The sequence below is a fragment of the Arachis stenosperma genome, chromosome 8 (assembly GCF_014773155.1).
Source record: "Arachis stenosperma cultivar V10309 chromosome 8, arast.V10309.gnm1.PFL2, whole genome shotgun sequence".
NCBI lineage: Eukaryota > Viridiplantae > Streptophyta > Magnoliopsida > Fabales > Fabaceae > Arachis > Arachis stenosperma.
Window position 1 is genome coordinate 19,154,282 of NC_080384.1, and position 72,089 is coordinate 19,226,370.

General features: G+C 34.0%; 5 protein-coding genes across 5 annotated transcripts; 1 reads left to right on the top strand and 4 right to left on the bottom strand.

Annotated features, from left to right (window-relative positions):
• Positions 1 to 15,552: 15,552 nt before the first annotated feature.
• On the bottom strand, positions 15,553 to 18,414 carry LOC130945522 (uncharacterized). The gene has a single exon (XM_057874228.1). It carries the CDS (start codon positions 18,412 to 18,414, stop codon positions 15,553 to 15,555), a length of 2,862 nt encoding a protein of 953 aa, XP_057730211.1.
• An 888-nt stretch (positions 18,415 to 19,302) lies between these two features.
• Positions 19,303 to 20,640, bottom strand: LOC130945523 (uncharacterized). The gene has a single exon (XM_057874229.1). The coding sequence runs from the start codon at positions 20,638 to 20,640 to the stop codon at positions 19,303 to 19,305; it is 1,338 nt and encodes a 445-aa protein (XP_057730212.1).
• A 6,356-nt stretch (positions 20,641 to 26,996) lies between these two features.
• LOC130944190 (tubulin alpha-4 chain) lies at positions 26,997 to 29,042 on the top strand. The gene is made up of 4 exons (XM_057872379.1): positions 26,997 to 27,255; positions 27,357 to 27,591; positions 27,687 to 28,057; positions 28,243 to 29,042. The coding sequence occupies exons 1-4, from the start codon at positions 27,163 to 27,165 to the stop codon at positions 28,897 to 28,899; spliced, it is 1,356 nt and encodes a 451-aa protein (XP_057728362.1). The 5' UTR covers positions 26,997 to 27,162; the 3' UTR covers positions 28,900 to 29,042.
• A 4,617-nt stretch (positions 29,043 to 33,659) lies between these two features.
• Positions 33,660 to 37,206, bottom strand: LOC130943342 (xylulose kinase 2). Its single transcript, XM_057871182.1, has 11 exons — positions 36,980 to 37,206; positions 36,142 to 36,799; positions 35,965 to 36,053; positions 35,551 to 35,615; positions 35,168 to 35,223; positions 34,875 to 34,995; positions 34,706 to 34,780; positions 34,587 to 34,640; positions 34,389 to 34,483; positions 34,137 to 34,311; positions 33,660 to 34,061 (listed from the first exon to the last, which is right to left on the bottom strand). Exons 1-11 carry the CDS (start codon positions 37,036 to 37,038, stop codon positions 33,829 to 33,831), a joined length of 1,680 nt encoding a protein of 559 aa, XP_057727165.1. The 5' UTR covers positions 37,039 to 37,206; the 3' UTR covers positions 33,660 to 33,828.
• Positions 37,207 to 41,239: 4,033 nt separating this feature from the next.
• Positions 41,240 to 50,112, bottom strand: LOC130945524 (uncharacterized). The gene is made up of 15 exons (XM_057874230.1): positions 50,042 to 50,112; positions 49,854 to 49,942; positions 49,003 to 49,160; positions 48,826 to 48,893; positions 48,039 to 48,215; positions 46,940 to 47,000; positions 46,619 to 46,837; positions 46,397 to 46,524; positions 45,776 to 45,965; positions 44,659 to 44,718; positions 44,317 to 44,556; positions 43,611 to 43,872; positions 42,497 to 42,702; positions 41,664 to 41,714; positions 41,240 to 41,533 (listed from the first exon to the last, which is right to left on the bottom strand). Exons 1-15 carry the CDS (start codon positions 50,110 to 50,112, stop codon positions 41,240 to 41,242), a joined length of 2,274 nt encoding a protein of 757 aa, XP_057730213.1.
• Positions 50,113 to 72,089: the final 21,977 nt, after the last annotated feature.

Consider the following 72,089-nt stretch of genomic DNA (forward strand, 5'->3'; position numbering starts at 1 on the left):
AGGATGCCTTTTGGTCTGTGTAATGCTCCTGCAACCTTTCAGAGATGCATGCTATCCATCTTCTTTGATATGGTGGAGAAATTTCTGGAAGTCTTCATGGATGACTTCTCAGTATATGGAGACTCATTCAGCTCCTGTCTTAACCACCTAGCACTTGTCCTGAAAAGGTGCCAAGAGACTAACCTGGTTTTAAACTGGGAGAAATGTCACTTTATGGTGACTGAAGGAATTATCTTTGGACACAAAATTTCAAGCAAGGGAATAGAGGTGGATAAGGCAAAGGTAGAGGTAATTGAAAAATTACCACCACCTGCCAATGTTAAGGCAATCAGAAGCTTTCTGGGGCATGCAGGGTTCTACAGAAGGTTTATAAAGGATTTTTCGAAAATTGCAAAACCTCTTAGCAACCTGCTAGCTGCTGACACACCATTTGTGTTTGACACACAGTGTCTGCAGGCATTTGAGACCCTGAAAGCTAAGCTGGTCACAGCACCAGTCATCTCTGCACCAGACTGGACATTGCCATTCGAACTAATGTGTGATGCCAGTGACCATGTTATTGGTGCAGTATTGGGACAGAGGCATAACAAGCTTCTGCATGTTATTTATTATGCCAGCCGTGTTCTAAATGATGCACAGAAGAATTACACAACCATAGAAAAAGAGTTACTTGCAGTGGTCTATGCCATTGACAAGTTTAGATCCTATCTAGTAGGATCAAAGGTGATTGTGTACACTGACCATGCTGCTCTTAAGTACTTACTCACAAAGCAGGATTCAAAACCCAGGCTCATAAGATGGGTGTTGCTTCTGCAAGAGTTTGATATAGAAATAAGAGACAGAAAAGGGACAGAGAACCAAGTAGCTGATCATCTGTCCCGAATAGAACCAGTAGCTGGGGCGTCCCTCCCTTCTACTGAGATCTCTGAGACTTTCCCAGATGAGCAACTCTTTGCCATTCAGGAAGCTCCATGGTTTGCAGATATTGCAAATTACAAAGCTGTGAGGTTCATACCCCAGGAGTACAGCAGGGTGCAAAGAAAGAAATTAATTTCAGATGCCAAGTACTACCTATGGGATGAGCCATATCTCTTTAAGAGATGTGCAGACGGAATGATCCGCAGATGTGTACCCAGAGAGGAAGCACAAAGGATCCTATGGCACTGCCATGGATCACAGTATGGGGGACATTTTGGAAGTGAGCAAACAGCCACTAAGGTCCTCCAATGTGGCTTCTACTGGCCTACTCTCTATAGAGATGCCCGAGAGTTTGTGCGTAACTGTGACAGCTGCCAAAGAGCTGGTAACTTACCTCACGAATACGCCATGCCTCAACAAGGGATCTTAGAGATTGAATTGTTTGATGTATGGGGGATTGACTTCATGGGTCCGTTCCCACCATCATACTCAAACACTTACATTTTGGTGGCAGTGGACTATGTATCTAAGTGGGTAGAAGCAATTGCTACACCCACTAATGATACTAAGACCGTGCTAAAATTCCTCTAGAAACACATCTTCAGCAGATTTGGTGTTCTCAGAGTCCTAATTAGTGATGGGGGTACTCATTTCTGCAATAAACAGCTCTACTCTGCTATGGTCCGATATGGAATTAGCCACAAAGTGGCAACCCCGTATCATCTACAGACAAATGGGCAAGCTGAAGTCTCTAACAGAGAGCTAAAAAGAATCCTAGAACGGACTGTAATTGCCCGTAGAAAGGATTGGGCAAAGAGCTTGGATGATGCTCTGTGGGCATACAGAACAGCATTCAAGACTCCAATAGGAACCTCTCCATACCAACTTGTGTATGGCAAGGCCTGTTATCTGCCCGTGGAACTGGAACATAAAGCCTACTGGGCAACCAGATTCCTAAACCTGGATGCTAAGTTAGCTGGTGAAAAAAGATTGCTCCAGCTAAATGAGCTAGATGAATTTAGACTCAGTGCCTTTGAAAATACAAAGATTTATAAGGAAAAGGCAAAGAAGTGGCATGACAAGAAGTTGTCATCCAGAGTCTTTGAGCCAGGACAAAAAGTTTTGCTCTTCAACTTTAGGCTCAGATTGTTCCCAGGAAAACTTAAATCCCGGTGGAGGGGTCCGTATGTGATTACAGGAGTGTCACCATATGGATATGTTGAGCTTCAGGATACTGATTCTGACAAAAAGTTCATTGTTAATGGACAGAGGATCAAGCATTATCTTGAAAGCAATTTTGAGCAAGAATGCTCAAAACTGAGGCTTGAATGATCCTCAGTGAAGGTCCAGCTAAAGACAATAAAGAAGCGCTTGATGGGAGGCAACCCAGTCATTAGCAGGTTATCTGTTTTGTTTAATCAAAGTTTGATATATATTCTCAAAGGGCAAATATCAAAATTGAAGGAATTCACAGAGTTACAGAAGGATTCAGTGCAAAAAGCAGAGAAAAAGAGCTTGCTGGCGAAAAAACTCCAGTAAAGGGTACTTTGGGCGTTAAACGCCAGAATGGACACCATTCTGGGCGTTTAACGCCAGGTGTGCAGCATCCTGGGCGTTTAGCAAAACGCCCAGTGATGAAGGGAATTCTGGCGTTTAACGCCAGCCAGGGTACCTGGCTGGGCGTTAAACGCCCACAATGGCCAGCATTTGGGCGTTAAACGCGAGAATGGATACCATTCTGGGCGTTTAACGCTAGAAAGGTGGGGGACAGAGATTTCGCTTTCTAATCAAAATTTTTTCAAACTTTCCTGTTTTGATCCATAATTTTCTACATAAACACATTTCAAACTTTCATCATTCACCTTCAAATTTTCAAAAATTAAGATCATTCTTCAAATCTCTCTCAAATCCTTCCCAAATCTTCTTCAAAAACTCAAATATTTCTCAAATTCTTTCCATATCTTCTCAAATCTCCTTCAAAATTTTCGAAATCTCTCCCCCTCCCTTATAAATACACGTTCGGCCACCCCTTTCTCCCCACCATTCGAATTTGCTCTCCTCCTCTCTCCCCTCTTTCCTTTCTTTTGCTTGAGGGCAAGCAAACCTCTAAGTTTGGTGTGCTTTTCCGTGATCACTAAGCCAAGATTCATCAAGATCATGGCTCCTAAGGGAAAACAAACCAATTTAAGAGGCAAGAAAGAGAATAATCCAAAGAGTCTTTGGAATCAAGAGAAGTTCTTAACCAAAGAACATGAAGACCATTATCACAAAATAATGGGTCTGAGGTCAGTGATCCCGGAAGTCAAATTCAATCTAAAAGAAGATGAATGTCCGGGGATCCAAGAGCAAATTCGAAACAGAGGATGGGAAGTTCTAACCAATCCTGAGATAAAGGTTGGAAGAAATATGGTTCAGGAATTCTACTCAAATATGTGGCTGACAGATAAGTAGAGAATGACTGGAACCGCTTTCCATACTTACAGAACCATGGTCAGAGGGAAAGTTATCTACTTCCATCTGGACAAAATAAGAGAGATCTTCAAATTGCCTCAACTGCAAGATGATCCTGAATCCTTTAATAGGAGAATGGTGAGAGCAGATAAGGGGTTGGATCAAGTTCTAGAGGACATTTGCCTCCCTGGAACTAAGTGGATAACCAATTCAAAAGGTGTCCCAAACAAACTCAAGAGGGGAGACCTCAAACCAATTGCAAGAGGCTGGCTAGACTTTATTGGGCGTTCCATATTGCCCACTAGCAACCGTTCTGAGGTCACTATCAAGAGAGCAGTGATGATTCATTGCATTATGCTTGGAAGAGAAGTGGAGGTTCATCATCTGATTGCTTGTGAGATCTACACAATTGCAAACAAGAATTCCACTGAAGCCAAACTGGCTTACCTAAGCTTGATCTCCTTAGTCTGTAAAAAGGCTGGGGTGAAGATGGGAGTAGATGAATTCATACCAATTGAACATCCAATCACCAAGAAGTCAATGGAAGGACAAATGCAAGACAACTCTATCAAAAAGAGGGCGCAGGAGTTCCTCCCTGAATTTCCTGAAATTGACTACTGGGCCAGCCTAGAAGCATCTATCACCAAGTTGCAAGAAACTCTGGAACAACTTAAGGAAGAACAGCAGAATCAGAACTGCATGCTCTGCAAATTGCTGAAGGAACAAGAGAAGCAGGGGCGTGAACTTCAAGAGTTGAAACGCCAAAAGCTCTCCCCTCAAGTTGAGGGAGCATCCACTTCTCAAAACCAAGGTTGTTGAGTCCTAACTCTGTGATAACCTCTATCATTAGGAGCCTATTTAAATTTTTGTTTTCTATTACTATTAGTCTTATCTTATATCTATTTTTGAGTCTTGTTCTTAATTCATGATTAATAAAATTTAAGGTTCATGTCTTAAAGCTATGAATGTCCTATGAATCCATCACCTCTCTTAAATGAAAAATGCTTTAATCACAAAAGAACAAGAAGTACAGGATTTTGAATTCATCTTTGAAACTAGTTGAATTAACTTGATGTGGTGACAATACTTTTTGTTTTCTGAATGAATGCTTGAACAGTGCATATGTCTTTTGAATTTGTTGTTTTAAGAATGTTAAAATTGTTAGCTCTTGAAAGAATGATGGAAAAGGAGAACTGTTATTGAGGATCTGAAAAATCATCAAGTTGATTCTTGAAGCAAGAAAAAGCAGTGAATACAAAATTCAAAAAAAAATATATATATATATAAAATAATAAATAAATAATAAAGTTGTGATCCAAGGCAAAAAGAGTGTGCTTAAGAACCCTGGACACCTCTAATTAGGGACTCTAGCAAAGCTGAGTCACAATCTGAAAAGGTTCACCCAAGTATGTGTCTGTGGCATGTATGTATCCGGTGGTAATACTGGAAGACAGAGTGCTTTGGGCCACAGCCAAGACTCATAAAGTAGCTATGTTCAAGAATCATCATACTTAACTAGGAGAATCAATAACACTATCTGAGTTCTGAGTTCCTATGGATGCCAATCATTCTAAACTTCAAAGGATAAAGTGAGATGCCAAAACTGTTCAGAAGCAAAAAGCTACTAGTCTTGCTCATCTAATTGGAGCTAAGTTTCTTTGATATTTTGGAGTATATAGTATATTATCTTCTTTTTATTCTATTTTTATTTTCAGTTGCTTAGGGACAAGCAACAATTTAAGTTTGGTGTTGTGATGAGCGGATAATTTATACGCTTTTTGGCATTGTTTTTAGTATGTTTTTAGTATATTTTAGTTAGTTTTTATTATATTTTTATTAGTTTTTAGTTAAAATTCACTTTTTTGGACTTTACTATGAGTTTGTATGTTTTTCTGTGATTTCAGGTATTTTCTGGCTGAAATTGAGGGTCTTGAGCAAAAATCTGATTCAGAGGCTGAAAAGGACTGTAGATGCTGTTGGATTCTGACCTCCCTGCACTCGAAGTGGATTTTCTGGAGCTACAGAAGCCCAATTGGTGCGCTCTCAACGGCGTTGGAAAGTAGACATCCGGGGCTTTCCAGCAATATATAATAGTCCATACTTTGCCCGATATTTGATGGCCTATACCGGCGTTGTAAATCAGCATTAGAATTCCCAGCGTTTAACGCCGGAACTGGCATAAAAATTGGAGTTAAACGCCCAAACTGGCATAAAAGCTGGTGTTTAACTCCAGAAAAAGTCTCTATACATGAAAGCTTCAATGCTCAGCCCAAGCACACACTAAGTAGACCCCGGAAGTGGATTTTTACGTCATTTACTCATTTATGTATACCCTAGGTTACTAGTTCACTATTAATAGGATCTTTTGACATTGTATCTACACCTCATGACACTTTACACGTTTCTCATTGTATCTTCTACAGCATGAGTCTCTAAACCCCATGGTTGGGGGTGAAGAGCTCTGTTGTGTCTTGATGGATTAATGCAATTAATATTGTTTTTCATTCAATCACGCTTGCTTCTATTCTAAGATATCACTTGTTCCTAAACCTGATGAATGTGATGATCTGTGACACTCATCATCATTCTCACCTATGAACGTGTGCCTGACAACCACCTCCGTTCTACCTTAGATTGAGTAGATATCTCTTGGATTCCTTAATCAGAATCTTCGTGGTATAAGCTAGAATTGATGGCGGCATTCAAGAGAATCCGGAAGGTCTAAACCTTGTCTGTGGTATTCTGAGTAGGATTCAAGGATTGAATGACTGTGATGAGTTTCAAACTCCTGAAGGCTGGGCGTTAGTGACAGACGCAAAAGAATCACTGGATTCTATTCCAACCTGATTGAGAACCGACAGATGATTAGCCATGATGTGACAGATCACGTTAAACATTTTCACTGAGAGGATGGGAGGTAGCCATTGACAACGGTGAAACCCTACATACAGCTTGCCATGGAAGGAGTCTTGCGTGCATGAAGAAGAAGACAGTAGGAAAGTAGAGATTCAGAAGATAGAGCATCTCCAAAACCTCAACCTGTTCTCCATTACTGCAAAACAAGTATTTATTTCATGTTCTTTTACTTTTTACAATCAAACCTGATAATTATTGATATCCTGACTAAGAGTTACAAGATAACCATAGCTTGCTTCAAGCCGACAATCTCCGTGGGATCGACCCTTACTCACGTAAGGTATTACTTGGACGATCCAATGCACTTGCTGGTTAGTTGTGCGGGATTGCAAAAGTGTGATTGCAATTTCGTGCACCAGTCTTCCTCTATTGGCATTGATTCAGCTGGTCCTGGTGATTGCTTGCTTCTTTTACCAGCTTTCCAAACTTGTAGGGCAACTTTTTCTCCAAACATATCTCCCATCAACAATTGTTGCCCGTCCTCCCTTTTCCTTTTCAATTTCAGCTCTTTCTCCATTCCTTGTACAAGTTCTATTTCATATTCTATAACCACTACTAATGCTTTGCTATTGTTGGGCTCTAATCTTTCATCTTTATTGCATGTTTAAGTAATAAATACCCCATCGGCTGTTGTATATATCTGCTTGTTATCCTATTCTAACTCTTTTTTTACCCCAGTGGTCTCCTCTTGCACTCATATGATCCCTTTTATTAGTATGTTGGGCTTCAATGGCATTATTTTTTCTTGTAACTCCTTTCATTCTCTCCTTTGCCATGTTGTTATTGAACCTTTTAAGTAGTTGTCGAATAGTGAAATTATTATCTTCTTCTTGTGGCCAAATTCTAAAATGATGAATATTGTCATTGAGCCTTTGGCAGAAGTCAGCCCACGTACCTTTAACTGCAATTTTCTCTCTTAACACACTTGGCCCACCCGTTTCTTTGCCTTTCTCACAGATCCTTTTGCTGCCCTTAATATCTTTATTCCCCTTTTCACATTCTCTAGCATCTCTGTCCACTTCTTCTGATTTAATTTCTCTGACAAGCAGATATTCTAGGATATTCTTCCCCTTTTCCACATATCTATGATCTTCTTTGCCAGATCTTCTAGGAGCTTCGTCTATACTGTCCTCTTTTATTCCCCATTCTTTTTTCTATGCACTACCAACTTTACTCCCTGCTATTTCTTGTGTTGACTCACCTCCCTTCCTCCAATCATGTTCTTCATGCGCCACCTCTCTCTGGTTCTACCCTGAGCTACTCTCTTCTCTGCTTACCCTGTACTCTTTGCAATTCAACGCTCTTGCTTGTGGCACTCTCAAACTAGTCGAATACCTTGGTTTCTCTAGGTTCTAGATTGACATTGCTGTTTGTTTTTTGTACTCCTTTTTGTTATGACCGATAATACCATAATTCAGACAATAGCTCTCCAAGATTCTTTCATACTTAAATTGTATCCATGTATTTGGATGGCTAAAGGCAAATGTCGATGCAACATTCAGGAAAAAAAAAGGGGTTCTGGTGCAATATATGTGGTAGTCAGGGATAACAGAGGAAGAATTGTGTGAGGCTTCACAGAAAAAATTCAAGCAAATTCAAGCATGAAAATAGAAGCAACAACAATTAGACAAGTAATAGTCATAGTTAATAATCTCCAGATGGGAAAGACTCTAATAGAATCTGATAATTTAAAACTCATGCAAGCAATTAAATCCAAGGGTTCAATAAGAAAAATTTCAGCAATTCTTCAAGACATTGATATGCTAATGGAGCAATTACCAGAAAAGGGGTTAACTTGGACTCCCATAAATGGGAATCTCCTCGCTTATGAAGCAGCCAAGGCAACAGAAGTAAGGACATTGCATCATAACTGGAGCACTCAACCACCTGCAGACATCCACAAAATCATCAAAAGTGAAATGCAATTTGATTAAAGTTTGAAGATCAACAAAGAATTAAGTTTTAATAAAAGAGGAACAAAGTGCTATACAATTAAGGACCAAAATGGATTAAGAAGAATCAGAATCCTATACATCATTGTGAGAAACGGGAAGCGGTTTTGACATCACTACATTCCGCCACTTCTTTTGTCGACAACGTCAAAATTTGCTAATGCGGTACGTTAAGTAATATTACAATACACACCTACTAATAATTAATGTTCTGAAAATCGAACCAAACCGACCAGTTCAATTGGATTAATCGGAAATCGATTCTCTGATCGATTCGGTTGATGTAGCGAACCAGTTTGCTAAAAATGCTGAAAAAACCGGCCGAACCAACAGTTAATTGGTGAACTGTCAGAATCGGCCGAAATTTTAGAAGGTTAACCGATTCATATTTAAAAAAAAAAACTCCTCCTTTCCCAAAACGGGCTTGTTTCAGTTTTGGGGGAAAAAAGAAAGAAACGCTCCCAAATCCCAATCCCCCTCTCGCAGGCGCTCTTTTTCACAAGCAAAAGTAATTACCCTAAATTGTAGTAGTATTAATGTCTGATGCAATTTTCAAAACTAAATTGTAGCTTTCTAAGAAGCTATTTAGGAGCTTATAGAGAAGTTAAAAAAACAACTTCTCTCATAATGCTACTACTTTTTATCATATTTCTATAAAATAAGTACTTTTAAAACTAAAAACTCAAACACAAAATAACTTATTTATAAGCTACTTTTAATATAGTCATTTATTGTTTAAGTTATTTTTTAAAAAGTAGCTTAATTAAGTTGTTTAGCCAAATTGGGCTAACTCTGAATACCCCTCTCTCTCTCTCTCTCTCTCTCTCTCTCTCTCTCTCTCTCTCTCTCTCTCTCTCTCTCTCTCTCTCTCTCTCTCTCTCTCTCTCTCTCTCTCTCTCTCTCTCTCTCTCTCTCTCTCTCTCTCTCTCTCTCTCTCTCTCTCTCTCTCTCTCTCTCTGACTTCGTGCCCAATCAGCAGCTGTAGCCAGTGCCTAGCCTTGTGGTCGCGGAACTCTTCTCCTCAAGCATGTTGCCGTCGATAGTGATAGACAGAAGGTCAGATCGAAGCTTGTGGCTGTCTTCTCTACGTTAACGTCGTCTCCTCTTCAAGCCCAATCAGTTTGATTCCTCCCTTGTTGGTCAGTTTGCTCGATCCTCGTCTCTGTCTAACCTTTCCTTCCTCGCTGTCAGCTTTGTTTCTCTCTTGCGGGTTTCGTTCCTTTCTCGCCCTCTGTTTCGTTTCTCTGTTGCCGTATGTTTGGTTCATCCTTCGCTGCCGATAAGCTCATGCTTGTTCATTTTTTTTTATTTTTATGATTTTAAATTTCTATTTTTTATGATTCTAAACCTGAAATATTTTAATAATGAGTTTTTGATTATTTTGTTATGTTTTTTTTATTTAATTTTATATGAAACTAGAATAAATTTTGCTGATTGATTTCATATCATTTTTGTTGATGCTATTCTGTTTGTTAAATGACTGTGTTGATGGTGGTATTTTGTTAAACTTTTTGGAATCATTTTTTGATGGTTAATTTTTTTGCTGGAGTTAATTTTTTTATTGTGGTGTTATAGATTTTGCTGAGTTAATTTATTTAAAACTATTTTTGATTGTGTTGTTGGTTGTACGATGAAGATGGAACAACTTAAAATAAATTTTTAATAATTTTATTTTATATTTAGCTAAATCGATTGAATTCTAGTTAAATTTTGGTTGAACTATTGAACTATTAAATCAGTTATTTTATTAGTTTACTGATCGATTTGGTTCTTGTAACTTTGCTAATAATTCTAATTGGTGGTTAATATGATAAGTTTATGAAATTAAATCAAATTAATTTTAAATTGAAAGATTCTAATACTTTAAGATCTCCTTTAATTAAATTTTAATTTAATCTAATTTAATAAATTTATTATATTAATAATCTATTATAATTTTTAAATATATATCGTAATGTCACGTTAAAAATTTTTTGACCCTGTTATTAAAAAAAAATAAAAGAACTTATATGATTAACAAATGATCTTTTAAAAACTAATTTTACCATTTAAAACAAAGGTTTTAAGCGTTTAAAACCTTGCATTTGTTTGTTTGTTTGAAGATTTCTTCGTGGGTGAGACAATGAGGGTCACTCATGAAAACTTAGGGCCCCGCAATGGAAACATTGGAATGTGTTGGTACTTGATAGCCTACCAGCCAATGACATGATATTATGTGCCACCAAAATTTGGGGCCCATTATTTTGCCAACCATACATTTCATGCAGCATATATCATCGTCATTCAGGTGGAAGAGCTGTTTCGGATTAATTTTATTTTGAGTCCATATAAGATACGAGTTAAACCTTAAGGTACTCCTTAAGATTAGTTGATTGCATAAAAAGGTTTTCTAAAATTTTAATTGTATTATAAAAATCTTTTGAGATTGAAAATTTTGTATTATGTTGGTGCTTACTTTTTTTTGGGATGAATTATTCCTCATATCATAAATGACGTAACACATTTTTTTTATACTGAACTTAGATAAAACGAGATTATTACAGATTTAGCGAGTAAATTTTCGTAGTGATTTTTAAGATTTATGTGACTATTCAATTTAGTTCTCAAAATTTTAATTTTATTATAGTAATTTCTTAGATTGAGTTTTGAATATTATAATAATTTCTGAGCATTTTTTCAGTAATGACTTAACTATTTCAGTACTGATATGATTATTTTGTGCCACGCTGAAATGTGCGACGACTAATTTAGATAGTGAAATTGTAAATTAAACTCAATTTGATTCCTGCCTCTCTATTTAACCCTAATATTCTTTAGTCTCTCCCAAATCTTGTGAACCTTACCTTCTGCTTCTTTCTCCTTTTCATCTGATTCTTCTTCTTTTTCCATTAGACTTCTTCTTTCTTGTTATCTCTCTTTGAAGCAAGCAGCAATGGTGCTTCCATCCACATTTCAGGAACAACTCCACCATTCTTATTTGAAACTTCGAATATTTTTTATGCATCCAAAAAAACTCAATGTAATCAAGCTCTTGTTTATTACAGGCGGAGAAAGAGTTGCAAGCAAATAAGTCTCACATTTTGGCTTTCAAGCTCGCCAACTCCAGAGTCACCAAGTAGAAATGCTTCCTTCTTGATCACAAAATTGCTTCTCAGAACTTCAGTCTCTTCTCTCACTTCTTAAATCCACAATTTTGAAGTCAAATACGATTTCTTCTCCTAACTTTTTAAATTAATGCCACCTCTCTTAATTATTCTTCTGAAATTAGAATTGGAATTGATTTTTTTGGTATTTTAGGTTTATTTAAAATGAGGTGAATGAGTTTGAGGAGTTATGTGAAAAGAAAGATAAGTTTTAGACAAAATTAAGATGGTGGAAATGAAATAATTCAAATAGATTGTAAACGAATTTGTGGTAAAATATCGAAGGGAGGTTCATGGTTTAAGTAATAAAGTAAATGAGGTAACATTGACACCACAAATTAGAACTTCCACGATCAAATTGCATAATTTTATGAAAACCTTAAGAACTATTATAGGAATTTACTCTAGTTTTAATACTATATATTTGATGAAATGACATTATTTAATGTTAATGAATCATAAATAGTGATTTGAAACTAAATATAATATTTATCATTCAAATATTTAATTTTAATTTTAATTTATTTTAAATTTTATATAATGTGACAAAATTTAATTAGTTCTACACCAATGTAAAATCATCTTTATAAAGTATGACTAGTCTCATTTATCAATTATTTATAATACAAGTTGATTCGTCCGAACACTGGGAGGCCGAGCTTAAGCACTTCCGAACAAGTCGTCAGCCGTGAGGAAGAGCTTTACGTCGGCCAATATCAAACACCGCGGCGGGAATACCTGCAAAAGATACTCCGACGCTCAAGTTAGTGACAGTCTCAGGAAAGAGAGAGAGAGAATAATTAAGTGAGATAGGTGAACTTAGAGTAAAAAGTAAGAGACTGAGAGTGGTTAAGTGAGTGTGAAAACTGATGATTGAACCTGATCTCAGCTGAGACTATAAGTCCGGATTTATAGAGATTGTTTTACCGTTTTCATATGGATAAGTCCTAGATTATAGGTTGGTTATGATATTCTGTTTTGGTGCTGTAAACCAGTTGAGCACGTTTCTTATTCTCAGTTGGGAAATGCTGCTTCGGTTCCTGATCATGGGCCGAGATTTTCGGATGCACGTGCCGCTTTATGCGATTGGGCGCGGTCGAGCTTATCTGCTCCTGTTCCGAGTTTGCTTGATGTAACACCAGCTTGTGCCGTGTATTTCGGGTGGTTGATACGGGTGCCGAGCTCATTGGCTCTCGTGCCGAGCTTTCTGGTGCAACCGAGGATAAGGGTGACGTATCATAGCCCCCAAGCTTGCCTTGATGTGGACAGGACTAAGGCGAGCTTTTAGATAAGGAGTGTCGTAATCCTCGGTTGCCGAAATTGTTTGTCGTGTATGGCCCTTGTAGCCCCCGAGTTCGGTTTAGTCCTGCTGAGCATGCAGAACGTTTTTAGTGGCTTCATTTTGCGCGCCAAGGTGACATGATTGATGTGAAAACCGCTCCGCTTCTCTAGGCACCCCTGTCCATTGGATTCTGTAGTGGTTTTAATGCATCTCTTTGTTGCTGTTCTGGAGTAAATGCATAGGGTTTATTAACCGTTTCTTTTGTGGGATAGTACATTACTTTGTGTTTTCTTTTTATTTCCAACTGCTGTATTCCTGGATAGGGGTTTTGTCTTCTCCTTGTCTGAGAAATGAGCAAGCAAGGTCAGTGTTAATCCCTCTCTTGTCCTCATCTACTTGCCTTTTTCTTTTCTTGCCTTCTATGGAGAACTGTAATGTGAGTGGTTTATATGACTGGGTTGACGTTAAGGTAAGAGAACGCAAGTCTCTATTTGATGACGAAGAGTCTGTGAAGCTCTTAGGATCGGGTGTTTGGGTTAGACCTGGTAGTAATATTAGGATTGAGTTGCTGCCTTGTGGAGAGGATGACCGTGTGTGTGACCAGTTGAATGATTGGTCCTATTTTTATATGTACAGTTGTCTTTTCACAGAATTGGGGGTGAGGCTCCCTTTCACCGATTTTGAGTGTGGTGTGCTATACTGGTTGAACTGCGCCCCGACCCAATTGCACCCCAATTCATGGGGCTTTGTTCGAGCTTTTGAGGTTTTGATGGAACTTTTAGAGTGTCCGCCGTCCCTTAGGTTGTTTTTCTCTTTATTCCAGGCGAAGGGGGTAAACAGGGGTTTGTGGGTAAATCTCAGTAGTTATCCTCGTAGGGCAGTGTTTGGATTGTATAAGTCTTCGTTTAAGGATTTCAAGTCAATGTTCGTTAAGGTTAGGAGCGTCCCGGAGGAGTTTCCCTTCTATTTGAACGAGCATCTGGTTGAAAGATTTCCTTTGTTTTGGTGTGCTGAGCCCTACCAAGCCCTGGATGTAGATGATAGGTTACTTGATGATGATATTGTCATGGATTTCCTGTTTAAGTCTTTGGGTCCGAAGGGTTTGTTGTCGGTTTCCGAGATGTTGAAATGGGATTCGGATAGGCAGGCAGTTTATGATCATATAGGTAATTTGTGTTTTAATGTGTTTGTTTTGTGTTTCTATCTTTCTTTGTTTTTCCTGATTTGGTTGCTTGCTGTTTTGCAGCTGAGAGAGCTCCTGCAATCACTACTGCCGGGTTGAAATCCTTCTTTAATCAGCGTAAAAAGAGTGAGAAAGAAGTTTCCTCTAATGTGGGGAAGGGTGTTGCTGCTGGGGTAGCCCAGTATGGTCCTGGGCCGAGGTCGAAGCGGAAGAGGGGACAAGGTAAAGGTAGCCTTGCTGAGGTGCTGGATGGTAAGGGGGAGTCATCACAAATATTGCAGATGGTGGAGTCTGCCTATGAATCGCAGAAGAAGCTCCATGGGTATGATGAGGACGAGCATGGCAGATCTCTTTGGGCGAAGCTATATCCTTTTGGTGTCATGGCTGACGAGCTCTGCTGTTTTTCTGATGACATGAATAGAATCGATGATGTTGGTCGAGCAGGTGTTAGTCATTTTTTGCAGGTATAGGTTACTTTGTTGCTCTTATTTTTGAATTCTGGTTTGGCGTTTATTTATTTGCTTTCTGTTTTCGTAGGTGATTGGCGCTCGCCTTGTTGCTGTTGGTCGATCTCAGGAACTTGCTTTGGAACGGGAGAAAAAGGAGGTTACCCGTGTTGAAGAGTTATCTGGAATTATCCAGGAAAGGGATGAGAAAATTGTCGAGCTGTCTTCCTCCATGGAGAAGAGAGAGCTCGAATTTGCTGAGAAGCAAAAGCTGCACGAGGCCTCTATGAAGAACATGAAGTCTGAGGTCGATCAGTTATCTGCTCGGATCAAGGAGTTACAAGGCGGGGTTTATGAGGCCTTTGCCCAAGGTTTCGATCGCGCTGTTTCTCAAGTCAAGGTGTTGTACCCTGATGCTGACCCTTCAAAGCTCGATGTTATGAAGGTTGTTGTTGATGGTGAACTTGTGGAGGATGAGGGTGCTGTTGGGAGCGAGAGTGAGGGATCCAGCATAGGTGATAAGATAGAATAGTTAGTATTTGTATTGTTAATGCTTGTTGTACCTTCGGATCTTTTATTTTGGACTTTTTACTTAAATGTTTGACAGTTATGTTTTGTGTTCCGAGTATATAGCTCGGTTTGAAACGAATAGCTTTGACTAATGTGATACGTATTGACCGTAGTGGTGTGCCGTTATGAGAAAAACGACTATTTGATTGTTTGAAGTCGTTCTTTGTTTGGATTAGGATAATAGAGGTTTTAATGTACTGCTGTGATTATCCTTAAGATTCGCTTGAAATGTCATGTTTGTTGCGTATTCAAGTGTTATTTATCGGACTGTGCGCGTTGTTCTCCGAGTATGAAGCTCGGATTAGCACTTAGTGTTCATTTGCTATAGAATTGTGGGAATTGTCAGTATGTCGTTGTCCGAGCAATATGCTCGGTATGCGCATGATTGAATTCCGAGTATGAAGCTCGGAATAGTGTGTTTGTTAGAAACATTTTGACTTGTTTTTGTGATGGGCATTTCCGAGAATTAAGCTCGGCTAGTGATGGCAAGGTTCCGAGGATTATGCTCGGATTCTTTGAAATGTGCGTTTTAACTGTTCAGAATATGAACCGTTGCTCAATAGTTCGTACGAGTACAATGGTTTGTTGCGTCCGGCCTCGTTAAAACCCTCTCCGAGTAAAACCCATGTATTTTGGGAAAAAACCTTTGGAGGGGAAAAAGAGTACCATCATTCGCAAATTGTATGTTACATCATGACTGATATTTTCTTAAGGAGGAGATGTTCCATGTTCCTGGAAGTTGATCTCCTTGAAGAGTTTCGAGCTTGTAAGCCCCTTTTCCGAGATTATGAAATATTCGGAAAGGTCCTTCCCAGTTTGCCGCCAACTTGCCATGTGCCGGAGGTTTCCGGGCTTCTTCTGTGCGTCTGAGTACGAGGTCTCCATTGTTGAAAGTCCTGTGAACTACCTTTCTCTTGTGTCTTTGCTCTAGGTATTGTTTTCTGGCTCGTTGCTTTATGGCGGAAATATCTCTTTCTTCTTCTACAAGGTCCAACTCGGCTGTCCGAGCTTGTAGGTTATTTGTTTCATCATAGAGCTCGGTCCTTAATGTTGGGACGCTGACCTCTACTGGGATAAGTGCTTCTGCGCCATATACCAGTTTGAAAGGAGTCTCTCCTGTGGCAGATTGAATGGTGGTATTGTAACTCCATAGAATTTCTGGAATGAGGTCGGCCCATTCTCCCTTAGCGTCGCCGAGCTTTTTCTTTAACCCCTGCAAGATAATTCTGTTAGCCGATTCAACTTGTCCGTTAGTTTGCGGGTGCTCTACTGAGCTGAAATGATGTTTGATGTTAAAGTTTGTTAGAAAGGTGGCGAGCTTATGATCTGTAAATTGTCTCCCGTTATCCGAGATTATCTCTCTTGGGATACCGTATCTGCATATGATATTTTTCCATAGAAAAGATCGCACTTTTTCTGCCGTTATGTGTGCTAGTGGTTGTGCCTCTATCCACTTAGAAAAATAATCAATTGAAACCAAAAGGAACTTTACCTGGCCTGGCGCTTTCGGGAAAGGTCCGAGGATATCTAATCCCCACCTATCGAAAGGCCAGCTTACCTCTATGGTATGGAGTTCTTCGGCCGGGGTCTCTGAGAGTGTGGCGTGTTTTTGACAATTATTACACGTTTTGACTTTTGAGATGCAATCTCGCTTTATCGTCGGCCAATAATATCCTGTTCGCAGGATCTTTGCTGCTAATGCTCGGCCGCCAATATGGTTGCCGCAGACTCCTTTGTGTGTTTCGGCCATGACCTCCTCGGCCTCCTCGTTGCTAATGCACTTGAGTAGTGGTTGTGAATGCCCTCGTCTGTACAAAGTGTTTCCTAGCACTGTATAATAGCTTGCTCTTCGTCGGAAGAGTGGCAAGTTCGGCTCGTCATTTGGTATAGTGCCTGTGTTAATGTAATTGAAAAAAGGTGTTCGCCAATCTGGGACCTGTGTAATACTCAGAATTGTATCCTGCTCAAAACTCGATTTGTCAAGCGTTAGCTGGGACAGTGCCGACGTGTTTCCGGCTTGCCGAGTTGTGGCTAGTTTAGATAACACGTCGGCCCTGGTATTGTGTTCTCGGTTTACATGAATAATATCGAATTCTTTAAATTTTGAAATTAGATCCTTTGTTATGAGCCAATATTTCTCTAACAAAGGATCTTTTACCTGAAATTCGCCCTTTATTTGATGTACCACTAACGAGGAGTCGCAGTAGACTGTTATTCGAGGTATTTGTAGTTGAAGGGCGAGCTTTAGTCCAGCGAGTAGGGCCTCATATTCTGATTGATTGTTGCTTGCGTTGAAGCGGAACTGTAGTGACTGCTCGGCCACCACTTTGTCTCCTTCTTTGAGTAGTATCCCAGCTCCACTGCCTTCCTTGTTGGATGCTCCATCTACATGTATGGTCCAACTGACTTCTGTATTATGCGTGTCATCGGTCATCTCTGATATAAAGTCGGCTAGCACCTGTGACTTCAGTGTCTTCCTTGATTCGTACTGGATGTCGAACTCGGAGAGCTCGACCGACCATTTTATTAATCTGCCGGCGAGCTCGGGTCTGGTTAGTATCTGCCTTAATGGTTGGTCCGTTCGTACATTGATTGTGTGGCTCTGGAAATAGTGCCGCAGTCTTTTTGCTGTTGTAATTAGTGCCAGTGCCAATTGCTCTATCTTCGGGTACCTTGTTTCTGTTGGTTGCAGTACCCTACTGATGAAATACACTGGGTTTTGCTTTTTTCCTGTTTCTGTTACCAAAACCGAGCTTATAGCATGGTTAGATACTGATAAGTATAAATATAATGGGTTACCTGTCTCGGGTTTCTGGAGGATTGGTGGTGATGTCAGGTGTTGTTTAAGTTCGGTGAAGGCATTTTCACATTCGTCTGTCCAGTTGGACTTCTTGCCTTTAGAGAATGTCTGAAAAAAGTGATAAGATCGATTTGCCACTGCAGGTAGGAAACGTGACAGGGCAGCTATTCGTCCTGCAAGTTGCTGGACTTCCTTTACTGTTCTTGGGCTTGTCATGTTTAGCACGGCCTTGCACTTTTCTGGGTTGGCCTCGATGCCTCGAGATGTTAACATGAATCCCAGGAACTTCCCTCCTTGTACTCCGAACGCGCATTTGTCTGGATTGAGTCTCATGTTATATGCTCGGATTTGTCTGAAGATTTCTACTAAGTCGTCACAGTGCGACCCCTGCATTGGTGTTTTTGCTACCATATCATCTACGTAGACTTCCATGTTGCGGCCTATCTGTTGTTGGAATACCTTGTCCATTAACCTTTGATACGTTGCACCTGCATTCTTTAGGCCAAAGGGCATTACCTTGTAACAAAAATTCCCATGTTCTGTTATAAAAGCTGTTTTGCTTTGGTCTTCTGGGTGCATTAGGATCTGGTTATAGCCAGAATATGCATCCATGAAACTCAAAGCTTTAAAACCAGAGGCGTTATCAACTAATTTATCAATGCAAGGCAGTGGGTATGCATCTTTAGGACAGGCTTTATTTAAATTTGTAAAGTCGACGCACATGCGCCATTTACCTGAACTCTTCCTTACCATTACCACGTTGGATAGTCATGTGGTGAAGCGAATCTCTCTTATGAAACCTGCATTGAGGAGCTTTTGAGTTTCTTCAAGTGCTGCTTGTCTTTTCTCCTCTCCAAGGTTCCTCTTCTTCTGTGCGATTGGTCGGACTGTTTTGTCGATTGCTAGTTTGTGGCAGATAACCTCTGGGTTTATTCCGGGCATGTCCTTCGGCGTCCATGCGAAAAGGTCGGCGTTTTGACGCAGTGTGTGAATGAGTCTTGCTCGTTCTGCCCCTTCTAACGCTTCTCCAACATATGTGCATTGCTTCTCGTCTGCTGTTAGTGTTACTTGTTGAAGGTTGTCCATTGGCCGAGGTCTTTCGCCGAGGTCTTCCCTAGGGTCTAGGTCGGCTAGTGTTGCCGAGCTGGCAGACGTGTGAATTGCTTGAACTTGGGGCCGAGCTTCCTGCTTTGTTTGTACTGGTTTCAGACCGGCGTTATAGCATTGCCGAGCTTCTTGATGGTCGGCATACACCGTAGCGATCTTGTTTTCCTGCACTGGAAACTTGACACACAGATGTAATGTGGACACCACTGCCCTGAATGTGTTCAGTGCGGGTCTTCCGAGTATAATATTATAAGGGCTGTAACAGTTTACTATTAGATATTGAATATCAATTGACTTTGCCATAGGGATCTCTCGCATTGTGGTCTTTAGCCATATGTGTCCCATAATGGGGACTCTCTCTCTCCGGAGAACCCAATTAGCTCTCCAGAGGAGGGTTGTATCAATTTTTCTGATAATTTCATTTTAGTAAACGTTGAGTAAAATAAAACGTCAGCACTACTACCTGGATCTAACAATGTTTTTCTTACCGACAGATCTCCAACCTGGATTGAGATTACCACGGGGTCGTCGAGGTTAGGGCTTGCCGATTTGAAGTCTGTTTGGTTGAAGGATATTGTGACGTCTGGTCCTTTGTCCTTCTTTGGTTGTATGGTTCCTTCGATTGCCAGCATTGCTCTGTAGCTCCGCTTCCTGGCTGAGCTTGTTTCTCCTCCGCCTGCGAATCCTCCCGATATGTGGTTGATGACTCTCTTGGCGGATCAGGAGTGATCCTCTCTTTTTGTCGTCAGCCGGTGCTTGCTTATGCTCTGCCCTGTCCGAGTTTCCTCCTCTGCCTTTCCGGGTCTCGATGTACTTGTCCAGGAGACCCTGGCGTACTAGTCTTTCCAGGAGGTCCTTCGCGACGATGCAGTCATCTGTGGTGTGACCGAACTTTCGGTGGAAGGCGCAATGTTTTGTCTTGTCCACAAATCGTTGATCATGATAGTTCCCTGCTCGGGCTGGTGGTTTTATGATTTTGGCGTTGAGGATTTCTCTGATGATGTTTTCTCTTCTGGTGTTGAATCTGGTGTATGTGTTGTACTTTGATGCTGGCTTAGGAGGTTTCTTTGTGTCCCTGTTGCCTGGAGATCTGAAGGTCCTTTCCTCATCTCTCCGGTGTGGTTGTTTGTCTGATTTCTGGGCTTCTCGGAGTTCTTCAATCTCCATTTGTCCAGCCGCTCTTTCTCGGAATTCCTCTAGGGTTTTTGGTTTTGTTATGGCAATGGTCTCCCGAAATTTGCCGGGCCTAAGGCCGGCCTTGAGGGCGTGCAAGTGGACGGCCGGGTCTAGATCCTGGATCTCCATAGTTGCGTCTGCGAATCTAGTCATGTAATCCTTCAGGCTCTCATGCTGGCCTTGTTTGATGGTGCCGAGATAGTCCGAGCCATGTACGTAATATCTCGATGCAGCAAAATAGTCAATAAATGATCTGGCGAGGTCTTCGAAGGAGGAAATCGATCCTTCAGGAAGTTTGGAGAACCAGAGTAATGCAGCGCCGTCGAGGTAGGTAGGGAATGCTCGGCAAAGGACGGGCTCGTTCTTAGGGCCGTTGAAGAACATCATCGATTGGAATTTCTTCACATGAGCTCTGGGGTCGCCGAATCCCTTGTATGGCTCCAGCGCAGTGGGCAGTGTAAAGTTCTTCGGCATCTGGTAATTCGTGATCTCCTCGGAGAAAGGGTTGTCTAATGTGAGCTTCTCCTTTGGCGGGGTGACGTTTAAAGGGTCCGCCGCACTATGAGCCGAGCCTTTGGAGTTCTCTCCATTGTTTGGCGTTGAGAGCTCGGCTATCCTCCGTACCTCCGTCTGAAGCTCAGCGATCTGGGCCAGGAGGTCATCCTGTGATAGTTGTGGATTTTCCTTGTCAGCCATGTCCGAGGACCGGGAATCCTGCAAAATAAAGTAGAAGACTTGACAAAAGAAAAAATAGGGTTAGATGTACTCCGGGCCCCACGGTGGGCGCCAAGTGATTCGTCCGAACACTGGGAGGCCGAGCTTAAGCACTTCCGAACAAGTCGTCAGCCGTGAGGAAGAGCTCTACGTCGGCCAATATCAAACACCGCGGCGGGAATACTTGCTAAAGATACTCCGACGCTCAAGTTAGTGACAGTCTCAGAAAAGAGAGAGAGAGAATAATTAAGTGAGATAGGTGAACTTAGAGTAAAAAGTAAGAGACTGAGAGTGGTTAAGTGAGTGTGAAAACTGATGATTGAACCTGATCTCAGCTGAGACTATAAGTCCGGATTTATAGAGATTGTTTTACCGTTTTCATATGGATAAGTCCTAGATTATAGGTTGGTTATGATATTCTGTTTTGGTGCTGTAAACCAGTTGAACACGTTTCTTATTCTCAGTTGGGAAATGCTGCTTCGGTTCCTGATCATGGGCCGAGATTTTTGGATGCACGTGCCGCTTTATGCGATTGGGCGCGGTCGAGCTTATCTGCTCCTGTTCCGAGTTTGCTTGATGTAACACCAGCTTGTGCCGAGTATTTCGGGTGGTTGATACGGGTGCCGAGCTCATTGGCTCTCGTGCCGAGCTTTCTGGTGCAACCGAGGATAAGGGTGACGTATCACAAGTGAAATTTAAAATAATTTTATTTCATATATACACAATTATTTAAAATTCAAAAACTCATCTCTTGGAATGATGGTGATGATGACATCGATGATAATAATCATATTAATATTGATGTTAAAGGATAATAAAACTAATTCTAAAATATTAACTAAACAAAGAAAATAAAAAATAAAAAAAATTTAAGAATAGATCTCATCACGGGCTCATTTTTTTTATATTATAAACTTGTATGAGATATTTGATGATATTTTAGTGGCATTGTGTTTTATCTCGCTATGGGTCTATTTCAATTTTTTGAAAAGAACAAAACGTCTTTGTGGGTGAGTAAAATTTTTTTAATTTAAAAAAATTAAAACGGCGTCGATGGATTGTATTAAAATTATTTTTTAAATTTTACTATGTATAAAATGTTAGCGATCGTATCGTATGTTTATTATTTTTTAAATTTACGCAAAAAAAATGTCATTGATGTTTTGTTTGAAGGCATATTTTTAAAATTGTGGATGGAAAAACGGCGATAATGTTTTTCTGTAGCTATAAAAAATTTCCAAGACAATTTACTATAATAAATAATATGGAAACTAATTTTATCAAAATGTACAAAATGAAAAATGAATACCAAAATACATTTTTTCCATAATATATGTAAATCGCGACAGGAGTCCTGCGGTTTACGAATACACGTAATCCGTTATAGGGGTGTCATCACGGTTTACGTGTGGGCGTAAAATGTGCATAAACCGCGAAAGGGGTGTAGCGGTTTATGCGTTAGTATAAATACGTCGAAGGGATTTCGCGGATTACATTTGTGTTGGAGAAAAAAGTTTTCTAGAGAGAGAAAAAGAGAAAAAAGTGGTTGAGTTGGGTTGAGATCAGAGTCGGGACCATGCGGAAGCACGCAGTCTATACAGGCTCAACGGCGTTACGCACGTTTCTGAGAGCATCAACGAAGAGGTTAGTGTGGTTATTTTTAGTTTCGTTATTGTTAGTTAATGTATTTAAATTTAGATTTAAATTATTATTTTAAATCATAAAATGTAGTATTTAAATTATTATTTTAATCGTTTATTTCTTTCATTGAATTTTGTGATTAGAAAATAGGAACTGTATGTTACCAGTTTAAACTTTAAAATTGTAATGTTTGTGATAGATGACTATAAATTATTGTTGGATTTTTTATATGTTTGGTTTCTTCTGTCACATGCTCCAGCCGACTAGGTGTATATATAGTGTCCGGAGGCAGTAGAACATGCCTCTGCATGACAGGATCGTACGCATATATGCACGGGCTTATATTATGATGTTGCTTTCCACTCAGTTGTTCAGTGACAAAAGTGGAAACCGGGTTCATATACGGTAGTTGCCCTTTGTGTTGAAAGGATGGTCTCTGAGCATAGGGTGGGGCTTGTTGGTAGCTACAAGGCGGTTCACCATATCTGTCAGCTTGGTATGCATTATAGAATGGTCTTTGTCCATGATGTCTAGGAAGGTGTTGTTGCCTAAAGAGGTGATCAGATTCTTTTGGCTCCATCCATCTTTGATTGCTTTGACTGTGATGCATAGTCTTGTTATAGCTTCCATTCCTTGCAACAAAATTGGAACCAAACTCAAAGCGAGAGGGGTGAGAATTCATAGTAGATATCAGAAATAAAAAAAAAGGAGAGAAAAAAGAAACAATTAAACAAGTAAAATAAAAATATTTACAATAACCAATAATAAGGCACACTGTTGCAAATCCCCGGCAACGGTGCCATTTTGACGTCGGGATTTTTGCTAATAAAGAATTTTATAAAGTCGCGTTGTAAGTATAGATTCTGAACCAACAGAAATCCCTTCGTACAAACGTTTTGGTTGTTACAAGTAACAAACCCCTAAATAAATTGATAACCGAAGTATTTAAACCTCAGGTCGTCTTCTCAAGGAATTGCAGGGAGGTGTGTTCTTATTATTGGTTATGAGTTTTGTAAATTGGGGGTTTTGAGAATGAGGAATAAGTATGATAAATGACAAATAAAATAAATAAATGACTGTAAAATAAACTCTTGGTAAGGTATGAGAAATTGGAAGTCCTATCCTAGCTATCCTTATCAATGATGATGAAAATTGAATCTTAATTCCACTTAGTTAACCTCTGCTGGTGCGAAGGAAGGTCAAGTGACTAATTAGTTTGATTTTCAAATCCTAGTTAATTCCTAGAAAAAGATTGGGATTATAGAAGTTCAAGCTAATTAGAAAAGATAGCGATTATCGATCACGTTGAGTTTGATAACTCAAGAGTTACTGATTTCTTAACCAAAACCAGGAATGTAGAAAGCTAAATTAAAATCATAAATATCTGGAATACCTCAAATAACATTAATTCAAAGCAGTCAAATCTAACATGGAAAATATTCATAAGCCAATTGGGCAACATAAATCAAATATAAATAAAAGCATTAAAGTATCTCAAAGTAGAAGAGAGGTCAAAATAAAGGAATATTGAACCTGATATGAAGAGTTGAATTAAATCCTTAATTTCTAAAAAAATCCTAATTTCTAAATCCTAAGAGAGAGGAGAGAACCTCTCTCACTAAAACTACATCTAAACTATGAAAAGTAACTAATTGGCTAGCTCCCTCCCCTTTCGAATGCATTCCCCCACTTCATAACCTCTGGTCCGTACTTTCTGGACTTGGATTTGGGCCAAAAAGGGCTTCAGAAATCGCTGGGATCACTTTCTGTAATTTCTGGTGCGTGGCCTCTGTCACGCGTCCGCGTGGGTCACCCGTCCGCGTGGGTCACGCGGTCGCGTCATGTGGAATTTTCCTTGTCACGCGGTCGCTTCAATCATGCGTTCGTGTCATATGCGTTTCGCTTGTGGCACGTGATCGCGTCATTGCCATTTCGCGCTGGCATGCGGCCGCGTCGCCCATGTAATCGCGTCGCTGTCAGTTTCTTCAAAAACTTCGTTTTATGCTTTCCTTCCATTTTCGCATGTTTCCTTTTCATCCTTTAAGTCATTCCTGCCTTAGAAGATCTGAAATTACTCAACACACGAATCACGGCATCGAATGGCAATAAAAGATAATTAAAATTAATACTTTTAAAGCCTAGAAAACATGTTTTTCACATACATTTCATAATAAGGAAGGGAAGGTAAAACCATGCAATTTCACATGCACAAGTGGGTGAAAGATTGAATAAAACACTTAAATTCAGCACAAATTATATCATAAAATATGGGTTTATTAGGCCACCTACTTGCCTTCATCCGACCGCAAGGAGGAGAGAGTCGTCCAGTGTCGCCTAGCGTTGGACCGATTAGGCGATCAAGATGTAAGTTTATTCATTTTGATTCAATTTTTATGTAGTACTTAACTATATATTTGTTAGTTAATGGACTAATTAATGTATTCTGTCAACATTTGTAAATTGTTTGGGAGCCTTATGCTTCGCTTGACGTGATGGCTGTTGTTCATCCAGAAATTCTCACAGAGGAGCACAGTCGGTTATGGCGTACATGTACTGACTTGATATACTTCACCGTCATTGAGTGGCACCAGGTGGATAGGGTGCTGCCACAGCTGGGTGGTGTTCAACACGAGACTGAGCCGACCTCGAACATTGATTGGCTCCATGCCAAGGATGGGAGGGGTGGGGACAGATGGTTCCTGAGCTACTACCAGGTATGGCACCTTAGTTGGCAGAACAGGGTCGATGCTGTCCTGAGTATCCCCCGGCTACCTGATCCTGGGACATCCGTAGACTTTCTACGATGGTGGTACAGAGTGGCCCATAGGTTTCTGTCGCCAGATTCCTTGATTGCCGATCCTAGGGCCGAGGAGATCTCACAGGATGTTGTTCAGAGAGGGTCATCACAGGCTCCTTCTAGGATTTCCATGCCAGACGTGCTAGATAACAGGCGCGTCGAGCAGCGACGACGCGTTGGTACCCGGGCTACAGATCGGGAGTGGCGATGGCTGGATGACATGATTCAGGATGATAGATCCGGTGGCGATGGAGTCGGACATGCCGATCACCATATTCGGCGTGGCCATCCTCAGCGTCGGGATGGTTCATCAGGGGACACATCTGCTGGTCCTGGTGATAGACCCGCTGAGCATGCAGGGGGCGGAGACCCAGGAGATTCCTCTTACACATGTTTCGAGCTCCCAGATATACCATGACATCCATGGCTAGATGTATGATGACCTGGCAGGTCCGACTTTCACGATGGATATGGGCCACGAGGTTGGAAGTTCACAGTTCTATTTCGACTTTGCAGATCTCATCCGAAATGATGACCCTTCGCATTTTCAGCAACAAACCCCACAGGATCAGGTGCTTGAGACCCAGCCCCAGATGGACGTTGCGCAGGGGTACCACCCAGATATGGATGATATGCAGCGGTACCAGCTGCAGATGTCTGATCCTCATGGATTCCAGCCCCAGCTATATGTAGACCTGAATGAGCCTGCTGGCAGTCTGTATGACAGTTGGTTGGGCATGGAAGGGACGTCTGCATCTGCAATGGCGTGGGCATGCCGGTCGATCCTCCAGCACACAGTGCCAGAGGCCCGCCAGAGTGATACAGGCCGCTCGATGTGGTACAGGATCGCATCTCCTGGGTGCATTTGGACATGACTCTGACGACGAAGATGAGGACAAGCAGGAGTCATAGCTTACTATTTTATGTTTTCATTGATGATACCTATGTATGTCGGATTTACCATGTACTTTTGTATTATATGTGTTTGTACTTTGTTTGTTTCCATTGAATTAGGTGTATGTAATGTATGTTTTTTGTTAACCTCACACTTTGTTTTATGTTTATATAAATTGTATACTAACGCATAAACCGCTACACCCCTCTCGTGGTTTATGCACATTTTATGCCCTATCATGGTTTATGCTCATTTCTCGTTGTACATAAATCGCGACACCCTATAGCGGATTACGTGTATTCGTAAACCGCAGGACCCTTGTCGCGATTTACATAGATTATGGAAAAAATGTATTTTAGTATCTATTTTTCATTTTGTACATTCTGATAAAATTGATTTTCATATTATTTATTATAGTAAATTACACATTTTTTGCCATTTTAATATGTTACACCAATTTCGGTCCAATATTAAAAATAAAAAAATCTCTCTGTACGATAAAATTCTGTAAAAAATTAGTGATTGACTGATTGTTATTATTGATAATTGATTATAAATTTAATTTTAATAGTTTTGATATATTATTATAGTATAATTTAATCTTAAAATTACATTAATTAAATAAATAATTTATATAAATTTATTTAAATAATTTACAAAATCACATTTTATTATAAAAAGTTCTTCAAATGTTGTCCTTATCCTTTTTTTTTTGGGTGACTTGTCCTTATCCTTTATTTTCTATTATTTCCATCTTGTTTAAATCCGGGAATTATGGGGCAACAAGTAACAACGGAATCAAAATCAAAATTCAAATTGGCTAAACTCAACGGTTAGTTAGTAGCATCCAGCCTGGAACACTGGGCCATAACCGCAACCATCCAAATAATACAAAAGCTCTTCCCGTTTTTAACCATAGTCAACGTAACCCTAGTTAATTTTTAACCGCACATTTCAAATTTAGGCACCAAGCCTTTTTCTCTCTTTTCCACCCCTTGACGCTGGCGCTTATTTAAACAACAAACTAAAACATTTAGCAACTCACCATTTCAATCTGTGACAAAGGCGTCTTAATAAACGCCGCTCCAGAAACTTCTCTTTTTTTTTTTTTTCCTCTCTTTTCAATTTTCCATCTTAGGGTTTATTTTCCCTTTCCAATTTTCCCGAGAAAATGAGAGAGTGCATTTCGATCCACATTGGTCAGGCCGGTATCCAGGTCGGAAACGCCTGCTGGGAGCTTTACTGCCTCGAACATGGCATTCAGGTACCTGAAATTAGGGATTTATTATTCTTATTTTCCTTCGAATTGGTTGGTTTTTTCAGATCTAGGGTTGTTGAAATCTGTGTTTTCCTCTTTTGGTTCAGCCCGATGGACAGATGCCGAGTGACAAAACCGTTGGTGGAGGAGACGATGCCTTCAACACCTTCTTCAGTGAGACTGGCGCCGGAAAGCACGTGCCACGCGCCGTCTTCGTCGATCTTGAGCCCACCGTGATCGACGAGGTGAGGACCGGAGCCTACCGCCAACTCTTCCACCCCGAGCAACTCATCAGCGGCAAAGAAGACGCTGCCAACAATTTTGCTCGTGGCCATTATACCAGTAATTTCTTCATTTCAATCCCTAATATAATATCCACTTCCGATTTTGATTATCATTTCCTATTTTGATTGAAACGGTGCGTTTGGTGGTTACAGTTGGGAAGGAGATCGTTGATCTCTGCCTTGATAGGATCAGGAAGCTTGCTGATAACTGCACCGGGCTCCAAGGGTTCTTGGTGTTCAATGCAGTTGGTGGTGGAACCGGTTCCGGTCTCGGTTCCCTTCTCTTGGAGCGTCTTTCTGTTGATTATGGAAAGAAATCTAAGCTTGGGTTCACTGTTTACCCATCTCCCCAGGTTTCTACCTCTGTTGTTGAGCCCTATAACAGTGTCCTTTCCACTCACTCCCTCCTTGAACACACTGATGTCGCCGTGCTTCTCGACAATGAAGCCATCTATGATATCTGCAGGCGCTCCCTTGACATTGAACGCCCCACCTACACCAACCTCAATCGCCTCGTCTCTCAGGTAAAATTTGTTTCAATTCCAATCGCTCAAAGCTTGTTAAGAATTACAATTTAATAATTTGAGTTGATTCCTCTGGATTGTTGGTTATTCAACTTTGTTTGAAAAAAAAGTTGGGATATGAAGATGCATAAAACTTTTAAGGCTAAGTAGGTGCCTTGACAATTTTAATGTATTGATTTTTGCAGGTGATTTCATCCCTCACTGCCTCTTTGAGGTTTGATGGTGCACTGAACGTTGATGTGACTGAGTTCCAAACTAACTTGGTTCCATACCCAAGGATCCATTTCATGCTTTCATCCTATGCACCTGTTATTTCTGCTGAGAAGGCCTATCATGAGCAGCTCTCGGTTGCTGAGATCACCAACAGCGCATTCGAGCCGTCCTCCATGATGGCGAAGTGCGACCCTCGCCATGGCAAGTACATGGCCTGCTGCCTGATGTACCGTGGTGACGTGGTGCCCAAGGATGTGAATGCTGCTGTGGCCACCATCAAGACCAAGCGCACAATCCAATTTGTGGACTGGTGCCCAACTGGTTTCAAGTGCGGTATCAACTACCAGCCACCGACAGTTGTTCCCGGCGGTGACCTTGCCAAGGTGCAGAGGGCTGTGTGCATGATCTCCAACTCCACCAGTGTTGCTGAGGTGTTCTCAAGGATTGACCACAAGTTTGATCTCATGTATGCTAAGCGTGCTTTCGTCCACTGGTATGTGGGTGAGGGCATGGAAGAGGGTGAGTTCTCTGAGGCTCGTGAGGACCTTGCTGCTCTTGAGAAGGATTACGAGGAGGTTGGTGCGGAGTCTGGTGAGGGTGAGGAAGGTGAAGGAGAGGAAGACTATTAGACAGCCAGCCTTGATGATGTGTTTCTTGTTATGTGCCTTTCTGTTTTCTATTGGACATTTTAGTTTTTTGATGCTTTGCTGTGAAAACATATTTGTGCTTCTACCTTAATAGCACAATGTTTTAATCCACTTTTGGTTTTATATTTGCAGTTTTGCACTATTATAATTTTTACTAATCCACCACGCGTTTCCTGTTTTAACGTTGCCTTTAATGATTCAAAACCAGATAGATGAATTTAGCGAATAACATAAAATGCTAAGTTTCTCCTGTCCGATAATTACTGATATATTTACTTATACACGGCACTGCTGTAGATTAGGTGCCAGTGACAGCGACATAACTTGGGTATGATACCGCTTAAGGTAGAGATTAGCAGCAAGCAGCCAGTAACGGTCGAGATGTAGAGTTTTTGGCTTTTTTAGTTGTTTTGTGTATTAATGCATAGTTTAAAATTTATTCATTCACATTTTGGATAAACAATTAAAAATATATTCGAATTATTTTAAAAATAATTTTAAAGGTTTAATTATTGGTCAATGAACAATAGCTCAAACGGCATAGACTTCCCATACTCAATTACAGGTTCGAATCTCCTATAAAAATCACAAAAAAAAAAGGTTTAATTATTCAATTTTTACCATTTTTTTCAAATTGAATTCTTATATTATTTTTAATTTTAGTTAAGTTATTTTTAGCGTAAAAAATATTTTTTCACAAATATTTTTCATAACTAAAAATCTAATTAGATTTTAAATAGATATCAATAATGTTTTTAATGGTGTGAGATTTCATCAAATGGTGTGAGATTATTCATTTTTTTTATTGGTTACATGTCGGCTAAAATTTAATAAAGTTGTTAAACTTTTATATTTTTTCTTAAAAAAAAATTCTATTAATTTTAAGATATTTAACATAAAATAGACATAATTACAAAACTAAAAATAATATAAGAGAATTCAATTAAAAAAAATATAAAAACTTAATTAAAAATTTAGTGAAATTATAAGATAAATTAAATCATAATTTAAAAACATGTCTCAAAGTGCTAAGATGTGATCAAAGCTCCATTAATAGAAAAATACATTAATAGAAAAACATGGCTCAGGATTAAGTGGTCACAAAATTTTTGGACCACTTAATGGTCCTATTAAAAAACATGTTTTTAGAGTTTTTTTAATAATTGCTACATAGTTCTTGAACTAATTTTAATTACAAATTAACCTTATATATTTTATTTAATTATAAAAATTATTTTTTATTTTATAAATTATTATTTTATCAATTATCTATTATATTTATTAATAATCAAATACAAAAACAACAACCAATTATATTTTCTATTGATCCTAATAAAGCTTTTGGCCATTTCAATCGATTAAAATATTAAATTTGATCTCGTGACGTTCGTCCATGGCTTCCAAATCGTGTTTCCTTGAAATTCAATCGATTGGTTTATCAAAACAATCGATTGAAAGTTGTAAATAGGGGTGGCAATGGGTAGGGTAGGGTAGGGTTTGAACCCAACCCTAACCCTACCCGCGGGTTGAGTTTTTGACTAACACTCAACCCTACCCGCGGGTTGAGAAATACCCAACCCTAACCCTAACTGCGCTCAACCCGCGGGTATCCGACCCTACCTGCGGGTTGACAAAAAAATATTATAATGACACAAATATCTCATAAATAATACAAGTATCCTTGGTTCAGTGGTTAGGAACATTTTGCACATGCTTAAAGTCCTTGGTTCAACTCCTATATGTGACATTTTTAAACATATATAACACATATTATGGGGTGCGGATATGGCGGGTCGGGTTGGGTACCCGTGGATAGGGTCCATGCTGCCAGGCCTAGTTGTAAGGTAGAATGATTTTCACTTAAACCAATCGATTGTTTATACTTTTCAATCGAATGAATGTCCAAAAACAATCGATTGTTTTTGTTACTCAATCGATTGAATTCACGAAAACAACATGAATTTACCAAATACAATCAATTGGAAAGTGATGACATTGAAGTTTTAGCCAAATTCAATCGATTGGTAATGTAATCCAAGCGATTGGAAGGTGATGAAGTTGAATTTTTTGCCAACTTCAATTGATTGGTAATGCTACCCAATCGATTGAAATGTGTCCTGCACCTATTTCAATCTTGTTATCTTTTTAAAAATTATCTTATTATTCATCTATCTTATCTTTAAAATTCTATCTTTAATTTTTGCTGTTTTATTTTGATGTAGATAAACCAATCTTATCTTTTCCTTAATATTAACATAATTGGTGAATAATCCATCACTAATTATTCAATCCCACCATTGAAATCGTGTATCATTTTCTTTGATTATAAAAAATTTAATTATTTTTCTTTGGAACATCCATCTACTCAATATCCAATTTTTTTTTTAATTTTTTATCCGTCTATTTAATATCCACTATTTCTTCCTTGTTAATTACCGTTGCAGTAATCAGCAAAAGTCCAATCAAGTTTTTCATTGTAGTGTTCAAAAAATAAACCATCGTTTTGATTACAAAAATAGAATCTCTAATTTTGCAATTATTTGTTTCGATACTTTATTCGTGAAATTGATTGTGTAAGGAAAAAATATTTTTTTTATCTTTTATTAATTCACAAAAATTGAGAAATACTAAAAGTAAATAGATGTTATTATTTTTTATTATTAATTAATTAGCTTGTAATCAGGGATGGATCTAGAGGGGGCAAGTAGTGGCCTAGACACCCCAAAATTTTAAGAAACTATACTTATTTATAACAATTTATATTAGGAATACAGAGGGTTTGTTGTCGAATATTTTTTTCCTATTTTACCCCTATGTTTATAATCTAAAACAACATACTCAATCACGTACTCACTTTCTGTAAATTTTGCATTAACGCATGACAGAATGATGTAACTGCTCGTTAAGATATTCTTAGGATATAAGTTATTATTACAAATATTTTTATTAAGATATGTTTTGAAGGAATAAAAGTAGAATTGTTCAATAATGATTAATTTTTTAAAAAAAATAAATTTATACTAATAAATTTTCTCTTCAAATTATTAACGTACTTTTCTAATATACTCTAAGTACCTACACAATATATAATATCAATTAGCGTTCAAATTTAAGTTCCAATATTGTTATTAACGAGAGAGGTTTATTAATTTTTAAAAAAATTTACACACAATAAGTTTTGTATCAATATATCATGATTTATTTTAAAAATAATATTTATTCATCTAAGTTATAGAGTGTCTTGAAAAATTATATTTAAATAATTTTTTTATTTTTTAACTATTTTATATTTTTAAATTGAAAACTTTGTATTTTTTTATTTAAGTTTTATTTTTATATTTTATTTTAATTGTCTTATTCAAAACTATTAATATGAATTTTTATTTTGTAGGATAAATAAAAAGATGAGATTTTTTTAATAAATTAAATTATTGAAAAACTTACTTATTATAAAAGAAGTTAAATATATTTCTTGATTATAAGAATACATATAATTCACTTTTGAATATAATCAAAATAAATATAAATTTATTCAATTTTTTAAAATTTACATTAATTATTAAAATTATAACATAATGAATGTACTCCTATACAAATTTATTCTTATTTTTGTACTTTATTTTAATTTTGTTAAACAAAAAAGTTTAAATATTATTTACTTTTAATTGGGTAGCATTACCAATCAATTAAAGTTGGCAAAAAATTCAACTTCATCACCCGATTGGATTACGTTACCAATTCGATTGAATTTGACTAAAACTTCAATGTCATCACTTTCCAATCGATTGTATTTGGCAAATTCATGTTGTTTTCGTGAATTAAATCGATTGAGTAACAAAAACAATCGATTGTTTTTTGGCATTCATTCGATTGAAAAGTATAAACAATCGATTGGTTTAAGTGAAAACCATTCTACCTTACAACTTTCAATTGATTGTTTTGTGATACACTGTAATTCAATCGATTGAGTTACAATTCAATCGATTGAGTTGATAAACCAATCGATTGAATTTCAAAGAAACACGATTTGGAAGCCATAGACGAACGTCACGAGATCAAATTTAATATTTTAATCGATTGGAATGACCAAAAGCTTTAGTAGGATCAATAGAGGATATAATTGGTTGTTGTTTTTGTATTTGATTATTAATAAATATAATAGATAATTGATAAAATAATAATTTATAAAATAAAAAATAGTTTTTATAATTAAATAAAATATATGGGATTAATTTGTAATTAAAATTAGTTCAAGGACTATGTAACAATTGTTAAAAAAACTCTAAAAACATGTTTTCTAATGAGACCATTAAGTGGTCCAAAGATTCTGGAACCACCGAATCCTGAGCCGAAAAACATGAGGTGACTCACTTGTAGCTCCCTTGCCAATGTCAAAGTTTCACTTTTCTTCACTTGTGTCATAGAAAGTTTTATTTGCCTAGTCAAATTTTATTAAGTTTTTAAATTATTTGAAAATATTTGTATCGATAACAAAATTTAAAAATATTTTTGTAAAAAAAAAATAATTTAGATATATTTTTAATAATTTATCCTTCAAATTTTTATAAAAAATATTTGGATAACTGTTTAAAAATTATAAAAAAAATCAAAGCAAATTTCAATTTATAAATTTTTTAACCTTATTATTCTTATGCTGAATTATGTTGAATATATTTCGGTGTAAACGACGTTTTCTGCACTCATTCGTTCACATGAAAATGAATGCAAAACGACCAATCATGACTATGAAAATGTATTATTGTCTATATACGACATGGTTCCAGGTTGGGAATCAAGATTTTATAAACACACTATCATTTTCAACCGCTAACTTATGGTTTGTCAAGATCATCCCAAACACAAACAGAAACAAAAATTCAGAGAAACATGGCTGCCAAGTCATATATAATTTCAGTAGCGTCCAAGCTTTTCGATGAGACGATTCTCTATCTCAATTCTCTTCTTCATGATAGCAGAATACTTGGAACTCAGATTCTGATCACCAGCATTCACTGAAAGCTTGCAGCTCAGAGATGTTTTCTCCAATTTGCTCATGTACATATCAGAAATCGGTAAAAAGCCGCCTTTCTCGTTGCATAGCCAGCCGTGCGCCGCTCTCACTGCAGCCCCAAGAGAAGCTGAATCTGTTGCCAAGTTGAAACCATTAGCTTCTACCAGAATGAAGGCTTATACTTCAAACATCAATAATCAATACTTACCAGGTCTTTGAACTGTATAAACATCACACCCAAAAATTGAAGCTACTGAATTAAGAATGCTATGGTTCGCTGATGCTCCACCAGTGGCTATAATCCGCTTTGGTGGAGAGGGCATGCCGAATCTTTCAGCATGAGCTCGCATCGACAGAAGTTGACCCTCGATTAATGCTCGCACCTTGAGTTTAGCAATTATTGCTTAGTACTTAATAACTATTACATAGTTTTTCAATTGGTTTTGAGGTATATGCTAACCTCAGATGGAGCGTCAAACTCTTCGACTTCCTTCTCCTTTAGTCCATCAAGAGAATTTTCTGAGAAATTTTCTAAAATGAACCGGTGGAAACCAACTGGAACCATGGAAAAGAAAATGTCAATATTTTATTGTCGATGACAAAGTCAGATTGCTATTCAGTTAAAGCAACTTGGTCTGTAGGAATATTAGACAAGTACCTGGAAGAGGGGGTAAAATTTCATGCTCCTTGTAGTAGAAACCAATCTTGCCGCCTATCGAGACATATTGTAATGAGAAAAGAGAATGTCTTACTAAGAAAGAGTTATGTGATACTAACCATTTAGAGGTGGTGTTTGCTCTAGAAATTTGTTGAAAGTGTCCCAAGATTGCTCTGCACATCGGTTGCGCACATCTAAAATTGTACCATAGGGAGCGGAGTGAGAAACTACAAAAACTGTGTGTCTCTTGGAAATATATGCAATGGCAAACAACAATGACCGTAGTACCTTCTCGGGTAAGGGACCCATTTTTGTATACCAACATTACCATGTAACCATTTGCATCTACTGGATTAGGGAACACATGTCCTTCTAAACCTGGATTAGGATCTTTGGTGATCATAAATACCTGACAGATATGATAGAATGTGTTAGTATAAAATTATAAGGTGTTAATATATAAAGGGGTTTAATTCTCTAATGAGAAATTAAGACAGATTAACAGCGATACGGCAACTTAGAATGATACCCACAAAATTCAAAAAGAAAGAGGTATCCTAAGATGATGAATTGTAACCTACAGTGTCACTGGTGCCGAGACTGATTGCAAGATCTCCCGGAATATTAAGCGTCAAACCTGCAGATCAAAATGGTTAGTATCTTACAATATAAGAAAACTTTTTTGTATGATAATGCCAGTTATAAAGCACCACAAGATTAAGTGTTGGGATTTTCATATGCAGGGATGATTTTCATCATTCAAACCTAGATATAATAAGAAAACTTGCCATGGTTTACCAAACACATCATAACTTTTAAATAAGTTGTAATGTCATATTAATTGAATCCTTCTCAAAAGTTATCAGTAATAGAATTACAAATGGCATGCCAAGTATAATATTTAAGTGAACGAATACCGAAATCAGAAATACATAGCAGAATATACTAAAAGAAATTATAGCACCTGCCACACTATTAGGATTATCTCCAGACCACTGAACAACCAAGCACTCCTTGTTAAACTTGTACCTATTGGGAAACAAAGAAGCTTAAGTCATTAATTTAAGCATTTTGGTTCAGCAAAAACAACGAATAACCATTTCAATGGACAAGTTGATGTGAAGAAATTATCTTTTATAATACAAGCATACAAACTTCTGTTTGAAGTTTTTGCAGACACCTAACATTGTTACAATTATCAACTCCAGTCAAAAGATATCTCGGTTCGATTTATTGAGACTTGTTTATCTAGTTAGTGAACTATTAAATTAATTGGAAATTGACCAGGTGCCATAAGGAAGGAAACAAACTAACTGCTATTTGTCAAAGTTTCATTGCATTCCAAAAGAGAAATAAATCAGAGAAGTGTGCAACATACCTATCTACAAAATAGGGAGCAATATTTCCAGCAACGGCATAAGCAGGTGCTAACTTTCCAAGTTTAGACTCCAAATCAGGTGCAGTTGCCTGCAAAATAAACATTAGAATTCAAATAAGTATATTGATTGAACACATAAACATCAATAACCAAATTCAAGTAATAGCATTCACAAACCTCAAGTGCTACTTTAGACCATGTCTTCTCCTTTATATCCATCAAATTCATGCCGCCCCCATCGGCATGATCAATGGAAGCGTATTCCCCAAGCAAAAGAGAAGCCATGAAGGAGCTAACAAGTGAGATCCTCTCAGTGTTGTTATAAACATCCGGCTGAGTTTCAAATATCTTCTTAATCTGAGGACCAGTAAACCTCTCATATGCTCGCGAACCGGTCACTCGAGCCAACTCAAGAGCTCCCCCGAAAGCCTTCTCTAACTCCCTACACTGAGCAGTGGTGCTAGAGTCCATCCATATCGGAGATTCCTTCACCGAGAAGGCATCTCCGAGCTGAGCCAGCAATGGCTTAGCAGGATCCAATGATTGCAAAACCTGAGAGCTACCATTCTTCCAATAGACACTACCATGCTGCTGTCCACTGCCAGAGACAGCAGCAATCTTGCCGAAATCAACATTAGATTTCGACGAAAGCTTCTGAAACATAAGGTCAAGAGCTTCCACCCACATCAATGTGGGAGAAACAATTCTACCATTAACAGAGGTGTCTCTATAAACCCCATCTTTGGTTTTGTAATGGGGCAATTCAGAATCAAAGTGAACAAGTTCATTGGCAACAATATTGAGGTTTGAGTCCAAAATTGTAGCCTTTAAGGACCTTCATACCAATAAAAATTGAAACTTTAATTTCATGCAATTCAGATTTAAGTTACAGTATTACACCAATTATTCCAAGAACAAACATATGATATGATCAATCAAATTTCAATTGAAAAATAGCACATTGTGGGGAAAAAGATTAAAATTTTGGCGATGCAGATGGAGAAGATGAACTCACTGGGTGGAGCTGTCGAATCCGAGAAAATACGAATCCTGGGGAAGATCGAAATCAGCCATTGGAGCAAAATCAAAAGCTATACTTTTTCAGTGGATTTTCTGGAAACAAAGAGGAGGTAGAAATTGGATACAAACTTGCAAAATCAAATCATTTATAAACAGAAATTTTGGATGAGAAATTGAGAACAACTTGGGACAGAGTGTTTTCGGGTATTCCGTTAATTATTGTTTTGGTTATCCGGTGAGGTTTTTCCGACGTGGAGAATTAAAATAAAAAATTAAACTTTTTATGAATTTTCTTTTTTTATTTATTTTGAAAAGGAAATTTGGCTTTTTATCTTTGAAGTGAGTGCATGTTTGGCTCCATTATTTTGTTAAAATTTTTTTTAATGAAAAAGATTTTTTTTTATTTTTTAACATGTTTGGTAAATTTTTAGTAGTAAAAATAAAAATATTAGTAAAATAAAAAAATCTTTTTTGAGAAGGTGTAATTTATATTTTTTTTAAAGATATTTTTTTCTTAAAAAAAAAAAGATATTTTTTATGTAATAAACAAACAAAAAAATACTTTTATATTGTTATACCCAAACATAATTGATAAATAAAAAGACCTTTTTACATGAGATATCAAAACATAAAATTATTTTTACTTCTCGATAAAATCTTTTAAAAAAAGATAACTAAAAAAAGATCTTTTTTTTAAATTTCACCCAAACAAACCCTGAATCTGCAACTTTTAATGAGGATTCAAATCACTGAGATGTTGTTTGGTTTTTTGAAAGTATTTCTTATTTTTACTTTTAAAAAATAATTTTTATTTTAAATTTTTTATATTTTAAAAGATATGATTGATTTGTGAAAAGAAATTTTATTTTTAAATATAAAAATAATAAAAATATGTTTAGTTTGTTTATTTTTAAAATGTATTTTTAATATTTTAAAATTACAAAATTATTTTTATAAAATGTATAATTTTAGTTATTTAATCCTTTTATTAAATTAACAATTAGTTTTTATATATTACCAATATGAAATAAATTATTTTTATAATAAAATTATTTTTTAAAATTTTTTTTAAACGTGATGGTTCTGCCTCTGAATAAATAATGTCAAATAGATATTTTAAATAAAAAATATAGGAAATTAATATTTTTAAAAAAATTAATTAATTAATAGTAATTTAATATTTCAAATGCAACACAAATAAATACAAAAAATGTAATAAGATAATTAAGTATTTAGTTTAATTATTATTCACTATCTTTAATTCAGAGTGTATATTCTTATTATTGAATAAAAAACTTTAACAAATACATATTTAATCTTATTAGGTAACCAACTAGAATAGGACCAACTTTAACAACTTTTTAAAATTATTAAACAATAACATATTAAACTTGTAACTACTTTTAAAAAATAAATTTAAATTTTAAAAAATAAAATTTTAAATTTGTAACCATTTTATCAATGTGAAGTCCCATCCTATCCTCTCTCATCGCCCTATCGTTGTACCCTTTGCCGCAACTCTTTTGTGCACTGTGAGGGGTCAACCTGCATCAAAATATCTCAAGTTTAAGAAAAAGAAATATCCAAAGTTTAACAAAAAAAAAACATCCCAACTTAACAATAAAAATATTCTAAGTTTTATAAAAGAAACATTTTAAATTTAACAAAAAAAATTTAAAATTTAATAAAATAAACATCCAAATTAAACAAAAAAAAATCATAAGTAGTTTAATAAAAGAAAACATTCTAAATTTTATAAAAGAAACATCTCAAATGTAACAAAAAAAATTCAAATCTAAACAAAAAAAAAACATCTGAATCTCGTAAAAAGAAATATCCGCAAGAAGTGATAGTACACTAAAGAAAATATTCGAATCATCGCAAAATGAAATATCCATTTTTCATGAATAAAACACTGATCATTAATTACATGTTCTAGACTGAAAAAATTTTCAAAAGAAAATACTGAGAAAACGGTAACAGATACAAGTAGCATTACCTTGCAATCGGCAGCAAACAACGATTATAGCGTTGCTCGTTTTGTGCGTAGGGGTGGGCGCCGGCGGACATCCATTCTAGGTTAGCATCAGGTCGCATGGTACAGTTGGAGTTGTTAGTCGGTTTCTCTCTATTTCTAGCAAGGAGTACTAGCAAGCAGTGAAATTGATTCTCAGATATCTTAGTGGCACTTCTAGGATTTGTTTATGTTTTGGGAGTGGCCAACTTGTGTTGGATGGCTACACAGATGCGGATATGACTGTGAATCTTGATTTAAAAAAGTCTACTTCTAGTTATCCTGACTTTAGAAATGTGTTGCTTTATCTACCACAGAGGCATAATACATTGTTGTTGTTGAATCTTCTAAAGAACTCTCGTGGGTGAAAAAATTTCTATAAGAGTTAAGCATTAATGAAGAAAAATTTGTGTTATTTTGTGACAATGAAAGTGTTGTCCATCTCAGCAAAAATCTGACGTTTTATTCCAAATCGAAGCACATAAAACTGTGGTATTATTGGATTTGTCAAGCACTTGAGATGAAGTCATATACACTTGAGAAAATCCATACTAATGATAATAGTTCAGATATGATGATTAAGAATTTACTTACAGTAAAGTTTGATTCTTGTAAAGAAAAGACAAATTTAATGGAGTAACTTATTTCCCACTTAAGTCAATAAGAGAGAGATTTGTTGGTGGGTCTCTATGAAACCCACACTTAAAGAAAAAAAAAAGAAACAGATGAAAAGGGCAGTGTCATTTGATTTTATTGAATTGGTAAACTTGTTCCAATTTTTATAAAATTTTAGTATATTATTCCTGGTGTAAAGATAAATATTAAGATATAACTTGTTAGTTGTATTATCTTATGTTTTGTCTGATTTAAAATACCTACTTTGTGGAGGGTTTATATTGATTTCATCAATTTTGATGATGTATTTTGTTGATTATTGAAATGTCCTAGTACTACTAAAAAAACTAAGAGTAATGCTAGGGGCCAGCAATTTTTGTGATTGTTAGCCATCAATTAACCATCAATGATGATTTGATGGTGTGAGATTGGTGTGAAATTTCATCCAATGGCTCACCTTCCTCTGCTGGTTACATGCTGGCCAAAATTCAATAAAACTGCTGGTCTTCTAGATTTTTCCAAAAACTAATTATGTACTTATTATTTTAATAGTGAAAGATTTTATTAGACTAGATCTTATAGATTTTTTGTCCCATTTTTTAAAAATTTTTTCACGATAAAAATTTTGATATTTGATCATTTTAATTTTTGCTATTAAATTTACTGTTTAGAGTATTTTAGGAATTTCCTATTTTATTATACAAGTTGTAAAAAAATTACTTTTAATATTTCTACCGTTAGACAAGTTCTTATCTAAATCTCGATTTTTTCCCAATTTTCTTCCAATTGCTGATGCTGAAAATCCTCCTATGGTTACGACTGCAGAATATTCTCCTCCATCAATGGTTGTAGCTCAAGTGGTAGAAAATCCTTCACCACCTATGGATGCACCTCAGCTTAGCTAGACTATGATGCATCACAAGACTCTCAATGCAGAGAACGAATTCAATAATAATTTTTAAATTGACTAATTTCATGAAATTTGTTCCAAACAGAGTTTTAAAACACCAAAAATAGAGAACACTTGATATTTAAAATATCTTGCTGGTGCTTATTACTCAACAGTTATGAATATGTTCCTCACTTGATCTTTCTAAATGGTCCTTTGATTGTGGAGAACTTGTTTTGTTTCGTATTATGTTCCAATGACAATTTGATCAATATGATTAGAGAGCTTATTATTATAAAATTATTTTTGTTAAATTTTTTTTGTCTCCTATTAAATTATTCTTCCACTTCAATTCATGACAACAATAAAAAAATTTCGTGACTTACAAATTCAATCTAACAGAATATACAAAATCAATTATAATTTTAGTTTTTATCTTATCTTTATCTTTATCTTATTTTTATTTGCTTTTATCTTTCATAAGCTAATACTCTATATATACTTAATTTTATCTTCATAATTTACAATTCAATAAATTAACAATCAATAAAAATTTTTTCATCTTTTTTTATTCTTATTCCTTCATAGTTTTATCACCTCCTATATATTATGCTCTACACACACAAAGTATTAAGCTTCAAATAAACATATATATTGAAGCCAACTAAAAACATAACTAAGATCTCTATATACATACATAAGCAAGAAGTTAAACCCTAATTAAATGCAAAATGATGCTATTTAAATAATTCTGGAAAAGACCACATTATGAACTTTGCATAAATATCAGACTCCAAAAATTCAATATGAGCAGCACGTCCAACAAATGAGTTCAAATTCTTGCCATATGAAGTCACATCGAAATTCACATCACAACGCATCAAAACTCGACGATGTTCATCGTGATTCACTCTCACTTGATCCAAAATATCATTTAACATTTCTATGAACATTCTTCCTTTCTTTGATTTGTCATGTGATGCTGCTGGGCATGATTCTATTCTAGCCGAATGATAAGGAATATAACCATCCTATTTTTTTTAAAAAAATAAAGAAAAAAATTGTTAATCATTATTGCTAATGATGATAAGAATCAGTAAATAAATAAAATTCGTAGAGATGATTTTTTTTTAAGAAACATTAAAGAAATTAAAGTAATACCTGTGGAGAAGATATTAAGATAATATTCCTAAAGTATTCCAAGGTCTTTTGCTGGAAAAATGAAAAGAAAAAAAAATTATTTAAAAAAAAATTAATATTCGGTATAATTTACTTTTCTCAAAATTTTCTTAAAAAGAAAGGTCACATTTAATCAATTAAAATATTTTTGAAGGTAAAAACTCAGGTGCAATCGATTTCACTTGAAGTTGATAAGTGAGAGCCGTTAGATGATTTGGCTAAATTTTCATCTAAAGGCTCTCAGCTATCAACTTTATATGAAGTCCACTGTACCTAAGTTTTTACCTTTTTTGAAATAAGAACTATTGGACTATTAAAATATTTTTGAAATTTAAAGGTGAGAAAAAAAATAAAGTTGATATATAATTTTTTTTTTATTTTCACAAGGATTATTTTGTCGCAGCTCTGAATTTTATTTAAGGGGTTTTTTTTTGTCAGTGAGTTTCTGCATACACAAAGTGAAGGTTCAAATTCTCAATACTTATTTAAGTATATTAGTGAACTACTTCACATGAAATTTACTGCACCTCAGTTTTTACTTTTTTTGAAATAAGAACTATTGGACTATTAAAATATTTTTGAAATTTAAAGGTGAAAAAAAATAAAGTTGATATATAATTTTTTTTATTTTCACAAGGACTACTATGTCGCAGATCTGAATTCTATTAAGAGTTTGTTTTTTTGTCAACAAGTTTCTGCATACACAAAATAAAGATTCAAATTCTCAATACTTACTTAAGCATACTAGTGAACTAACTACTAAATGAATCGACCACTATTAAAGTTGATATATAATAGTGTAAGATTTATAATACCTTAGAGAGTTTATAGAGAAATGTATTTTGAAAATGTGGATCATCTGTGAATGTGAGTTGATGAATGCATTGTGTGCCTTTTAACTTCTTAAAAAGCCATAATCCAGAATTGAATAATGAGTTGGAACTATAAAGATACCCCAAATGTGGACCAGATATGGACATATACGTATACAAGTATCTTAGATATGGTTCCATCAAACTATCTGCAAATACATAATCAACACAATGTTACTAATAATTAATACAGTTAATCTAGATGTAACAATTCTAGCACTCACATGTTGTCGATGTTGAGGGACATAATTGAATAAAGTAATAATTTGGAGTTTTAATTTATTTTTTAATATTTAAATAATTAAAATTTTAAATATATATGTTATTTTTTGAAAATATTAAAACGATAAAAAAATTAAATTTAAAAATTAGAAGAATAATTAAAAGAATTAATTAGAATTTTTAATTGAATATATATTGAGATGCTAGGAGTAAAATAGAAATAAATTATTACGGATAAAATTAAAGTCAAATATAAAAAAATATACTTCTAATTTATATTTTTATAAATGGAGATCATACTAAAAATATTTTTAAAACTTATTTTTTATTGAAACTTAATGATATAGTAACATTTTTATTAAAAAACAAATACAAAATAAATACTACTATTCATAATTATATAAATAATATTTTTAAATGGTATTTGATATTGTTAGAATATAATTAGGATCAATTAGTATTATTTAGTATATCTGAATATTTATTATAGGAGATTATGTCTTTATTATTACGATTCTCTTAATACCTATAAATACCCTTTTATATTGTATCATTCCAGACAATTTAAATAGACAACTGAAATACACTTAATAATACACAAATTTTTTCTCCAGTTTAGTCTCTTATTTTTAGCAGATATATTATTTTGAAGCAGAAGTAATATATTGTAATATGTATAAAAAATCATGTATTTATATAAAATAATATTAAAATATAAAATAAATATTAAAAATATATAAAATAATATATATAAATATATAACTACTAATTTGATAAATAATTTTTGTTATGCAAATAAAAGATTTTTCATATTACTTTTGCAAATGTGAGCTACCTGCAAGTGCAGATCTTATAATGAGGTTGCCCATAGAGTGTCCAACAAAACTTAGCTGAATATCTCCCAAAATTCCTGAGTTTGAAGCTTTATCCATTTTTCTCTTCACAAAAGAAATAACTTCTTTAGCCAGCCTTTGACCCATTATTCTAAAATCATCAGATGTTGTTCTATCTTCATTGGCTTCTGACATAAGAAATTCCACTTCAGGATCAATTAAAACCCATTGATTTCTAACAAGTCTTAGGTCTAAATGATGCCCCTGCAACATTTTATTAAACGATAAATATATAATCTTTTTAGATTTATTTCAAAAACATTTTAACATTTTATCAAATACCTAAATAAATCAAATATGATTTTATTCGAATCGGATTGAATCAACATATTAAGACATGTGAAAAAAGTTATTTTTAATCGTCATTTATTTTTTTAGCAGTAATAAAAATAATCACTAATATATTTATTGGCAATCAGACATTATCCGTCTTATTTTTTGTCGTTAAAAAAATTTTTAATGATCCCAAAAAGTATATAATTGTTATTATAATATATAGTAATAACAACAAATATATAATTACTACAGAAATATAAGTTAAATAAGATATATAGTGACGATTATGTTACTGTCATAAAAAATTTGTCGCTAAAAATAATTTTTGTTGTATTATAGTAGGGTTTAGAGAGGAGAATAAGATGGACATGCCTGAAAGCCATGCACAAAGACAACAATGTTCAAGACATGAAAATGGTGTTCCGATTGGTGGGTAATGTTAGGTAGTCGTTGAAAGCTGTGTGAGGCTGTAAAAAGCTTGGTATGTATCAAATATGAATCTTGACTAATAGTTCTTCGTTGTGCATTTGTGATGACATGTTCAACAATCACAATTGGTGTTCTTAAAGGGTCTCCAAATATATGCATGTCTTGAATTGATCGGTTGTTAATCTGCAAAAACAATAGGCAAATTTTAATTAATTAATTAATTAATTATAATCATATTTAATTATTCCTAATAGTCCGTATACGATTCACGATTTACTTAATTACCCGCATTTGTGCAATGCTCCTTCGATGCATCTCAGCACGTGTTACTGCGGTTTGAATAGGCTGTGTATGAAGTACAACACAAATTTTCATTTTATTATTAATCCTTTCAATTAAAAATTATTTATTTTGGTTTCAGAAATATTTTCATCAACGACCAATGATATATATAATATTAAAAAAATATACAAAAAAATTATATAATATAAAATATATAAAAATATACCAATAGAAAATATATTTTAAAGGATAAAAAATATGTGTATTTTTTATTTTATAAAATTTATTGATAATAGAATTTGTGTCAAATTTTTCAGTAATTTTTTTCTCAATGTAATTAAACGATAATTAGCAAAAAATTCATCTTTTATTTTATTTTTGAGTTATTCTTCACAATATTCATAGCTAAAAAAAATCTCTCAATTGTAACATTTGAAACAGAGAGTTAATACTAAACAAATAAAAAAAGACAGTCACAAGAAGAAAAATAATCCACTTTATGAAATTTAAAAAATTTTATTTAACTAAAAAATATCAGTAATAATATCTTTTTCATATTTTTTTAATATTGTTACTTAATTTTTAAATATTAGATATCATTAATATTTAAGTTAAATTGAACTTTTATATATACTAGATTAAATATTATATAATTTTTAAAAAGTTAAATCATACTCAATACTTTATTATTATTATTATTTTATAAAAAAAACTGAGGAACGGAGGCCTCCATTCGCCCCATATGTCTACCCTTATCTATTATATTAAATAAAATTATAGGATACTCGAAGAGAAAAGTTTGAAGACCAGCCATTTTTGTTTATATTGTTCGGTATTTTTAGTTAATAGCCTAAAAATTTTAATCCAACACTATACTTTTAAGAAACACTTTTAAATATTATTGACTGGTCAAAAATAACAAATTATACTAATCTTATAATATTGGTTAGACTCATTTTAAATTTTGTTTAGTATATAGTTAAGAAACTGTCATATATTTTATCAAAGATTTAGTTAGAAATTGAAGGAGATAATAGAAACTTCTAAAAGTTAAACATTTTAAATTTAATCAAAGGATGAAGTTTATTATTACATGAGATAGAGATAAGTAAGCACTAACCTCGTCATTAAGCTTCCATAAAGTGAGAGCTCTTTTGTGTTTACCACGATTTGAAGATAAATTAATCCCATTATTTATATAATGATGGGGCATCTCAACCTTAGAGTACACCATCCATATTGACCATTCAACTTTTCTATCCTTACACCATGTTTCTCTTAAATACTTTAGAATCTGTATTTTGTTTTCCCTACCAACAAGTGAATATAATCATGCATGTTTATTTAACATTCAACCATCAAATTAATAAGAAAAAAAAAACAAATCGATCCCTAATTTTTTAATTTGCAGACATTTAAGTTCTTGAGAATTTAAAAATATATTTAAGTTTTTGACTTTTTTAAAATCTGAACATATTGATCCTTAAGTCTAATTTGTCTAATTCTAAAAACTCTCTTACCTATATATTCATATCAACCAGGTCAATATAACAAGAATCACGTTTGATTTTTCTGTTGAGTCTGACAGATCCAAGTGAATATAAAGGATTGATATGTCCTGATTTTAAAAATGTCACGAACTTAAATGTATTTTCAAATTTTTGAAAATTTAAATGTCTACAGATCAAAATATTAAAGACCTATTTATTTTTTTTTAACGATACAAAATGAGAAAACAAACCTGTGAAATTTTAAAAATTCGTTCCATAAATTGAACAATTGATCTCCTAATAAATCCAAACACTTCCAAAGTTCTTTTTGACTAAGAGATTTGAGGTTTTCAGCATTTAAAAAATCGACATTAAATTTCTGTACAAATTTAAAAGAATTAACCGTAGTTATTTTAAAACGGAAATAGTAATTCATATATAAGTTGAAAATGAAAAAAATAAAATAAAATAACCTCTTGGCCATTTTGTGATTTTCCTTGTGTCAAAACATGATTTGCTTGAAATATGGAATTTAATGAGGTCATATTTAACAGAAATTTTGAAATATCAATAGCTTGATCAATTGCTTTACTAAGTCTTTGAAGTTCTTCAAGTAATATATCACGAGCAGTTAATAATGCTTTAATAAACATTTTTTTTTTCACATCTAAATAAGCGATTGCACCAAAGCCCTGCTTAATTAGTCACATAAAACGTTTTGTTAAGAAACTCAATATAAGGGGGTTAAGGAAAAATGTGACACCTAATAATAATGTTTAATAATTAAGACATACTTGATTATTCTTCGGTGTGTTATAACTTTGGCCAACATTCACTTCACTGGTGCCTGAATTTCTGAAATAGATAAATTAAAGTGAAAATTTGTAATTTTTTTTGGGTAAAGTAGGTTTTTTATTTTTAATATTTGCGATTTTTTTAAAAATATCCGTAACATTTAATTTTATTCAATTTTGTCCTTAATATTTTCGATTAATTCACTTTTGTTTCTAACATTTTCGATTTATATCAAAATTATTTTTGGAAGTTTTTTATTTTGTCCATAACATTTTACATGAAATTAACATCCAGGAATAATTTTGACAAATTAAAAATATTAGGGCAAAATTAAATATAATTAAATGTTAGGAATATTTTTTAAAAAAATTGTAAACGTTAAGAACAAAAAACATCCTTTACTATTTTTTTGTTATTTTAAAGTGAACACCTAACTATATGTATTGAAGCATGGTGAATACTATAATGTCTTTAATATTGTGCCTAAATTACTAAAAAAAATAAATAGATAATATTTAATAAATTTTAAATATTTTATTTTTTATTTTAAAAAATAAATTAGACAATTTAGACACCCCAATAAAGATAACATAGAATTCACTTTGAAGCATGCTCATAAAAACTTGTGATTAAAAAGTTAAGGTCCTATTGTACTTATCTCTCTTGAGATTTTATGAAATTTTTAGTTCAATTTTAATTTCTTACTTTTTTTTTTTTTAAATACATTGATATCTCCTCAAATATATTTTAGTAATAACATGCATTTGATGCTTAAACATTATTCATGTATGCATAATATTATGAAACTGCTCATTATAAAAGACTAAGATAAAAAAACATATATATTGTTATATCTAATAAATCTTTTTGTAAAAGGATAGAGTCTCTTTTTGAATTTATGTCAATTTTTGTATAAATTTTTATCAGCTTATACTAATTTTTTTAGGAGAAACCAAAATTGAACTCTTAATCTTTTGTTCATAAATAAAAGCTCTGAATTTCACCAAATAAAAATTAAGGTTAACATTAATTAATCTTAAAATGAAAGCATGGTTGATTAACCTAATTAATTAAAGATGATATTAGAGTGTGGCAAACCTGGGAAATTTTGATGAAGATTTGAGAATACATGTATGTACAGTAACATCAATGAGCACTGCATGTAAGGAATCAAAATAGACAGGACAATATGAATGCAACCCTAATAGAGCTTTAGGAGGAATCCGAAATTCATGGATAGTTGGAGAAGAATCCAGAGAAGCTTCCAATTCACCACTATATATTATACCAATGTCAATCATAAATATGTATAATGAAATTTAATATTTTCACTTAAGGATTAATAGTCAAAATAGTACTTAAAAAATTTTATATATACGTTAATTTAATTTTCAAAAGATATTAACAGAATAATAAATATTTTTTAGAAATTAATTTGAGGTATCTAATTTATTGAAAACTAAATTAACACATTTTTTATTTTTTAAGAATAACTACTTTGACCGATTTTTTAGGTTTATTTGTTCTATTGGTCTCTACAGTTTTATTAAATTTTTAATTAAATTTTTATTTTATTTTTTTAATTGGGTCCCTACATTATTTTTAATTTTGTAATTAGATTTTTTTAGTGTAAAAAATATTAGATTTAACTGAATATTTCTTTGCAAATTAAAGATATCTATAATTAAGAACCTAATCGAACATTTGATCACATTTTTTGGGAGAAATGTTCTGTTAATTCTAATACTTTTGACATGAAAATGATCTAATTATAAAATTAAAAAAATAATATAAAAACTAATTAAAAAAATATAAAAACCTAATTACAAATCTGATAAAATTATATAGACCAACAGTATAATTAAATTTTTTTTATATGACTCACCCGTTATCATAATATTTGGGAACATACATAAGCTCAAACTTTAAAATAACAGCAGTACTAATGAATCCCTGCATTATTTAATTTAAGAGCATAATAAGATAAATAGGCAACTACACAGAAGATCATGGATGAAATATTTTTGAAGAATGAGATCATGGATGATTAATAATTAATTACCTCAAATTCAGTATGAAATAAGTTGAATAAGATCATGATACATAGATAAATGTCTTGCTTTGCATATCTAATCCGAAAGGGCTGTGTTGAGAAACTGTTGTCTTTTTCTTCAATCCTCCATATGCCCTTTATATAGCTTGGATCCATCTCATCAGGAGCTATATATATAGTTATTAATCATACCATTTAATAATAAGATTTATTTTTCAATCATGCACTGCCACGTAAAGAAATTTAATCTCTACATTAAAAATTAGCTATTAAATTAGTCACTTATATAAAATTATATTAAAAATAATCGATTTAGTGACTGATTTTTAGTACATACATAGTATAAAAAAATTTAGATTAAATTATACAGTTGATCCCTACACTTTTAGTAAAATTATAAATTGATCTCTACACTTTAAAAGTTTGTAATTAGGTCCTAAAGAGAATTAAAATTTATAATTTAGTCTTCATCGTTCAAAAAGTGTTTAATTTAATAGAATATTCTCAACATATTCTTTATTTTAACAGAATATTCTGAGCATATTTTCAGAATATTCTGTTAAATCATCACTTCTTGAACAGTGATGACTAAATCACAAATTTTAATTTTCCTTAAAGACTTAATTACAAATTTTTAAAATAAAAGGACCAATTTGTAATTTCATTAAAAATATAGGACCAATTATGTAATTTAACAAAAAATTTATCCATACATTTCAATTATGGATTACTAACTATATTGTCAAAAGCAACTAGTTTTTTAAATTCATTATTTAAAAAACAATTTATAGGATTATAATACAAATCTGATTGAATAAATGAAACTAAATAAAATCTTTCTTAATCTTAATTTAAATTACCTTCGTACTGAACAACTCTAGAGGGAATTCCGAAAGATTGATTTTCATTATCATCATCCCATCTCATGGTAATTTTAATCCTATACCATCTACACAAATTAAAACAAAATAAAAATTGTCAAATTCAGGAAAGGAATTCTAAATAAATAAAGGGAAAAAAAAGTAATTAGTTGGAGATGTATGTATACCCTTGCTTAAATAGGTCAAGATTGTGAAATCTGTGAATGTAAATGCCAATTTGTGGTACTGTTTCCAACATAATAGCCACCTAAACTTTAATTATCACAAGGGCGATGATGATATATTACACAACAAACCCTTTATATTTGACAATTTTAGTATTTCGCACCAAAACATTCTAGTTGTTATGGACTTGATGATAATAATAATAATTATTAGTTGCTAATTGATGAAGTTCTTCACCAAATAGAACCATTAATTGATGACATAATGAATAAACATCTCATTGCAATGTGTAATTAACATTCATTCATTCTCACCTCCCTCCTTAGACCTGCAAATTCATGATAATGTTACAACCAAATGTGAGATTTTAACCAAAAATTAAAGCCCTACTATTACAATTAACAATTAACCCTCAAAATTGTGGCCTTTGTTTTAGGATTTGTTGGTAGAGCCTCATTCTAGGAACTGATCATGCCCATGAACACCGATTTTAGCTAAGATATAACATTCATAACAAGCAATGCTTAAAAAATGTGGCTGTAAATTAAAATATAATTGACCTCCTAACTAGGGTTTGGGTAACAAAACTTATTAACGAATTAATTAAGAAAAAACAAAGTGAGGGAAACGAATACCTACCTGAGAAGGGAAATGTGATTCTGGAATTTGCAATGAAATTGTGTATCAAATTATAGAATTATGATTATAATTTGAAGATTTGGGGATTAATTTGACTTGTTTGCGTGATGGTTTGACCTCCCTAAAAAAAGAAGCGTGTGAATTCTTTTATATTGTTATCTATTTTTTAGATTTTGACAAGTAAATTTTAAAAAAAATTTAATAAATAATATCAGAGCGTTTATGATTAAATTATTAAAAAATTATAAATTTATTTTATTTAAATTTCAATTTTAATTTATGTTTATAAAATTAGATTTAGATATATGCTACTTTTAGATTGTGTGACGCATATTAATAAAATTAAAAAAGTACATACAAATGTATAAAGAATACATAAAAAGTATATAAAAAGTACACAAAGTATATAAAAAAATGTTGCATTCTTTTATATACGTGTCCATCCTAAATATTGGAACAACAGCAATGTTAATTCATAAAATCAAAAGAATTTAATTAACTTTTTGATCGCTACATATCTATAAATTTAACATATTTACCATAAAAATTTTTGTATGCACTATGATTTAATATGTGAATATGAATTCAATTTTTTTAAAAAAGAAGAAAGTTCTTTATTTTTTTTTACCATTCTACATACATTTATTTTCTTGGCAAATTCAATGTTTTTTTTATCATGTTTTACGTGAATTGAAATATAATTGTTGATTCTAATCTTACTAATCAAGAATTTTTTGACACACAGTTATAATTTTTTTCTTTAGGGTTTGAAAAGACACTGATAGAGGACATATCAAGTGAAACTTGTGCTCTTCATTCAGTTAGTTCAGTTAGCTGAATTTTCTTTTCATTTTTTATTCATTTTTTATTATGTCAGGTGGCACAGTTAGTTAGTTAGTGAATAGACTCTTTATATATGAATCTCATTACTGTATCTTTACTCAAGTTAATGAAATACATAATCACAATTCCTCTCTTCTCTTCTAACTTTCTCAAAATCTATCTTTTTTGTGGTATCATTAGACAAAAATCAATATAATTTATTATGATATTATTCCATAACGAACGTACTCTTAACGTACTCTAGATGTATATATTGGTAAGAATTTTGTAATCACAAATGAAAAATATGAATAATAAAAATAATACTTTTCTAAACAATTCTTCATTTCTTTTCTAAACTCTTTATACCATGGTTTAGATTTTAAAAAATAGTGGGTTCTAGGTAGGGGGTGGGCATGGTTTGGATTTTTAAAAATCCAAACTTGATCCATTTCAAAACCAGTTTTGTTTTGTGGTTCATGAAACCAAACTTGAACGGGATTAAAGAGAGAAACAGATTTAGAAAAATAAAAACCGATTTAAGAATTTAAATCTGACTTTATTTACAAACCGATTTTAAATTCGATTTTTGTTACTAAGATTATTTTTTTATTTGTATTTTTTTATATAATGGGAGTACATAAAGAGTACATAGTAGTACATAGTATATAAGGGTTATAACTCAACAAATATTTTCAAGGGAATTTTTCATTCTTTTCAAAATGAGAACAACTTATTCTTTTCCCTCTCTTAGTCCCTTCTGGCCATCAACATCACAGCTTGAATAGCTTAGGGCATGAAATTTTCTTCATGGTGCGGTGAGCGTGGAAAGCAATCAAGCTGTGAATCTAGTTGCCAATTTTGCCATTTTCTTTCTTTTCCTAATTTTTCTTTCGAAATTTTCTTTTCCCTTTTCTTACCTCTTCCTTCAGAACTCACCCAATAGAGTTTGATGAGAGGTTATTTCACAAGATTCTTTCTTGTTTGAACGTAGCTGTTCCGATCAACGAGTTGGAAGGAAGAAGATCTGGATCCCATTATTCTGTGATTCATTGATTTCTCAATAATGGCTGACAATCAGAGCAACGCAGTACAGATGGATGTAAACGCACTAGCCAATCTCCTCCATCAACTCACTACTCTTCAGTCTCAGATTTCGAAGAACAACATAAGTCCAATTCAAGATCAATCAAGCCCTTATTTTATCCATCCGGGAGAAAATCCAGGTACACCGATTATTTCAATCGTGTTAACACCTAACAATTATGGTAGTTGGAGTCATGCTATGATTAGAGCACTGAGTTCGAAGAACAAATTGAAATTTATTGATGGTACCATAAGAAAACCTGAGAATAATAATGTTGAATTTGAGGCATGGGAAAGATGCAACAATTTGATTGTTTCTTGGATCAATCTTTCATTAAGTCCTGGAATTCGTGATAGTGTTATGTGAAACAATGTTGCTATTGATTTGTGGGAGGAACTTAAGCACAGATACTACCAAGGGGACAGGTTCAGAATTGCAGAACTCCAGGAGGAACTTTTTGCCATCAAGCAAGGTGATCTGACCATCACTGATTATTACACAAGGCTCAAACAGATCTGGGAGGACTCAACAATTTCAGATCCATTCCAAACTGTGTCGGATGTGCAGAGTCATGCTCTTGTGGACTATCAAAAATAAGAGAACACATAGATGAAGATCAAGTAGTCAGACTTTTGAGAGGATTGAACGAACAATACTCTACCGTCAGATCACAAATCATGCTCATGTCACCCCTACCAGACCTAAACACAGTATTTTCTATGCTAACACAGCAAGAGAGACAGTTGACCAACATGGACAACAATAAAATTTTGTTCAATTCCACTCAAAATACAACTACATCACAAGTGCTCAATTCCTCATCTAATAGAGGCAGAGGAAGAGGGCGAGGGAGATCAAGTCAAGGTGGCAGAGGTCGTGGAGCTAAGATAGTATGCTCTTATTGCAACAAACTTGGCCACACAGAAGATGTGTGCTATAAGAAACATGGGTACCCCTCCCATTTCCAGCAGCGACAGCAACATCCCACCACAATCAATCAAATGATCACTGAAGAGCATGCTCATGTACTCAATGATAAACACCCCCAGCTCAATTGCCTCCAAGAGAACATTGGAATGTCAAGCTCTGAATTCACTCCAGAACAAAAATTTGCCTTGTTGGAGCTTATCAAAGGCAAAAGTGTGCAGCAACAACCTCATAATGCAAATCAGGTTAATTCTATTCAGACCTCCACTCCAGGTAAAATCATTGTATTACAATTTAATACAAGAATTATGTGTATTATAACTCCAAAATCTGCACTATGGGTCATTGACTCTGGTGCGACAGATCATGTGACTTTTGACTTAAAAGATTTTGCAAGTTTTCAAAATATTGCTCCAATAAATGTGATATTGCCAAATGGAATCAAAACTGTGAGCACCATTGTTGGCACAATCATATTTTCTAAAAATTTTTTTCTTAAAAATGTTTTGTACATTCCTTCCTTTGATTTCAAATTGATTTCTGTGTCAAAATTAACCTCAAATTTACATTGTCAAATGTTAATAAATGATAAGTGTTGTGAGATACAGAATCAATCCACATCGAAGATGATTGGCATTGCTAAGTGCGGAGATGGGCTATATACAATGAGTAGAGAAATAGAATGCTTTCACCTTCAATCTCCTTCAATAAAGCAAGCTTAATTGGCAACAGCTTCTACCACTACTCATAACATAGCACCTTCACAAACTGAGCATAATAAGATTTGGCATCTTAGATTAGGACATATACCTATGCATAGACTAATTTTAATGAAAAAAGATTATCCTTTTATAGATTGCACTGCTTCAACATTTCCTTGTGACTCATGTCATTTTGCAAAACAAAAGAAGCTATCTTTTGATCTTAGCACAACTGAAATAAAGAATTATTTTGATTTAGTTCATATGGATATCTGGGGTCCTATTTCTGTCCCTTCCAATGAAGGACATAGATATTTTTTGACTGTGGTGGATGGCAAGAGTAGATTTACTTGGATTTTTTTTATGAAAACAAAATCTGAGGCATCACAATTGGTTATTAACTTTGTAAATTTTGTCAAAGTACAATTTGAAAAACAAGTTAAGTGTATAAGAACTGACAATGGACCAGAATTCACTCTAAAGTCCTATTTTGCATCAACTGGCATTCTACACCAAACTTCTTGTGTAGAAACACCAGAGCAAAATGGAATTGTAGAGAGAAAACACCAGCACATTTTAGGTGTTGCTCGAGCACTGTTATTTCAATCAGGAATTCCACTTTGTTTTTGGCAATACGCAGTTGCTCACGCTATTCACCTAATTAATAGGCTGCCCAGTATTAAATTGGATAATGTCAGTCCTTATAAGGTTTTGTATGGTACATTACCCAATCTTTCAGATTTAAGAGTATTTGGTTCTCTTGCATATGCCTCCACGTTAACAAATTCAAGAACAAAATTGGACCCAAGAGCTAGAAAAGCAGCATTTCTTGGTTTCAAATTTGGAACAAAGGGTTTTCGACTTATTGATTTGAAGTCAAAAGAAATTTTCATATCTAGAAATGTAACTTTCTATGAAAATCATTTTCCATTTTCACACTCCACAAGCACTGAAACTACGACACCCACTCCTCTTCCACAATGCATTGACATTTTTCAATATGATACACCATCCACACATCATTTGCCATCACCTACACATACCACACTCACAGATTCAACTGTAGATCTCTCAAGCTCAATGCATTTACCTATTTCCTCACATACCATTACACCCACTAGCACCCCACACACCAACACTGCACCTGCATCACAAAACTACATCATCCCGCATGACTGCATCACTAGAAAATCTGAAAGGGTCAAGAGATCGCCTGCTTATTTGAAGGACTACCATTGTATGATAACCCACACAACACATCCTAGCAACTTTGCCAACTCTAACACTTTATATCCTATCTCACAGTATTTGTCATATGATAAACTAAACCCAGAATATAAGTCTCTTTCTCTAGCTATCACCTCAAATTCAGAACCTAGCACCTATGAGGAAGCGGTTGCACATGAATGCTGGAGAAAGGCAATACAAGCTGAATTAGCAGCTCTGGATCAGAATAGAACTTGGTGTCTCACTGAACTCCCAAAAGGCAAGAAGGCTGTGGGTTGCAAATGGATTTTTCGGGTAAAATTCAATCCCGATGGCACCATAGAAAGGCACAAAGCCAGGCTAGTTGCAAAAGGATTCACTCAAGTGCAAGGAGTGGATTATGGTGATACATTTAGTCCAGTTGTCAAAATGACTACTCTACGAGTAATATTGGCATTGGCAGCGGCAAAGAAATGGCATTTGAAACAGCTGGACGTCAACACTGCCTTCCTTCATGGAGATTTGGACAAGGAAGTTTACATGCGGATACCACCCGGTTTGGATGTGTCACAACCAGGTTTGGTCTGCAAGTTACAAAAGTCTCTATATGGACTTAAGCAAGCTAGCAGGCAATGGAATATTAAGCTCACTCGGACTCTTGTTGATGCTGGTTATAAGCAGTTTTTTGATGATCACTCCCTCTTCATCAAGAAATCTTCTGAAGGCTTCACTGCCATCCTAGTATATGTGGATGATTTAGTTTTAACCGGTGATGATATTGGTGAAATCAATTCCATCAAGCAGATTTTAGATGACAAGTTTAAAATAAAAGACATTGGTGATCTCAAGTACTTCTTGGGAATGGAAGTCGCACGCTCCAACTCGGGAATTCACATTTATCAACGGAAGTATGCCATGGACCTTCTCAAGGATTTTGGTTATCTGGATTGCAAGCCTCTCTCCACTCCATTTGATTATAGTCAGAAACTCTCGAAGGAGTCGGGTACCATTTTAACAGACAACACTACTTACAGACAACTCATCGGCCGACTCCTTTACCTCACAAACACTAGACCTGATATCTCCTATGCTGTGGGGCGTTTGAGTCAGTTTTTGGACTGTGCAACCACCTCTCACCTGCAGGCTGCTTTCCGTGTGCTCCGATACTTAAAAGGTAGACCTGGTTTATTCTTCTCTTCTACTTCTGATATGCATCTCACCGGATTTGCCGATGCTGACTGGGCTACCTGTGCCGATACTCGTCGCTCTGTTTCTGGTTATTGCTTCATGCTTGGAAGCTCTCTTGTCAGTTGGAAGAGTAAGAAACAAACCACTGTTGCCAAGTCCTCTGCAGAAGCTGAATACAGATCTCTTGCAGCTGCCACTTGTGAAGCTAGCTGGTTGTCTTTCTTAATGGACTTTCTTGGTTTGCCGCTTCAAAAATCTATCACCCTATTCTGTGACAACCAGTCAGCTATTCATATTGCCAACAATCCCATCTTCCATGAAAGAACCAAACACATTGAAGTAGACTGCCACATTGTTCGTGAAAAACGTCTTTCTGGTCTCATTCATCTTATGCCGGTTCGGTCCCAAAACCAACTTGCTGATTTTCTTACCAAAGCTCTACCACCGGGTCCCTTCTCTACTAATGTTTCCAAGCTAGGATTGTTAGATTTATACAATTCTAGCTTGCGGGAGGGTGTTACTTAGATTATTTTTTTATTTGTATTTTTTTATATAATGGGAGTACATAAAGAGTACATAGTAGTACATAGTATATAAGGGTTATAACTCAACAAATATTTTCAAGGGAATTTTTCATTCTTTTCAAAATGAGAACAACTTATTCTTTTCCCTCTCTTAATCCCTTCTGGCCATCAACATCACAGCTTGAATAGCTTAGGGCATGAAATTTTCTTCAATTTTTAATATCCAAGTCTAAAATTCGTTTTTTTTTTAAATCTAGTTTTGAAACCAATTTTTTAACCAAAAATCCAGTTTTAAAACTAGTTTTTGAAAATCCAGTTTTAAAACCAGTTTCTTCACCAAAAATCTAGTTTTAAAACTAATTTTTAAAAATCCAATTTTCAAACAAAATTTTTTAACAAAAAATCTACTTTTAAAACCAACTTTTTAGAAATTCAATTTTGAAACCATAATTTTTTTAAAAATAAAATTAATACTAAAGTCATTTTAAAGTGTATTGGTTCATTACAACTAAAATTTGGTTCTTTATAAATCTAATGACAATAACTAATCTATATAATATTTAATCATTCTCAAAACATCAAAAGGATACCACCAAAAAATCTCTCTAAAACAATAACCACAAAATATCAAAAGATGCTAAGTTGCCAACAAAATCATCAAACAACCACAACCTTTGAGAAAAATATATCTGCAAATAACAAAATATACCTTTGTCATTTTGAGACAAATCTTTGAATAAAAGTATTAAATCAAATGTGAATACTAAGCATACCTAGTCATCATCAAGATTATCAATTGATGTCGTCATAGAACAACCACCATCATTAGAGAAAAATATATCTGCCAAGAGAATCAAATTAATTATCAAGTCTATATTCAACAACTTTTAATTGGTAACTAATACCTAAATTATAAAATAGCAAGATGACAAAAATAAAAATAAAATAAAATAAAATGAGAAGAAACATGAAAAAAATTTTATACCTTGATCAACTTGTTGAAGAACTTCACCATCATCATCTAAAGCAGAGAAAAGATCTTTCTTAAGCCGATCTCCTGTGCAGACTAAGACCTCTACCATTCTAGGTGTTAAGGAAATGCGGTATGGATCGAGGACTCTTCCTCCAGTACTAAATGCAAACTTCGAAGCTACCGTAGAAACAGGTATAACCAATACTTCGCGAGCCATATTTCCAAGAATTGAAAATCGGGTTGAGTTGACCTTCCACCAGTTTAGTATATCAAACTTATGGGAGTATGGCTCGCATTCTTCTTATAAATATCTATCAAGTTCAGATCTTGTATTTGTTCTACGACTGGTTGCTTGCAAAAAAAAAACTCATGCCATGAACATCGGTATTAATGTTGTCGACTTGAATATCTTGCGTATCAGCTTCACTTGCTTCCTCAGAACTTTGGTATTGCTGATAAAGAAACTTTATACACTTTGACAACTTTGACTTCAATTTGCTTCCTTTTTATTCTCCAACTAAGTAATCTAAGAATTAATTGACATACTCAATCTTTTGCATTGGATTAAGTACGATAGCAATCAATAACAGCTTATTCACCGAATCAGGATTGCCCCAATACTTCTCATACTTAACCCTCATCCTTTCCGCCATTGACATAGTACTGAAATCAACAGAATCACAAGAATGACGAATAAATCGTCCAATTGCAAATACTTCCTTCATATACATATCACTGGTAACATATAAGGTACCAGAAATACGTACAATGGCATCACTGAACACTCGCAAAAATAGTACAATGGACTCAGCATACTCCCAGTCTGAATCAGAAGGCACATCTCTCCCTTTTCCTCCACTCATCTTTCCTATATAGGTATTGTCTTTCAAAGCAAGCAATTCAAATTCTTTGCGATGCTTCTAACATTTGATAAGTAGAGTTTCAGCTAGTCTCAACATCCATGCAAGGCAAGCCTTTATATTGGATTTTTTCTAGTTCAACACACTTTTGAAACCTAGTGGCTCTAGATGGGGAAAATCTAACATATTTTACTGCACTACGAATCCTCAAGATTGATTCATCAATCTCTTTCAACCCTTCTTTTACAATCAAGTTTAGAATATGTGCACAACACCTCATGTGAATAAATTCACCATTCAAAATAATGCTATTCCAAGAACTCAATCGCTGCTTCAGATATTTAATTGCAACATCATTAGATGATGCATTATCAACTGTAACACTAAATACCCGATTCAAATTCTAACTATTTAAACAAAACTCAATTGTTGCTCCTATAACCTCTCCTAAATGACTTGTCACTTGGCAAAAATTAAGTATTTTTTAATGTAATTTCCAGTCCAAATCAACAAAATGTGTAGTGACCCTCAGTTTTAAAATAATAAATATAAATAAGTTATAATTTATTTTATAAAATTAGAATTCCTTATTTTTAGAAAAAAATTATTTTATTATCAGTAATCGAACTAATTTTATAACTATTTGAATTCAATCAAATTCATATTCTTATATATAAATATTTTATGATGAAATATTTTACATAATTAAAACTATAATTCCAGTAATTTATAAATAATGAAACTTATATGTATATTTTAATTTGAATAATTGATATTTTAATTATTTAAAAATAGAGTTTAGATCATAATATTATTATCAAGTTTGATACTTAATTATATGTAAATATCGGTACTCTTTGGTGAGCTTAGCTTTGCTAATATTTCACCAAATATCTTTTATCCTTAAATTACTAATATCATTTATATTAATAACTCATATATTTTCAGCTTTATATATATTATTGCTATAATTGTATTATTATTATTATTACTATTACGTTTATTATTATTATTACAATATAATTATCATTACTATTGTTAGTATTATTATTATTACTAATCATAAAGCATGGAAATAAAAGGCGGCTTCAATTATGGATTACGTTGCATATATATATTATTACATTAATCATATTATTATTATTATTATTATTATTATTATTATTATTATTATTATTATTATTATTATTATTATTAGGCATGTACGCAAGGCGGCAGCCATTTAGCTAATGAAAAGCCTTTCTATACGTATACATATATGTAATAAATAGTTATGAGAATTGTTAGCTTTATTATATCATTAGCTAGCTTTATATATAATAGTATCATATGAAAGAATAAGTAACATTTACTTTATTACCATTATTATATTTACGCCACCATACATATAATATATACAAACAGAAAACGAAGGAATGAGAGACGAGAGAGAAGCGTGACCGAGAGAGAGAAGCGTAAGAACGTAAACCTCCTCTAACCTTTCGGTTTCGACTTCTTACAATCCGTAACTCCAATCAAAAATTTAATCCGGTAAGAGTATTCGTAACCTTCCCCTCTACATGTTGGCACCATTTTTGATTAGTGGAAGTTGACAGTGACGTAACTCCTCTTTCCTTTGGGTTTGGCTAACGGGAGTTTTAGGAGGCATAGACGATTCTGGACATTTTCTTCTTCGATAGCTCAGTCAAAAAGCTTCTCCGGAGCTTTGAATATTTTGATTCCGTACGAAGGTATGGTTTTGGTTTCTCGTAGTTAATATTTAATGTCACGTGAAAACTTAGGCTAGAAGACCTTAAGATAGGGATGAACTGAGTGAATAATTGATGGTTTGTGTATATGGTATAAAATGTGAGGTTTAGCTGTTGTCAATAATTTGCTGTTGAAGTTGGTCGGTTTGGAAAAAGATTTAATATTGGTATTTGTTTGATTATGAAATAATTTGTTACTGGAAATGATTTGAGTGACTGAGAGGTGTTTGGTTTGATAGTTGGGACTCTTGAAGGGTGGCAGAAATTTGAGTCTTAGAGGAGATAATGCCAAAATTTCTTTAAGAATTGGAGTTTGATTTGAGGTGGTCTTTTAAAAAGAAAGAGATTATTATGTGGTTTGTGTATTTGAGACTATTTGTTGACCCTCTGTCGCAAGATGTGACCGGGCACTTTAACTCCCCGGATTTCCCCATGGGCATGCATATAAATATGAATATTGAATATTATTGAGCTTGGAGTTTAACTCCATGGAATACTATATTATTGAGCTTGGAGTTTAACTCCATGGAATACTATACTATTGAGCTTGGAGTGTGACTCCATGGAATATTATATTTGAGCTTGGAGTTTGACTCCATGGAATATTATTGAGCTTGGGGATGCGCGCACAGAGGGACTGTCCAATGGTTAACTACCAGGACTTGTCGGGTTGGCTGTATAACCGACAGATGAGACTCATCAGCCATAGGACAGGCATACATCATATGCATTCATTTGTTTGCTTGAGTGTGCATTGTTTTGGTTTGCTTAACTGTTTAATTCTGCTTATCCGCTACTTGTTCTACATGCTGTAAATGCTTCTCTATCTGTGTTTTCCTTGCTTGAACTATATGTGTATGTTTTCTGAGATATCCCTCTTGATGAAGGTGTGAGGAGAGAGAGTTGTTCCACCAGTGATTCGGAGGATTGGAGGCGACAGAAAGTGAAGTATTAAGTTAAAGTTAGATTCAGAACTAGAATACGTTAGATAACTTACCTAACTTTTGGTTTAGTTTATTTTATTTAAGAAGGATTTTGAGTGTCGGAGTTCTAGGAATACCTCTGGCTTTCCCGAGACCTTTTATATTAACTATGTGGGCACCTTTACTATAATGAGAACCTCTTGAGCTTGGGGATGCGCGCACAGAGGGACTGTCCAATGGTTAACTACCAGGACTTGTCGGGTTGGCTGTATAACCGATAGATGAGACTCATCAGCCATAGGACAGGCATACATTATATGCATTTGTTTGTTTGCTTGAGTGTGCATTGTTTTGGTTTGCTTAACTGTTTAATTCTGCTTATCCGCTACTTGTTCTACATGCTATAAATGCTTCTCTATTTGTGTTTTCCTTGCTTGAACTATATGTGTATGTTTTCTGAGATATCCCTCTTGACGAAGGTGTGAGGAGAGAGAGTTGTTCCACCAGTGATTCAGAGGATTGGAGGCGACAGAAAGTGAAGTATTAAGTTAAAGTTAGATTCAGAACTAGAATACGTTAGATAACTTACCTAACTTTTGGTTTAGTTTATTTTATTTAAGAATGATTTTGAGTGTCGGAGTTCTAGGAATACCTCTGGCTTTCCCGAGACCTTTTATATTAACTATGCGGGCACCTTTACCATACTGAGAACCTCCGGTTCTCATCCCATACTATGTTGTTGTTTTTCAGATGCAGGTCGAGAGACACCTCGTTGAGCGTCTGGATATCCTCCTTTCAAGCAAAAAACTACCTTTTAGACTGTCATATCTTGATTTTGGGCTATGTATACATGTTTATAGAATCTCCACATGTACATTTTGTGTTTTGTCCCTCCTAGAGGTCGACTTGGAGATACAGGGGTTTATTTTGTGGTTTGAGTTTTATTTTGGGTTGTATATATATATATATAATCATATACTCTGGCCGGCCTTAGCTTCGTAGGTCGAGTCTGGAGCTTGCTATCTAAGTTTTGGAACCTTGATATGTATATATGTTTTCAGCTCCCTTTTGATTTTTTTTCCTGTCCGTTTTACAAATATCCATGCGAGTGTGACACGATTTCATGTTAATCGTTTTTGATTAGCTTATCTTTTAAGGCTCCTAGATATGACTTCATCCAACTATATCTATGTACATATCCTTTTCTTTTAGAGGTCGTAATACCTTGCTACCTCTGCTTTACGACTTAAGCATAAGGCTCTGTGTGGTAGTGTGTTACATTATGGTATCAGAGCAGTTCGTTCCTATAGAGCCTGAGGGATGGACTGATTATGCTTCTGGGCATACTCTGTGTGTGTGTATGTGCTATTAGGATATCTGGTTGATATATGTGGCATAAACGTTCATGAGCATGCATTTGGAACTTGAAGCATTAGACTTGCGATATTGAGACTGATCAACTTAATATCACTTGTTTGGTGTGTGAAGGGACCAGATGTCGACTCACAGACGCGGTCGCGGCCGAGGTAGAGGTAGGATAGGCACCGTTACTCCTAGCCCGGCAGGGAATGATCCAGTAGACTTCATGGCTGCCCTGGGAAATATGGCTGCGGCTATGCAGGCGACAGCCGAGGCACTGGGTAATCAGGTAAACCAGGGTAATCACGGAAACAATAATGATGAGGACGGTCCCATGACACTTGCTACATTTCTGAAAGTTCACCCTCCGACCTTCAGGGGAACCTCGAATCCCACTGATGCAGATAATTGGATTCAGGCTATGGAACGAGCACTGCAGGCTCAGCAGGTTCCTGAGGAGCAATGGGTTGAGTTTGGAACTTATCAGCTGCAGGGTGAGGCTTAGCATTGGTGGCAGGGGACACGACGTATCCTGCAGCCAGATGGCGCTGTGATTCCTTGGGAGGTTTTTCGAATAGAGTTCTATAAGAAATACTTTCCTAATTCAGCCAGAAATGCCAAGGAACTTGAATTGATGCAGTTAAAGCAGGGACAGATGACTATTGCTGAGTATACTAGCAGGTTTGAGGAGTTATGTCGCTTTTCTCGTATTTGTCAAGGTGCGCCTGAAGATTTTGCTGAGTGAAAATGTATTAAGTATGAAGGAGGTCTTCGAGGTGATATTCTGAGCTTCGTTGCACCAATGGAGATCAGAGTGTTTTCGGAACTGGTAAACAAAAGTAGAGTTGCTTAGGATTGTCTGAGAAAGGCGACATCAGATAAGAGTGATCAGCGAATTTTTGTTAGGAGAGATCAGGGAAGGAACTTCGCCCCTAGAGGACAAGATTTTAAGCGAGGCGGTTACACCCCACAACCACATTTGGGTCAGAATAACTTCCAGAGATTCAGTAATAATAACAGCCAGGGAAGAGAAAAAGGAAAATAAGCTCAGACCCAACCGAATGATTTAACTTGTAGGAGGTGTGGAAAGTACCACCCGAATACTCCGTGCAGGGCTGGTTTAGGTGTATTCTATTACTGTGGTGAAGCTGGACATTTGTCTTGGAATTGTCCAGAAAAGAAGAAGAATCAAGAAGCTGGAAAGGCACAACATCAGGGACGCGTGTTCACTATGATAGCAGATGGTGCTGGAAGCGCAGATACTCCGATTAGAGGTAATCACGAACTGATATTCGAAATTTTTGACTGCCTTGCATAGTAAATAACATGTAGCATTCATTGTAGTACATTATCGAGTTGTGAGCCTTATGATTTTCAACTGAGCGATCGAATAAAGACCTTCGAATGGTGAGACAAAATGACAGTTGGTCAGCCTAGAAAAGTGACTAAATTCTTGGAGAATAATAATAAGAGTGGCACAGCAATAGTGGGTTGAATTATTTTGAGTATACAACTTAAGTTATACATAAAGAACCGGAAATGTTGAGAGTTGTGCGAGACAGTTACCTGAAACCCAGAGATGGTAAGTTACAAGGAAGAGACATGACATAGGTTGAACCCGTAATTGATAATCGGTTATGTGTCAAGAGAAAGAGTAAGTTGTGATAGATTTAGTGTCAGAGGCTGAACCAGTTTCGATTGTATTACGTAAGGTGATACCATTAGAATCAGCAGAACTTAAGAGCTAAATGAAGTGAGTATTAGAAGCGATAAACCCGTCGTTCTAACACCAGCCTGCCTTATAACCCTTCGACATCGAGCCTATCTTGTATCTTCCGCTTTGCGTAGACTTTTAAACCATAAGAATATCTTGGATTTGCAAACTAAACATGTCAAGTCTTTCTATTTTTCTTTGACATGTTTAAGAAGGGAAGTTACGCTAGTATGAATCTTTTCCATTTTATATCAATTTTCGAGGGCGAAAATTTTTATAAGGTGGGTAGAATGTAGTGACCCTCAGTTTTAAAAATATAAATATAAATAAGTTATAATTTATTTTATAAAATTAAAATTCCTTATTTTTAGAAAAAATTATTTTATTATCAGTAATTGAACTAATTTTATAACTATTTGAATTCAATTAAATTCATATTCTTATATATAAATATTTTATGATGAAATATTTTACATAATTAAAACTATAATTCCAGTAATTTATAAATAATGAAACTTATATGTATATTTTAATTTGAATAATTGATATTTTAATTATTTAAAAATAGAGTTTAGATCATGATATTATTATCGAGTTTGATACTTAATTATATGTAAATGTCGGTACTCTTTGGTGAGCTTAGCTTTGCTAATATTTCACCAAATATCTTTTATCCTTAAATTACTAATATCATTTATATTAATAACTCATATACTTTCAGCTTTATATATATTATTGCTATAATTGTATTATTATTATTAGTATTACGTTTATTATTATTATTACAATATAATTATCATTACTATTGTTAGTATAATTATTATTACTAATCATAAAGCATGGAAATAAAAGGCGGCTTCAATTATGGATTACGTTGCATATATATATTATTACATTAATCATATTATTATTATTATTATTATTATTATTATTATTATTATTATTATTATTATTAGGCATGTACGCAAGGCGGCAGCCATTTAGCTAATGGAAAGCCTTTCTATACGTATACATATATGTAATAAATAGTTATGAGAATTGTTAGCTTTATTATATCATTAGCTAGCTTTATATATAATAGTATCGGAAAATTATCACGTATGTCAATGGAAAAAAGTGGAATACGATATTCATGGTATCAAAAGTTAGCCAAGTTGTTATTTGTCATGTAATGAGGGTCGAAATGACAAAAATAACCTTAGTTGTAGAGGTAAAATGTCATAAATAGATAGCTTTAAAATAAGGACTTGGCTCAACAATCAAGGACGACTATATATTCGTTTAATTTCTTTTGAAGCCATCTACTATTTAAATGTGATTTACTTCTTTTTTTTTTTTTCTTTTAAACTGTTGTTTACTTAGCCACTATACTTATTTAGATTTTAATAAATAAAACGTTGAAAGTGGATTGACATGACTTAGAACATATTTAACAATTAAAAATATTTGAGAGTAATAGTTTAAAAATAAAGAGTCATATTTTTTATTTTTTAATTATTACTGAAATAAATAAATAATTTTAGATACAATAAATATATGATTATAGATATTACATATATAAAATTATAAATATTAAGTTAAATAATATAACTTTACGTTATTGTCTTAATATTACCCTTAATAATAAGTAGAATTTATCTTAACGAATTAGAAGTTATGTCTTGAAATATAATTTATTATTTATAGAAAATATTCATTTAAAATAAATAGAATGTTAAACCAAAAATCGTGATTATAGAAAAAGAGAAAAAAATGACATCAATACAAAAATAACATACAAATTTTAACTGCAGATTGATATATTATTTAAAAAAAAATAAACTTAAAAATACGTAATTGTTCACTTCAAAGTTTTTATTTGGTTATAATATTATTTTTGTATAAAGTATGTACAGTTTTTTTAATTATTGACTTTTTACATGATATCTTGTACACAAATAAAATTGAAAAGATTGAAAAAAAAATTATGAACCGACAAAAATTACCTAAACATTGTGTGTAAAATACCTTTTAACATTTTGTTACTTATATTTGAGTGGTAATATAAGACAATGATTTAAAGGTGAAAATAAAAAAACTAATTAAAATGCTTTATATTTTAGTTCTTTATACAAATTTTAGTACTTACTAAGACCAAAAATTAATTTTTAGATAAAATATGGAAAATAAACTTAAAATAATGCATTAATATTGACCATTGATGTATAATTTTTGTCATTAGTGATAACAACTTTTCACAATTTGTAAAATGCATGAAAAACTAATAAAAAGTTTTTTGCCATCTACTACTATTATTTGTTACGGAAAATTTAATAATATCTCAATTTTAATTTTAAATCAGATATAATTTAAATTTTAAAATATATCTGTCAAAAGAATAAAATTTGATAGTCTAAATTAAAATTATTGAATTAGACTTAAAAAAAATTTCATATTCATTTTAAATATAACTTTTCAATATGAATTGAGCATATGTTTGGTTTCAAAAAAAATTTTCTTCCAATCAATTGTCTATTTCTTCAAATTTTATTTATACAATTTTTAAAATTACCTCAATCAAATGTAGTTTGGTATAAATATGCCAATTTAATAATTCATTAACTAAGGGACAACTATGATATTTTGAGAATTATCTGAAACATTGATTTGGGTCTAGACGTGAGGTCTAATGTCTTTGTGAGGCAGCCTCCGACTTGTTCTTATGGCGAAACACCGCCGTCCGTGTTTCTCGTGAGGAGGTGGGAATGATACCTACAAAAAATTCTAATATTTATGAGTTAGCAATGACTTTTTGCAAGTTTTTAGTAGGTTAGAAGAGAGTATTAGTATATTTATAGTAGAGCCAATAACCACATTTTTTTAAGTAGTTCTACCTTTTTAGGTGGATGACTATTTTCTTCATTTTTGAGAGATATGTTAGGATCTATCTTTTAATGGAGATAGATATAGTAGGAGATATTCAGAGAGACTACTACTTATTTGAATAAGTAAGACTGGTTCCTTATGCCGTGTCCGATCTCCTTAAAGAGGTCGGGTATGTGGTAGGAAATCACCCTTTTCGAGTGAATCTTTATTTTTATTGGGCATGACTTTATGTTTTGGGTCAAGTATAAACACATGGTATCTTAGAGTTACAAGGGATATTTTCATTTTGATCATTGATGATATTCTGCCTAATAATTCTATTATTTTTGTTTCTGTGTGAGTAGCCGACTCCAAGGTATAGTTCATCCTGCTTAGTGCTTGAATTTGCTTTTTCTTGGACGGGATGAAATGTACGTCGGTTTTTTCTAAAAACAGTGCCAGTGGACATTTATAAAAGTACTCCAATGCTCAAGTTAGAAAAGGTATAATATGATGGAGATGATATTAAAAGTAAATAGCGTACGGTCAAAATCATACATATATAATGTACAATAAATTAATAAATGCAAATTTTATATTCATCGATATCCATTCAATTTAACGATAGGCTCACCTAATTTTTCTTTTCCTAAAAAAATTTAATTTAACTGTATTTTGTATTATTCAATTCTTATATTTTATTTTCTGAAATATAGCATATTTTTTAATTTTTAATAAAAAATCATCCTATTACATGTTTATTTGACAATGATATTTTTTTCAATTAACATGACTTTTTATTGAAAAATATTAAAAAATTATCAAAATTTATTATTTTTAGTTATTAGTTAGTTATCAATATTTAAAAATATGAAATAAAATATATTATTAAATTATTAAACTAAAGAAATTAAATTAATAACTAAATTTTAATTGTACTCAATTTCAATTTATCCTATTTATTTCTATTTCAATTTCAATGTATCTTTTTTTGTTCGGTTAAAATCTTTATCTTCTTATTTATCTTTTATTTCTTTACCAGATGCTTTCAATTATATTAAGTATAAAATAGACATAAATTTCATATTTAATTATAATAAAATTAAAAAATACAAATATATGATCTTTATATATATATATATATATATATATATATATATATAAAGTACCCATTATAAATCACTAGTATGGCTATCGAAATCATGAGCATCAGCATGTAGGTTCCAAATCCAAGTAGTAGTATCGGCTATTGTTCTTGAGAAATGACCGGGTTTTGCCTGATCCCTGAAGTAACTTCACTCGACTTAGAGGAAAGAGAGAATTTATTTTGTTTTGCCGTTGGGCTAAAAACTTCTCCGCTGGGTCGGAAGCCTTTGAGTGTACAAGGGGTACAGAAAAACCTTACCTGTTCGAAAAAGAGAATCTTGACCCTTATTTCATAGGGCTGGGAATGGGATTAGCACGCTCTTGGGTTTAACTAACAAGGACTTTTCTTTCGGTATCGGGCTACTAGCTGTAAGGCTCTGGGTTTTTTTCCCAGGTTATGCCAGAATAAAGTTCCATCCATTGGAATAGACCGAAGCGATGAGAAAATCATGAAGAGGCTTCAATACCCTTTTTATATATATATATATATATATATATATATATATATATATAAATTTTACTCATAATCTCATATAATGGGTACTTTTTTTTATGAAATATGATAGTGATGAAATTTATATAATAATACAAATGAATTGATAGTATAATATATAAATCCTAACTATTATTGCATAATCCATGATTTGTTCTATTCATTTTTTTCATGATAGTTATATTCTATCCTATCTATATAACCATGAATAATTTATATAATAATTTTGGTAAATAAAAAATCAATAATTTTGTGATAATAAATACTACATACATCCTTGACTAAACTAACTGTATTTAATCAAATTTAATTTTTTTAAATTATAAATTAATTAAAAAAATATAATTCATAAACCTAAAAATTAAAAAATATGATTGATTATGCAATCATATTGATGATATCAAATTAAACTTTTAGATATACTCATTAATCATCAAAAGAAGAATCCCTATTATACTTAATTTAAAGTATTTTATTTTTTATAAAATCTACGACTTTACTCTATTTTTGATGAATATTCAAAATTCCTACTAAAATAAATTTTTAGGTTTTTCAAAATATAACATACATAATTTTGATTACAAACAAAATTAAGAACTTACCATTATTTTCTATCAATTTTTAAATAAATTTTTAAGCTCATTACAAATTAAACATATTTGTTAGTTAAAAAATACTGTGTATATACAAAAAATTAATTAATTAAGTATTAAGATAATTACTATGTATTAAAGTAATACATAGGAACAGAGTTATGTTATATTTTGACAAAAAAACTAAAAAATAATTTTATAAAAAAAATTAAATAAAAATTTATACATAATTTCTTAAAAAAAATTAAGAGGGAGGCAGGGAGCATTGCCCCTCTTCCTTTACACGAGAATTTTTCTTTATTTATACATATTAATTTACATATTTTTAAATAAATAATTAACTATTAAAATAATTAAACTTAACATAATAAAATAATCAAATAATAAATAAATAATTAACTATTTTATAGTACTATAATAAAAAATTTTATGAAAATTAAATAATATTTATATATACAATAACTAATTTTTTTATATACATTACATAATTATTGTTGTGAGAGTCGTTCAAAAAAAAAGAAGAAAAATAACGTTAGTGCAGCTCAGCCAAGACCTATCACATATGACGGCTAAAAAAAATGGCTTTTAAAATTTGTTTACGAGGACAAGCGGATAACTTCAATCATATAAAACTTGTTAAAGGAAAAAACGGTTGCATGTCTACATACACCACTCAAGCTTCATGTTCATCTGTATTTTATTTGCCAAATCTGGACCTTGTATTTTTTTTATTATTATATCTAAATGGTTAACATTGTTGGAATATCATATTTCAAAAAGGATATCGGCATACGTGAACATCTTCCAATAGTATCATATGAAAGAATAAGTAACATTTACTTTATTACCATTATTATATTTACGCCGCCATACATATAATATATACAAACAGAAAACGAAAGAATGAGAGACGAGAGAGAAGAGTGACCGAGAGAGAGAAGCGTAAGAACGTAAACCTCCTCTAACCTTTCGGTTTCGATTTCTTACAATCCGTAACTCCAATAAAAAATTTAATCCGGTAAAAGTATTTGTAACCTTCTCCTCTACATGTTGGCACAATTTTTGATTAGTGGAAATTGACAGTGACGTAACTCCTCTTTCCTTTGGATTTGGCTAATGGAAATTTTAGGAGGCATAGACGATTCTGGACATTTTCTTCTTCGATAGCTCAGTCAAAAAGCTTCTCCGGAGCTTTGAATATTTTGATTCCGTACGAAGGTATGGTTTTGGTTTCTCGTAGTTAATATTTAATGTCACGTGAAAACTTAGGCTAGAAGACCTTAAGATAGGGATGAACTGAGTGAATAATTGATGGTTTGTGTATATGGTATAAAATGTGAGGTTTAGCTGTTGTCAATAATTTGCTGTTGAAGTTGGTCGATTTGGAAAAAGATTTAATATTGGTATTTGTTTGATTATGAAATAATTTGTTACTGGAAATGATTTGAGTGACTGAGAGGTGTTTGGTTTGATAGTTGGGACCCTTGAAGGGTGGCAGAAATTTGAGTCTTAGAGGAGATAATGCCAAAATTTCTTTAAGAATTGGAGTTTGATTTGAGGTGGTATTTTAAAAAGAAAGAGATTATTATGTGGTTTGTGTATTTGAGACTATTTGTTGACCCTCTGTTGCAAGATGTGACCGGGCACTTTAACTCCCCGAATTCCCCCATGGGCATGCATATAAATATGAATATTGAATATTATTGAGCTTGGAGTTTAACTCCATGGAATACTATATTATTGAGCTTGGAGTTTAACTCCATGAAATACTATACTATTGAGCTTGGAGTGTGACTCCATGGAATATTATATTTGAGCTTGGAGTTTGACTCCATGGAATATTATTGAGCTTGGGGATGCGCGCACAGAGGGACTGTCCAATGGTTAACTACCAGGACTTGCTGGGTTGGCTGTATAACCGACAGATGAGACTCATCAGCCATAGGACAGGCATACATCATATGCATTTGTTTGTTTGCTTGAGTGTGCATTGTTTTGGTTTGCTTAACTATTTAATTCTGCTTATCCGCTACTTGTTCTACATGCTGTAAATGCTTCTCTATTTGTGTTTTCCTTGCTTGAACTATATGTGTATGTTTTCTGAGATATCCCTCTTGACGAAGGTGTGAGGAGAGAGAGTTGTTCCACCAGTGATTCGGAGGATTGGAGGCGACAGAAAGTGAAGTATTAAGTTAAAGTTAGATTCAGAACTAGAATACGTTAGATAACTTACCTAACTTTTGGTTTAGTTTATTTTATTTAAGAGTGATTTTGAGTGTCGGAGTTCTAGGAATACCTCTGGC

Excerpts from the sequence above, each read along its gene's own strand:
- LOC130945522 (XM_057874228.1), bottom strand. The coding sequence starts at position 18,414 with ATGGTAAGGAAGAGTTCAGGTAAATGGCGCATGTGCGTCGACTTTACA.
- LOC130945523 (XM_057874229.1), bottom strand. The coding sequence starts at position 20,640 with ATGGCTGACAAGGAAAATCCACAACTATCACAGGATGACCTCCTGGCC.
- LOC130944190 (XM_057872379.1), top strand. The coding sequence starts at position 27,163 with ATGAGAGAGTGCATTTCGATCCACATTGGTCAGGCCGGTATCCAGGTC. Across the intron at positions 27,256-27,356 it reads GCCTCGAACATGGCATTCAG|CCCGATGGACAGATGCCGAG; the intron begins GTACCTGAAATT and ends CTTTTGGTTCAG. Across the intron at positions 27,592-27,686 it reads TGCTCGTGGCCATTATACCA|TTGGGAAGGAGATCGTTGAT; the intron begins GTAATTTCTTCA and ends TGGTGGTTACAG.
- LOC130943342 (XM_057871182.1), bottom strand. The coding sequence starts at position 37,038 with ATGGCTGATTTCGATCTTCCCCAGGATTCGTATTTTCTCGGATTCGAC. Across the intron at positions 35,224-35,550 it reads TAATCCTAATAGTGTGGCAG|GTTTGACGCTTAATATTCCG; the intron begins GTGCTATAATTT and ends TTTGATCTGCAG. Across the intron at positions 34,062-34,136 it reads TTATACAGTTCAAAGACCTG|ATTCAGCTTCTCTTGGGGCT; the intron begins GTAAGTATTGAT and ends ACTTGGCAACAG.
- LOC130945524 (XM_057874230.1), bottom strand. The coding sequence starts at position 50,112 with ATGTTGGAAACAGTACCACAAATTGGCATTTACATTCACAGATTTCAC. Across the intron at positions 46,838-46,939 it reads ACACACCGAAGAATAATCAA|GGCTTTGGTGCAATCGCTTA; the intron begins GTATGTCTTAAT and ends CTAATTAAGCAG. Across the intron at positions 46,525-46,618 it reads AATCACAAAATGGCCAAGAG|AAATTTAATGTCGATTTTTT; the intron begins GTTATTTTATTT and ends AAATTTGTACAG.